This window comes from Condylura cristata, unplaced genomic scaffold, assembly GCF_000260355.1.
Source record: "Condylura cristata isolate star-nosed mole 26May11 unplaced genomic scaffold, ConCri1.0 scaffold00018, whole genome shotgun sequence".
NCBI lineage: Eukaryota > Metazoa > Chordata > Mammalia > Eulipotyphla > Talpidae > Condylura > Condylura cristata.
Genome location: NW_004567119.1, coordinates 4,140,281 through 4,207,831, shown reverse-complemented (window position 1 = coordinate 4,207,831; position 67,551 = coordinate 4,140,281). Strand labels below are relative to the sequence as shown.

The 67,551-nt window shown below is 43.2% G+C and overlaps 1 protein-coding gene across 1 annotated transcript; it reads right to left on the bottom strand.

The window, feature by feature from the left end:
- Positions 1–8,957: 8,957 nt before the first annotated feature.
- Positions 8,958–46,958, bottom strand: NAA15 (N(alpha)-acetyltransferase 15, NatA auxiliary subunit). Its single transcript, XM_004685289.2, has 19 exons — positions 46,879–46,958; positions 44,635–44,739; positions 41,492–41,649; positions 39,560–39,694; positions 38,253–38,406; positions 34,356–34,475; positions 33,115–33,210; positions 32,297–32,403; positions 30,686–30,758; positions 28,436–28,605; positions 26,203–26,355; positions 25,314–25,442; positions 23,783–23,996; positions 20,495–20,688; positions 14,936–15,044; positions 14,041–14,139; positions 12,512–12,658; positions 11,513–11,610; positions 8,958–10,388 (listed from the first exon to the last, which is right to left on the bottom strand). Exons 2-19 carry the CDS (start codon positions 44,726–44,728, stop codon positions 10,188–10,190), a joined length of 2,451 nt encoding a protein of 816 aa, XP_004685346.1. The 5' UTR covers positions 44,729–44,739; positions 46,879–46,958; the 3' UTR covers positions 8,958–10,187.
- Positions 46,959–67,551: the final 20,593 nt, after the last annotated feature.

Sequence of the window (67,551 nt, the reverse complement as noted above, 5' to 3'; positions counted from 1 at the left end):
CTCGGGGACGGGCTGTGGGTGGGCCGCTGGCCGCCGAGTTTCCCAACCAGGCACAGGATTGGGCGACTCCCTGAAAAGGGGTGGGTGCCGGGGTCCCGCGGCCGCTGAGCGGCTGTTCTTGGCTTCAGGAGGGGGAAGCGGCAGCAGGAGAGGCGACCGGACCACCCGCGCACATCCAGTGGCTGACCAGCGAGGAGAAAGCGGGGCGAGCGAGAGGGACAAGCGCCGTGCCGGCCCCCGTGCTCTCTTGCAGCCTCCGGACTCGCCCTGGCCCCAGGAGCCAGAGGAAAGGAGGACCCGAAGCCCACCGACCCCCAGCAGAGCTCCCTGGGGTTGGGCGGAGAAGGCTCGGGCTCCGGCAGAGACCGGGCCTCGAGCCCGCCCGGTCTCTGACGCCGGCTGTGAGGAGCAGAGCCTGGGGTCTCTCGCGCCACCTCGCTGGGGGGCGGGGGGAGGGCAGGTGTGGCCGCCCGAGCCCCCCACCCCCACCCCGGGACCGCGGACTGGCACTCCTCCCCTTGTCCGTCTGGCGGACTCTGGCGGAGGCAGCTAGCACTTGTGCTTCCAGTGAGCTGTGTTTCCCCTGTTTGTGAAGGAGCCCCCACGCACCCCAACGCTTGTTCCAGAGCCCAACCGCCAGGAGGACGGTTTGGTTTGGCTGTTCTGGTGCCTCAGAGCAGGCAGGCAGGCAGGTGGGGGGGGAGTCATGCGGGCCTCTCCCGGTATCCCGCCCACCTGGTCAGGCTGCCCCTGTTTCTCTTAACTGCCTCAGAATGGGGGTGTGGGGGGCCCCGTGAGTCCTGAGCACCGCAGAGCCGAGGGCGCTGGCGATCGTGGAGTGGTGTTCGCGAGCACCTTGTGCTCTAAGTAGAGTGACTCAGGTCAAGTAGATGGTCGTTGAGAGAGAGCGGCACCACGTGCCCTCCATAGAACAGCTGAAGGTATTTGAAATCACCGTTGCGTTCTACGTGAGCACAATAAAGAAAAAAAAAAAAGACAGCCGACTTTTGTCCATCATTCGTTCCTTGGCACGGGAGTGCCGGCGTCCTCGCTATACCTCAGGGGGCCGGGTGTTCCTTGAGCTCCTCATTGACTCCACGTGGGCTGAGTGCTCGCCTCACAGCTGATGGCCGCGCCCTTCAACCCAGGTGTCCAACCGTTTCTGCATAAGCAGCCCCCCATAACAAGGCTGCCGACCGCTGGCTACTACCGAGTTTTCCGTTCACAAGCACTTTCTATAGTCACTAGACAGACATGTGCACCAGGTAGCATTACTAGAACAGTTAGAGATTCAGCCCCGGCAGGAGGAGTCATGGAGCTCGAATCATCCATGAGCCAGGAGAACAAATTAGAACAAAACAGAGACGTGCAGCCTAGGACGGGACTCCACGTGAACACCATGAACATGGCATGCAGTCCAATAAAACTGTCAATCATCCACAGGCAATAAAAGTACCCTATCTCATATCCTCCAGGAGTACACGCACACGAGCAGCTGGTGGGGTCAGCGTCCCAGAGAGGAGGGGCGTTCAGGTCATTGGGTTAGACAAGAGCACCATGGGTCACATCAGGGACATGAGACAGAGGTGACCATACTGTTCTGAACACAGACACAGACAATAACAGAAATACCTTCATGGAAGGACAATGCAGAGAGGCAGGGGAGGCCTGAGCAATAACCATCACGGAAATGGCGCTCACTGAACACCAAAGGAATCCCCAAGCGCCCCGTGTCCAGGAAACCAGGAAAAGAGGGCAAACCCAGCTGACACTAGAGCTGTACACATTCGCGGGGGGCAATCAGATGAACAGACCTAATCTCCACGGGGATCAAGGATTCGCAAAGGGACCCGTCGCCGTCATCCTAAAAATTCCACACGCTCCAACGCACCACAGGGACAGGACACGGGGACCAGAGATGAAGCTGACAGATGAAGGCAGTTTCTAAAGGTGTAAAAGTTCATCTAAAATGAAAGCATCGAGTAAGAGGAGAGAAGTGAAGACCGATGTTTGAGAGGTAAAGAAAAGTGACATTCTACCGGGCCCTGTGAGCTACTTCACTCTAGAAGCAATGGGAAGTTTCTGAGGGATTTTAACACAAGGAATAAATTAACTAGGTGTGTACTTTAGAAATGATTTTCTGGCTGCGGGAGAACAAATTAAAAGACTGGAGAGAGGGAGACCAGAACAACTCGGGCTAAAGATAGTGATACTGAGCTAGGCTATAAACGTGGAAATAGAAGCGGGTGGACTTGAAAGATGTCTTGCCTATGTAATAAATGCAACCTGCTAAAAGCTGGGAGTCAGAAGGGAAACTCCACAAATGCATCCGTTTTGAACAGGAGACTGAACAGGTGGAGGTGCCTAACAGGTAGGGAGTAGGCTTTGAGGGAAAGATTAAAAGTGCGGTGTTAGCTTCTGTTGAGCTGCAAGCACGACGCCACATCCTAGAGCAGGGCCTGTTCGCGGACTGGCCACGGTGGCATGGAGCCCACCCAGCACCAGGTTATCACGGACACCGCAGAGCAGAGGCCTGCCGCGTGTGCCATAGCACTGCCAAGGGTCAAAGTGGACAAGCTGTGGAAGGCAGGTGCGCAGAGAACAGGAGACTCCCCATTCTCGCCCCACCTCTTACAGGCAGAATGTGCGTCCTTCCCTGAGCACCCTATCTGCAGGATCAAGCCGGCCCTTGGCTGTCAATGCAGAATGATCTGTTAACCATAAGGCTCACAGGGCGAGCACCTGTCCTATTCATCACTGCATCCCCAGGCCTTAGGTAGTGTCTGAAAGACGATCTTTACAAAGACTTTAATCGAATAGTTGATGGAAAAACGTATTGAGCACTTTTTGTGCTTCAGGAACTTTATACAAGAGGACTGTCCTAAACACCATGCCATGTTAGACTAGGAAAAGGGGCTCCCCCGAGCACACCTAGGGTTCAGACCCTGTAGGAATCTCTGCTCTCCCACTCGATCACACTCTCTAAAAGGTGGGTGAATGAATCATTACTTCTTACACAAAGAACAAATACTGATCCTCAGGCTGAAGAGTACGGCCTTCCAGAGAAAAGGCAGAGGGTATGCCTGTGGATGTCGCTGTGTAAAGTGAGTCACTTACATTAAAGGGGATAAACAAGCCTCCCTAGTGGTGCAAAGGATTAAGCCTCAACATTATGAAGCTATCCACAGCCACTGTGCCTGAGTACGACCTCTGGCCAGGGAACCAACCACAGGGCACAGATCTCTCTTGACCCGCCCGCTGCTCACCTCAGCAGTGTTTCAGTCATTCCACCTTTCTGCTCCCCACTCTCACTGGTAAATCATCTCACCCCCCGCACCTCTTGCTCACAACCCAGTTCCATGCATAAATAAAATAAAGCTTCACAAAAATAAAGGGGATAAACAACACCGGATAAAATGTACAGTTCAGAAAAATGCCCCTTTTTCTTCAACAGTTCATCTTCTAAAGAAGTTCTAAGTAGCACAAGGCATTTAATGTTCGTAACAGCTCTACAGGCAAACTGACAGGACCTAGGAACGCAGCACTTCGCTGATCTGTCTTGAATGGTAAAACTGGGTTCAGGTTCTCTGACAGCTACAGGTCTGTGACCTTGAACACCCAGGACAGCCAGGGGCTCTGGCCCCGTCACCAGCTGTGCAGTTAGCAGGCAACAGGCACCACCCGGCAGGCAGGTAGAAGCCACAGGGGCTGCGTCCCACCTGACGGGCTTCCCTGACTCACCCTGCCCCTCCTGCTTTCATTTTCTTGTCATTCTAAAAGTACTTACTTGACTTTTTGGGCAAGTACTTTTAGGAACAAAATGGCATTTGTTTCTATGGATGGTAATTTTCCTGCTTGGAGTGATATTATTCAGTAAGTTTATCAAATCACATTTTCAATGGGGAATAAAAAATTTTTAACTTTGAAAAAGAATCCCATGTATACCCCAAATTACCAAAAATTACCAATCTTATTGCTTTGCCACATTTCCCTCAAACATGATTTTTTAAAAGATGTTTATGCACAGAGCTGGGATACAGCCCAGAGGTGCAGGGGCAGTGAGAGGACTCACCAGAGACAGAGTGGGGAGCAGGCCAGGCCGACTGAGTAAGCTCACTGCTGAGGGGAGCAGTGGGCGGGTCAGGAGAGGTCTGCCTGCCATGCGGGTCACCTCTGGGATCCACCACATGCTGAAGTGGCTTTAGCTTCTTAGTGCTGTGCTTTAACCTGGTGCACCACCAGGAAGGGTCCTCAAACATGATTTTTAAAGAATTAAAAATTACAGGCCACCTTGTCTCTCCTCCAAGAACCACTGTCCTGAATTTTGTGTTTCCAATTCCCTGGTATAGAGTACAAACTTGAACATCCTAGGGATGGGGATGTTCCAACCGATGGGAATTGGCAGTGAAGCAGAAAAAGATCCTTTTGCAAATGCTCATATTTATATTGGCCCTCAGGCCGTGGTGGCCCCTGGGTGGAGGTACTGCACTTTACCTGACCCTCCCACTTAGAAGTCTTAGTCCGCCTGAGGGACAGAGCCAGGATTTAAAGCTAGTTCTGTCTGCCCTTAGCACTCACAGGCACCTTACATGACTCTACCAAATCACAATATGCTTCTACCCAAAGCTAGCACAGTCATGGGCTCTGAGAAGTCACATGAGCATGAGGCAAGCTTCCCTGCGCCAGGCCTCCCACTCTGGAAAGGTGGGGGTGTCCTTAGCTGGGAACCCCAGAGGGGTGAGAAATGGCCCCAACACAAGGAGCTTCGCTTATAGAAAACCAACCAGTCAAGAACAAGCCAGAAATCACTAATGGTTGGCATGTGAAACTCGTCAGGGCCAGTGGGTCAGTGTAGTTTACCTTGGAATCACTGGGGTGGTCTCCGAAGAACTAAAGCAGAAGGACCAGTGCCCCGCCTGGCTCATCATCAGCTGTACCGGATTCTCTGCAGGTGGGTCTGAGCACCGAGGCCTGTGTTAGCCCTTCCCGTAACCTGCAACCAGGGTCAAGTGTGGGACTCTTGGCAGGCCACGGATGCAACCACCGCTGGCTGTCTGGAGCTTAGAAGGGCTTTTGCAGACCCCTAGTGTCTCCATTCTTGGAAGTGGCTGAAGTAAGAAGTAGGAACCACTTTCCAGCAAATGGTGTTAGCAGCCCCACCAAGCAACTTGAAAGATGAAAAACCAACCTGTGGTCATTTTGTTCCCAGGCACAGGACATTAGCTGGTGGCTGGCTGCTAAGAGGGGTCACTGCCCACTACCCACCAGATGTCAGGCCAGGGAGGAAGGTGCTTCTCCAGCCTCAGTGCTTCTCCCGCTCACCAAGTGGGGGTGGGGCCAAAATTAGATCTGCAGGGCCCGCTACCATCAATAAAGTACAACGGACCTGTGGCAACTTGCAGAATTCCTCTGACCAACAGAGGGAGAAGGGGAAGCTGGGGTGCTACAGATGAACAGGTAAGGGACAAAAAATTTGTGAGTCTTTGTAAGTGACCTGAAAGTTAATAGTCCTTTATTGCTATTTTCTACAATCTGTAGGCGATATTCACAGCAATTTCACAAGGGTTTGTGTGTCTATGTCCTAGTCACTATGCCTTTCTGCTAAAATGTACCCAGTGTAAATCCTTAAGATTTCATACATCACAATAAAATGGATTTACATGAGCCCAAACCAAAGCATTGATCATTTAACTTTATAACCAGACAGCTCTTAACTTTTAAAAAATCCTATTAGGTGAATGAAAAATGCCATGTGAAATGTATATGTGAAATAGCAAGTAGGAAATAAAACTTTAAATAATAAAAAAAATGACAAGTGGAAAGCAGTTGGCTTATTCTTGCCAATCAGTGAAAATCTGAGCAAATACAGCACTACACACACTTCCAAGCACTTCTGCTGTTACTGACGCACAGCACAACTTCCTGCTGAGTCCATGAAGGGAAGAATTAGTATTAAGTATTCCACAGTTGCCAATTTAAAGGGAAGCATCTGGGAAACAGGCTTGTTCTTACCTATTTTTTCAAATGGCCTTTCATTGTTAAAGATTTCAGCCACCAGTACGGCTACTGGAAGGCAAGTAAGTAGTTCAAAAGAAAGACGAGGTGGTAGCTCACTTACTCACAATTAATGAAGTAACACCAGTTGTGAAAACTTCAGAAAACCCAGTTCCTAGGTCAGTTATGGTGAGACATCAAGCACAACAATGCACCTGATAAGCTCTCAGATGAAAGTCAACAGTGGCCAGCCAGCAAAGGGCAACTGACCGGGTATGGCTATAGGTGACTGGAAAGGCAGCCAGTGAGACCAGGGGGTGGTGGTGGGGTCTTCGTTTGGATAATGAGCAAGTAACTGGCAGAGAAGGCAAACGTCATCACTAGCTAAAATCAAGCCTTAGGATCCAGAACACAGTCCAGAAATCTTTTCACTTACGTTGCTTCAAAATGAGGTCATTTGTACTTATTGAGGTCCGGGTGGATTCAGAAACGGGGAAAAAATCTCCACATCAAGAAAAGCTTCCTTCAACTCATCACCATCAGCTTTATTTTCCCCTGTTAGGAAGCACTGTACCACTTGTATGGTGTAACACAGATCTTTAAAATAGACACAAAGGTCTGATATTAAATAGGTAATAATAGCCTGGTTAGACTGCTAACTGTCAACAGCTGTGCTCAGTCGCTCTGAAATGCCCGGACGCAGAGCTAAGCGTCTGGAGACTGTCTTCACGCTTGTCTACAGGTGATGACTTGGGAAGCGCTCTAGTGAAGACGGTGCCGTTTTCCTTCCTTCTGGTTCAACCCACGATGTTGCTTCAAAGGTAACTGGGTAGACGGAGAGTCTGCCAACCTTTCGAACTCTTCCCTTTTCTCCTGCTCGCGTTAGGCCACGCAATGGGGGTTTGGTCCTGACAAGGCTGCAGAACTGAACAGTCCGCACAACCTCGAGTACGGACCCGGCACTCCGCTCCTGCTGGAGATGGGAGCACCATCAGCATCCTTCTCTCAGGTCGCAGGCCGGAAGGTCAAAGTGCAACATTAAGTAACCTTTTCCAAAATGTCTTAGTGCCACTTGTCATCAGACTTCGGGCCATCAAATTAGAGCAACACTTGAGGTCTTGGCTCCCCGAGGTGCAACATGGCTGCTGCACAGCCCTCCATTTCGACTTAGGGTTGGCGCTGGGATCCAGTTTAGGCGCCAGCAGCTCGCAAGGAGACCGGGCCTGTGACCCGAAGAGGTGGCCTGAGCTAGCACAGGACGACTTCGGCCTGAAAGGCCACGGTCCCTGCAACTATCTTAGCGAGGAGCACCGCTGGAGGCGGGCAGCACCTACCCGGGTATACTGTGTCCTGGAAGAAGACCCAACTCTTCCACTTTGCCTTCTAAACAGATGCCACAGGTGGCAACTGAAGCTCCCTGGACTGCTGAGACTCCCTCCACTTGTCACGTCCTACCTGAACCTAGACCACACTTGTCCGGCCCGTGGGGTCACTGCTCTAGCGACAGCCGCCCAGGAAGCACAGCGGCTCTGCGCACGCTGCCCCAGGCTGTGCGGACACACGGGGTTACGCTGGACATGTGCAACTCACCAAGGGTGAGTGAACTAACCTAGTCGGATTTTAGTTTTTAAATGAGAAATGACAAGAGTAGTAAATATAAAGAAAAACAAGAAGAGCTTTACTTTCCTATGTTAACACAGGTCAAGGGACCCTTTCTTCTCAAAAGGGTTGGTAACACCAGTTCTTAGTAATAAACATAAGGCACTTGTTTAAGAGTACATCATCACTGCATTTTCTCCCCAATCTTTTTCTAGCCCTGTTCCCTCCCCTCCCCGACACCCACCCCCCCCAAAACACACAGAATCGTCTGGAATTAGTAGGGTGAATGAGGCAAATGTGAGATGATCCGGTTGATGCTACTCAGAGTACTAGTACAGTGCAGTGCTGTAGGGTGATGTCTGGACATAAAGTGAGCCCTGCCAAGGTCCTCTGACGCCAGACAATGTATCCACTACCAAGTGAACCTGAAAGAAAATAAAATATTTATTCAATAGTTCCAGAAAATTGGGTTGGAATACAATATACATGTCAGGAACTCAGCTCCTCATGGGTGGCCTCTGCATCGAGAATTCCGCGACCTCACGGACACCCGCTCTAAGACAGTCTACATCGTTTGAACATTGTCAAGACAAATATATGAACTGCATTTCAATATACAGTAGAGCTTAAGCACAATTCACACAGATACCCCTATTTCATGGCTGCGCCTCCTGCCAACCATCGTCAGCAGCAGAGGCGGCACTAGTGTTCTTTCCAACAAGAACTTCCGCTGAAGTTTTTAAAGGTTTTTTTGTTTCTTTTTGCCATCTGTTAAGATGTTCCTGAGACAGGGCCAGTTAACAGAACTCAGCAAAGCACTGGAATTCTACCTGAACGTCTCTTTACCTCCCTACACACTTAGACTGGAGGTGGAGCACAGCATGACTGTTCAGTTGGTAACAGAACCAGGTCTCCTGAGAATTCCCTGAACTACACTTTCCACAAACCGAAGTACCACAGAAAGGCCAATTACGTATACGATTGATGGGTTTTACTCAGTCAGGTCTTGGCAACTGCAACAAAACATGGAGCGTGGGACTATGGAGCTCGTTGTCAGTGTAAGGTTGAACGCCTTAAGGCCCATTTTCTCGATCAAAATAGTAGTTTCCATGCTCCTTTCTACCATGGATTAGCCACAGTGCCTGCTGCCCCGCGGCCCGCGGCGACACCTTCCCGGGGGAGCAGCTCCGTACCACAGAATGGTGCCGCCGGCTGGGCCGGGCCGGGCCAGGCCAGGCCGAGGCAGCTCGGAGAGGCCTGCCTGTACTGGCCTCACCGCCATCACTGCACTGGCTCACACCTCTGTATCCACCTGTGTGTTTTCACAGAAGCCCAACACAGAGTAGTTGAAATATTCACACCACTGTTTTTCAAAACAATTTATTGCGTCATATTTGGTACCTTATGTTTGACAACAAAAAGGAAATTACATCTGTAACTGCAGGAAAAAGAAGCTGGTCTGTTATTGAAAAAAAAAAATCTTGGGCCCTTTAAAAATTACAAAGTCTTGGGCTTGCCTGAAACAACTGAGCAAGAAATATATTCTTAGAAATGTAGGGCTTCAAGTATTACAAACCTGTGACACTGTGGAAAAATTCCAGAGGTATCTAAACTGCAGCACTTTTTTTCTGCATATCGTGAACAAGGCCTGCTGAGGTTTTAACTATTAGTCTCTTGATCAGTCATAGAATGGGAGCCAGGAGTTCTGCTCTTTGACTTCAAGCCATGGTAGATTTTCCTTTTTCACTTTTTGGTGAAAAATTCATGCTTGCTAATTAGTTGGTGCCACATCACAGTGCATTTGGTTCTTGCATTACAGTTTTAACAAGTTTGGCCGAAACAATGCTGAAAGGTTTGCATTGTTATTTTAGTTCTTCAAGTTTTAGTTAAAATTGAGATTGTTCCAACTGGTTCCTTCGGTTAAAAACTGTGGTACAAGAACACCGAACTGATCATGTACAGTGAATTTTGGAAACACAACAAGCGTATCGAATACCCTCTCGGTTTCTTATGATTCTGCTTGGTATCTACATGTCCCAGCTTCTACAACATCAAGCGGCTGTTGTAGTTTCTCTGTATATAGTGATTCACATTGCATACTTCCTGTGGTCAGAATCAACCCCGTAACAAAATCAGTCAGATGCTAAAGCCCCAACAACTCTTTGTGCTCAGTGAAAGAATCCAGTGCTAAAACAGCATTTATGCTGTCTGAGATATAGTAAAATCTCACAAGACAAATTTAAAGTAATATTTCTGCCACACACCTGCTTTGTTAGCTGTAACAGCCTCCAGATTTTATATAAATTAGTTTAAAAACATGGGTGGGTAGGTAGGAATAGGATAAGGTATCTTTTTTTAACCCCTCAATTTTAGCAGCTTTTAATTTTTTTTAAGAAACTGAACCTATATCCTGTAATATGTTAGATATTTTATATATACTTTTTCAGCAGGATAAAAAACGTAAAACACTATTTGAAGGCAGGAACATTTACTCTTCTCATTCTGTGTAAGTTAGAGCAATGCAGCAGGTGCGTGACAAAAATATTATACACCAGATATGGTCCAAAGTCATCCATTTGCTTGTTTAATGGTGCTCAAATTTCGTTGGCCAGTTCCTCAGTTTCTGCAGAGCTGTCTCCATTAACTGTGATCTTCATGTCCTCTTCATATCCGGGAGGCATGAAAGCCAAAGCATAAGGGAAAAGCTTATGACAATTTGCTCTATAAACTTCAGCAGCTTCTTTACAGTCTCCTAGGCTACCATCACACAAGGCTTCTAATACCTCCATACACGTCTAAACAAAGAGAAAAGGGCAGGTTACGTAACTTGTCAACAATAATTTAATGGTGAACTTATCAGACATTTCATTAACAGAATTCTGAAATAGGCAAACGCACATATTTAAGACCGCCAAAACATTTAATCCCATACACGTTCCACCAGAAACTTTTCAGAACAAATGTATGAACAGAGTCAGGTCGGGACTCAGGACCACCTCACCCCAGGCTAGCCCGGCCCTATGAGTAAATGTCTAACATTTACACACCAACGTCACTGAACTAGAGTCTTTGAATTGTTCTAAAGGCTTGGAGCAGCTGAGAATTAAGTACTGCTTCCAACCTTGTATGCAAAGTAAGGTTTACGGTATGGTCGATAATTGATCAGGAAAGAGTTTGAAATACAAACTGCATGTGCGTGACAAACAGGTTCGTGAAAATTAGCAACTGCTTCAACTCAAGTAGGTCTGCTGCTTCGATTTTAAAATAATTAAGACTGACTTGTATTTCTCATTTTTTAAATTTTCCCACCTTTTTACATGGAAACATACGTTCCAGATGTGTAGTGAACCTGACAGATTGCCTAATCTCCTGATCATTTATTAGCAAGCAGTAAATAAAAGCTTCTCGTTCTTGAAGACATCCCCTCACTTGCTTCAAAGGACTATACTTAACGCAGCCGCTGGGCAAGTCCTGGTCAACCACACATGAAGTGGCTTGTTGGCTGTTTTTAGTCTAAGACTAGAAAACGGTACCCAGCAATACACCCATGACTGCCTCCTCTTCTGCTAGACACTGAGCACAATGTAACCTCTGGTGATTACACTGTAAACATCCCCAAGGCTGGCTCAGAAATGCAGACAAATAAACTACAGAACGTACACATCATTCTACTGACGCATACTTCTAAGAAATCTCAGTCTCAGCAAGAGCAGTGAAACTTAGTCCCTGAAGGTGAGCTGCCTGCTGTGCACGAGTGTGCGTCCAGCCCTCGAGAGTGCAGTTGAGTGTCCGATACAGACTCACAATGGTCTGAAGAATGTGCGTGTGATGAAAATAATGTGAGAGTTAGTCTCTTGGTGAAAAGAGAAACAAAAGGTAGCCGAGTACCACTACAGAAAGTGGGTGAAGAGCTCTTTACCTGGAGGTTTCTGTTGGTGAGGGATTCATCGAGTGTTGTTGCCAACTCTATAGCTCGCTTCTGACTAGAAGAATCTAAATAATATACCATTTTGGCAGCTAAATGAGAAGGAAAAAAGAAATTTATTTTTATGCCATCATAAAACGAGCACCTTCTCTTCCATTGTAAGTATAAGATGAAAGTTATGTGCACATACTATGTGGCACTATCAGAAAAATGAGAATAACCATTTGAAACAAGTTACTTTAGAAATAATCCTTGAAAGCTTAACTGTCCAAACTAGGAAAATGAGTAAGGAAAGAGGCTATGAAGAAATACAAACACCACTGGGAGCGATGGTGGTGGACCCAGGAATAGTTTCCCCCTTTCTGTAACGAGCACGATCTGGAGTTCAGGAAGCTATTAACTATGTGCATGGCAGGGGTTGAAGATAACCCCTGCTGGGATAAGACAAAAATCAGAATTCAGAGTTCCACAAAAGCACCCCAAGCTGCTGGGCTTCTCTCTCAGCAGGACGTCTAAAAACGCGGCCCGCTCCCTCCACAGGGCGTGGGACAGAACTGCACTGCGCCCCCCTCACAGACCCTCCCTTGCCTGGGAGATGGGCCCGGGCATGGTATTTTCAAGTCTGCATGTATCCTATATAGCAGGAGAAATGAAAGGTGGTGGACACATCCAAATAAGCTTTAAAAACACCTTGACACAGAAAGGTAAATTGCTGCTCCTTCACGGTATGTAACAGAGAGGGAAATCCAGCTCTGCTTGCTTCCCTGTGATGCCCATGCCAAATCAGAAGAAACTCCTGACTGATTCATAGCAGTAACTTTGTCTAAGGAATATAGGGCGCATATTTAAGCTGTTGTTTTCATGAGGTTAAAATGTGACACATATAGATACTGCCTTTTCCATGCGAAAATGTGTAACCTTCTCATTGATCCATTAAAATAAAAACAAGTTGTTTTAGATGTCTAAGATAAGAACAAAAAATAAAATGATTACCTGATAATCTGTGTGGCAATGAATCAGAATTCCTTTTCAGAAAAGTTTCATTAAAATTCTTTGGATTTGTTGCTCCAAAAAGACGATTCATTTCTTGTTTTAATACTGTTCTAACTGTATCAGGTAAATCTTTACTTTCAGACACTGCTAACAAATTAAAAACAAATTCTATTAGCACTATATCCATTAATTCTATACCCTAGAGTGTAGAGTTAAGAAATCAGTTATGATGACAATTACACAGAAAGACTGAAAAACCTATTGCTAATTCATCAACCAGTTTCCCAACATAAACTTAAAGAACATGTATCAGGAAATAACTGAATGGTTTTTTAAAGGCACTCACACGTGCCTCATTCCAGAACATCAGAAAGCAAGATGACAAAAGACTTAGCTCCTCGCTGAGCCCCTAGGGGCTGCCCTCCTCAACCTGGAAGGGTGTCTAAAGCTGGGGTTGGAAGGCACCTACCTGGTAGATAACAGAGGAAATTGGGAATGCGGACAAAGATCCTCACCTCACCATCCTTTCCTAACCCAAGTACTCATTCCAGCTTCACCGTTCCAAAGGAAAACATGGCTGACTCACTGACCTTAATTTTCAGGGGCTATGTGAACTGAGTAACAGCTATACAATTAACTCCAAAGGCGCACCAATAGATCTTGCTGTAATGAATGCACTGTAGTCACCCTACTTCCAAGCTTGGACTTAAACGACCACAGTCGTAGGGATACCTGTAATGTTATTATTTTGTTACAGAGAAACAGTCTACAGCTTTGACCCACAGACACCTGGGGATGGATCCACACTTGGACAAATCTCAGTCTCTCTGAACTACTTCTTGATCTGTAAAGCGGAAGTGCTATCTAACTGAAAAGGATCACACATAAAAGTGCTAACTTAACATGCCAACTATGTTCCTAAACTCTTACTTAAAAACTAAGCCTACTCTCAGCCCTCCCTGGTAGCGCAGAGAGTTAAAGCACAGCGCTGCAAGCCAGCCGCGGCCACTTCAGTGCGAGTTTGATCCCCGCCCCAGAGGTGACCCACAGGGCAACACAGAGCTCTCCTGTCTCACCCACTACTCCCCTAAGCAGTGGATTTCAGTAGATCAGCCTGTTCTGGCTCCCACTCTGTCTCTAGTCAGCGTCCTCTCACCGCCTCTGCACCTCTGGCCTGTACCCCAGTTCTGTGCATAAATAAATACATCTAAAAACAAACAAACAAACAAAAAAAACAAAACTAATAAACCTTCTCTGAAAATACCAAATTGTGAGGCATAGCAAAGACACCAGATTCCTATGCCTCACACACCCATCTAGCAAAGATAAGCAGCCCCCCACCCCAAGCTTCTACAGGCTTTTTGAGGAGACAGTGCATTTTTATCACCGCAAATCACCAGTTTCCTCTAAGTTTAGTAAAGTAAGAATCACTCTGCAAATCTTGCCAACACTGTCTCGGCGGAGCACGTGGACAGTGGCCACAGCCACCAGTGTCCTCTGCAGCACAGGCGAGAAGACCAGAGGCGTACCGGTGCTGAAGAGCCGGATCATGCACTCGTGGAGCCAGGGGTGACTGGCGTCTATGGCAAACGCCCTCTTCACTGACTGAAGCATCAAAAGGAACTTTTCTACAAAAAGAAAAATACATTTCCGTCATTTCTTAACATAAGATGCCTTCTCTGGAGGACTAAGAGCTCCTAAGTGGAAAAGCTAGTTTAACGTCAACGGCTTTGCACTGCGCACGTCACTGAAGCACTGGTTTCCTCACATGGGCACTAGTTAGTTTTTCATGAATCTCCTCAAGAAGGCAGTTTGATGAAGTATAACAATGTAGCTAGCATTCACCAGCATTGGGAATAATGCCACATAAACGGGCCTCCGCTTAGCATTTACCCGACTGAGGCAAAGGCAGCCTTCCACTGCTCGCGTGTCCTCGCAGATGCTCTTGCTTTCCATGGACCTCTTGTTTCAGAAAAGTGATCCATCTTTCCAGAAACACCACAAATACCACAGCTGCCAGCTGATGCCAGCTTGTGTTTGCCTCATGTCTAGAGTGGAGGCGGCACTGGTTGAGGCGCTGTGCGCACTCGTTTTACTTGCATGTACGTGACAGTCACTTTACTTGAACATGTGCTGACGTTACGGTCCTCCAAGAAATAGCTGTCACCGTACCACCCTCCGTTTTCTATGACACAGACAAAAATACACAAACTGTTGAAGCTAACCAGATGGGTGTGTAGAAGAGCAAAGAGGCGGGGAGCAACAGATCACGAGGTAACCGAGCCCAGGTCCTGGTGGAGCAAGTGGACACAACTGCCCCAGGAAACACGGCTGGTGCCCAAGAACGCAGAGGCCATCAGCCGGACGGTACATGTAAAAGCGCAGTGATCACTTTATGAGCACGAGTACTCCTGAAATGCCTACCTTTCCTAAAGTAAATCTCAAAGGCAAAAAGATGAGTTTCTATCTTGTTCTTCACCAAGTTCTTCAATGGGGTTAAAAATTTAATTGCTTCTTCCAATGGAGTTTCAACCTAATAAAAGAAAAGATATTACACAAATGGGAGCAAGTCTGGGGGAGGTATGATTTTTCCCTATGAAATAACCTGAAAAAGTCGTTCACGAGCCAGCAGAAAGCCAGTTTCGGGTCAGCTTCCTGCCATAATCTGAAGGAAGCAGAGTCCGGGCTCGGCCTGGCTGCTGGAGCAGCCCCACCGCCACGCAGGGGGGCCCCACCGCAGAGACGCCAAGCCCTAGCGCTGACGTGCCCAGCACGGCAGGTGCTCAGTGAACTCTGGATTTACTCAGACTTCAAATTCTTTTAAACAAGTGAACCACATGAACAGAGAAACATTTAGAATTATAGACTGGTGAATTCATTACCAATATACTGGCGTTATTAAGCTAATAGACCACAAATATTTTAGACAAACATGGTCTGATCTAAGAAACACTGTTAAGTCACAGGCACCCCCCTGTGGGAGACAGGGCCCCGCCTGCCGCTACACCTGAGTGGGGAGGGAGCTGAAACTCGAGGGCCTTCCCTGCTTCCTAGTCATGTGCATTTCACTGTCTGTGGACAGGAAGAGTCTAAAAAATAAGAAGAAAAAACAGAACCTGTTAAAGACTAGAAGAGAAACACGTGAGATAGCAAAGGAAGGGCGAGAGAGGACAGAGGGAGACAGCAGGTGGAGGGTGAGGAGGAGACGAGCAAGCCCATTACATACTGAAGGCGTGTTTCAAACTCTTAAGAGTGAAACACATCAAGCAATTGAAAAGGGGTCACAGCAGCCGCTGTCTTCCTGCATGTTTATATATTGCTCAGGTAACACCTGCGTGAAAGGCCACACCCCTGGCGGGCGACACTGGGAAAGCTTTGAGCCGCAGGCCCATCGCCACAGCTGCGCTGACCGCAAAGGCCACACGCCTGCCAGGTGCCGCGCTGGGACGTGACTGGGCTGTGGTGTGCTCTGCCTGCCGTGCAGACAAGACTGCACGCGACGTCTGCACTCTGTGCTGCCGCCTGTCCTTGCAGGGACAATTATTTGCCCCCACGGAACATGGACTTGCATTATCTATCTACCCGACATGCCCTGCCACCATCGTAGCTATGGTTTCCCCAGCTCCAATTCCAAGCGAGGAAACCCCTTACAGCTCTAGAAACCAAGGTACGCAATGCAGCAGGTGACAGCGCTGACTCCGCTCTGTACGGGCAGCTGGCAGTAGTGAGGGCCGAAGCCCTGCAGAACGAGCCGGCAGCACTGCTGCTGTAGCAGCCGTATTAGAGACCAGAGACGGGGCAGGCGACTCTCGGGAAAGCCTGTTTTCCATGCTGTATATAGTCTGCTTCTCACTCCCTGACTCTGTGTTCCACCCAGTTGGAATTCGGGGCATGCAGGGGAAAGATGCCTACCAGAGACAGGCAGACAAGACACCAAAACTGCCACCCCGGAATGCCAGCTTTTTCTGCCTGGGAGGAGGGTCCCCTGCCGTGCCGCGTCCACCGCACGGAGGAGAGCAGCGCTTACAAGCGGGAACAAGGAACACGGGAAGCAGAAGCAGTGTATGCTCCTACTTACCACTGATACCAACTATTTGTGCCTGGAGGGAGAAAACAAAAACCAACTCTGTCTGCAAGTCCGCAGGAGAACAAGCCCAACGGAGCTCTGACGTGCCTGCACTTCCCCGGCCCCTCAGAGAGCGCTGTCGGGAGCACGTCAGTCCTGGCAGCCTCCAGGGGCCACAACAAAGCGAGCTCCAGGTCACGCTCCCATGCAGTGTGTTTCAAGAGTGCTGTACACACAGAGGCACACAAATGAGGGGTGAGGTTCTGAAATCATAGTTGAAAGGGGGAAGGCAGTCAAAACTACCCTCGAAAGTCCCTAAATTGTGAGGGAGGCACAGAGATCTGAAGCTGTATCCTCACTAGCTTGCACTGGGCCCCTGAAAACCGAATCCCGGTAACGACGCACCGACACCATCTGAGACACACAGAGCGGGTAGGAAGCGCGCGGGAGGGAGGCCTAGGACGGCTGGGGCCCCAGCAAGGCGGGCAGAGGGCCGGGCGAGAGCCTGCACTACCCACCCCGCCGTCCGCCCTAACAGAAGCACGCCATTCCAAAGGTCTGGATTTACCAAGTTCAAAGACGCAGGATGGGGCTGCAATTTAAGATGCTGCAAGAGCACTTCTGCCCAATGCCACTTTAAAATCTGTATGAACCGACCCAGAATTTAATCCGGACGGTAAGACGCGCTGCACAGGAGCACCAACGCCGCAGACTGCCAGCCCACCACAGCGCACCAAGGCCCCGTCCCCTGAACGGGACGTGCGGGCCTAACAGGAACACCAGCCCTTTGAGCTGAAGCTGACCGGAGCAGGAGGAAGGCAGGCGGAGGGCACATGAGGGAACCCCAAGCCCCACTATTCAGCCTCGTGCTAGGTGGAGAAACAAGCCATACCGCTTCGTTCACGACTTCAGAGCTGCGCTCCTTTAGGCGAACACTGCGCACACGAGCTACATGCCCTCCTTTCCTGTCTCCTGCTCACTGGAGTTACTGCTGCGCTAAGAATGCTTTTACTTGACACACGCTGTCCTCAACTGGAGACACAGAATTCACCATTCAGACTTGGCAGCCAGCCATCGAGAGTGTGGGCACAGCCTTGGCAGCCAGCTTGAAGAAGCCCCGCTGCCACGCCTGTGTGGCAGCTTGGCACAGCGTGGGGACACGGTGAGTGTGGCCACCTTCCAAGGGGTTACGGTGGATGCGGTCATATTGGGGGAAAGGAGGTGCCATGTGCCTAACGGGTCAGAACAGAAGACACTGAAGAGCAGCCAGAAACCGCGTCCCGCCCGGGCTCCTTCCAAATGAAGCAGTTGCTCTGGGGCTACAACCAACCAGCTCCCACGTCTACTCGATCACTTACCATAAGGCCGCAAAGCCGGACACACAGGAAGCCAATAGTCTGCGAGGAGGCACAGGCAGAGAGCTCCACTCGGGGGCACCCTGACGAGACATGATCTAATGCAAACACACCCGCTCCTGAACAGCTGTAATACCAGAAGGGGCCCTGAGGTACGATTACAAGTGAATGAGGGGTGTGCGGGTGCGCGCTCATGTGTGTGTGTGGTGGGGGGGGCGGTGCGGGGGGCGGTGCTAATGCAAGATAGTAAGTCACAAAAAGATCCTGGCATGGAGAGAGAAAGCACCCAGAATGGCACCCAATCTGGCACTGGGGTGACAGTGCCAGCGGTGCCAGGCAGCCCTCGAGGGTGACCTTACTCCTGAAGCCCGCACTTCTCCAAGAGCCTAACAGGTCACCTTTCTGCGTTTTCTCACCTCCAGATGTATTTTCCCCAATGAGCAACCTTTAACAGTGAAAAAGGAGCTTTTCCCTAGAAGGTGTGCAATTATCCGGGAAGACACCGGATGCCCTAGGGGAGTGAATCTCTGTGCTTCCTGAGCAACGATGCCTGTGAGGCGTCACTGCCCATCCGCTGGGTACAATTCTCAAGCATCTTCCCATCTATCCCTCACATGTGTATCTGTATTTTCCAGGCTGTAAAGCAGTCAATCTTAGGCACTGAAACTAAATTCCAGAGCAATGTTACTAATTACTGAACTGCCTGAACATAATAAACCAAGTAATTATTTTCACATGGAGTAGGAAGAGGCCAGGGGCCAGAAGTGCTCAGGTGTGTTATTAATCAAAATGGTTCCTGTGGAAATGAATACCTTGGTTTCAGCTTAATGGTTAAAGATAACGGGTAAGATTTGGATTGGGGAAAAATATTTAGGGATCAAATATCATAGTCCAATAAAAAAAATGAACTGACAGCCTGAGTAAGAGGCACCTCTGGGTCTCATTAACAAACACGAGCTACCCTGCCATGAAACACCTGCTGTTACCACTTTATACTACATTCTTACACACTTGCTCTGGTCCTAACATCTCTGCTCACAGGGACTTTTTCTTAGTTTCATTAGTAGGAGAGAACCCCTCAGAGAGTCAGACACACAGTGAAATGTAAGCGCTGACATGAGCACCCAGCTCAGGAAAACAAAAGCCCAAACCCCTGCCAGCCCAAGCGCCATCACTCTGGGTCAGAATCACTCTTTCAAGCTTTAAATGTGAAATACAAGCAGGGACAAAAATTAGGAAGAATAAAAATTAAAAGCATCTTTTGCTTTAAAATCTTTAATCAAATTGGTTTTAGAAACTAGTATTAAAGTGGCCTCCCTAGTGGCGCAGGGTTTAAGTCTCAGTACTGGGAAGCTCTCTGCAGACTATACACAAGTACAATCCCTGGCCAGGGCACAGCAGACCTCTCCTGTCTCCCTACTGCTCCTCTCAGCAACAGATTTCAGTCAATCCACCTGTTCTATTCCCTGCTCTATCTCTGGAGAATCCTCTCACCCTACCACCCACACACACCACAGTTCTTGTATGCATAAAGAAAAACTAAATCTTTAAAAAAAAAAGTATAAGATGACAATAGAAGGGGTAGTGCTAGTGGGGGAGGGACAGATGTGGTAAGATTTCCAGGATATGTTGTTAGGTGAAGAATAATAAAGCATGAAAGACTTAGAAAGGGGGGTAAGAATACATGATCGTGGGCCCTCCCTGGTGGCGCATTGGGTTATAGCACAGCACTGGGAAGCTGAAGCCACTTCCGCAGGAGTTCGATCCCCGCCTGACCCGGAGGTGACCACAGGGCGCGGCAGACCTCTCCTGGCCCGCCCGCTGTCCCCTCAGCAGTGGGCTTCATCAGTCCGCCTGTTCTGCTCCCCACTCCGTCTCTGGTGAATCCTCTCACTGCCCCTGCACCTCTGGCCTGTACCCCAGCTCTGTATGCACAAATAAATATTTTTCACACACACACACACACACACACACAAGATAAATAAATATACACATATACACACGTATACATATATATATGTATGATCGCATTTGTGTAAAGAGATGCAAGAAAGGTAAAGCAGGATTTAGTAAAAATTCATACTTATAAGGATCTGCTAAGAACTGGGTAGAGTAGGAATAGAGGTAAAGGGTATCTGAATAAAATTCTGTATGTGATGTGATTTCTGCATTATATATTTTAACATTCAGAAATAAATTTTATTATAAAGTTATTTTTTAAAAGCATGAAAAATATAAAGCAAAACAAAAGCAATGCCAATCAGCAGCTCAGTGGGCCAGAGGAGAAGCGTGAGTAGCAATCACCTGGCTGGCTGATCAAGCTGCAAGACATCTGCCAAACCATCCACCTCCGGGCATTTCCACAACTAAACCTTGAGTCATGACCACTCAAAAGCAGAGATCAGGAAGCGCGATCAAATGACTCATTGTAAGATACCAAGTTGCCTAGTACCAGCTCAATTTACTGGCCAACAAAATGTACCATTTATCTTAAGCAACAACAAATGACAATAACTAGTTCTGGAATTTTTCTCGATTGTACCCAAAGCTATAATTAAGTACCTTGGCCAATTTCTCGGGGATAAGTTCTTCTTTTGGACCTCCAATTTCCTCATCATCATCATCCTTCTTCTTTTTCTGATTTCTCTGCTGCTTTTCTTTTTCTGCATTTTTTTTCTCTTCTTCTAACTGGGCCTTCTTTTGAGCTCTTCTCTGTTTATTACGTAGCTTCTTTAGTTCTTTGTCAGACATGTTTGCTGTAGGCAGTGTTAATTAATGAAATTATAAGTATGCCCAGTACTTCATTAATAAAAAATAAAAAACCATAAGCAAGCTAGTCAGACTGGTAGTGACTGACTACCGTTTCACATCCCACAGGCTCCTGTGAAGAATGCTGTATCCTATGCATGTCCTGGCCCCACAGCTGAGAGTACTGTAACCTCTTCACACTGTGTCTCTGAAACCAGGTGGAGATTTGGTGCTGTTAGCACCGCCAGGCGGAAATGCCTCAGAATCCTCCAGCATATTAAACTACTTGCAATGCCAGGAGCATAACAACTATCACATATGCTTATGGCTCAGACTGCTTTCTGGCTAGATATGCCTTCTTGACCTTGTCTTACAGTTATTCCTTCTCCCCTCTGTGCTGTCACTGTTTCTTACTTATTTTGTTCTGTCACAATACTTTATCTGTGAGCTCCTTGACAGTGAAGACCTTGTCTTACTTGCAATCATCGTTTCCCCGGGGGCCTGATGGCATACCAAACACACAGAAAATGCAAATATCTGTTCATGGAATAATGAGTAACCACACAGTAAATTTTAAATTCGACAATGAAAACTGACACTATCCCTTAAAATGCAAATTCTGCAATGTCTTAAAGACTGGAAGCCTTTTATTTGTTACATGAAATAATAAAAGTGAAATGCTATGTTGTCTACATTAAAAACATAAAATCTGAAACTTTACATTAAATCTGAAACCTTTATGTAAAGTCAGCATTTATTTGAACAACAACTATTAATATCCAATAAATGAAGTCATTCAAAATATGTACCATTATTGTGTTGGTTTAAATTATGCCCAAAGGTCGATTTCCCCCTTCCCTTAAATGTGAACTCTAGTTACTGTCTCACGTCTAGAGAATAGGACGTGACTACAAGTAGAAGTATATGATATGTAAAATGGCCATCCTACCAAAAGCAATTACAGGCTCAATGCTATTCCAGTCCTCACGGGGTTGAGGGGCACATGCGTCAGTGTCTGGGCTTGACTCCAGGTCATTCGAAGGGTCTTGCTAATCTGTTCCGGGCCCTTCTCAAATTTTTGTTAGGCTCTCCTTGCTTCCAATAAAAAAATCCTTAACAGCTTCCATCACTGTTCTTCTTAAAGATCATAGCCACCGTGACATGGGACACGCCTGACCGTGAGCAACTGTCGACCCTGAATTTTCGCTTTTGTGCTCCTTTATCACTTTTAACTTCACTTCCGCATCAATAATTGGTTACAGCCTCTTACCAGCAACATAAACGTAGATTTCCTACTTTTAGACGCTATGAGAACAAAACAACATGTGACCAACTCCTCACAAGTGGAAATTACGCTCCGCTCCTGAGATGCAGTGCAAACGAGCTTTGGGGCTGCCACTGGCATACAATCCTGTAACGTTTCATTACAGAATTCCAGCCATTAGGAATCGGGGTCACCAAGGTATAGGTGGCTCTTTGTTGACCTGAACATTGCTGTGAGACACGATGTGAGACACTATGCAGCTACAGCTGGGTGACCAAGCCGAACCACCAGGACACATCTGAGGACATGTCAAGCTGGCAAGCATGGGGGTGACTTTACTACACAAAACAACCACCATCGAAAACAAACCCCATTTCTCTTTTTCCTGGTACTAAAGTAGGGCATTTTAGTAGGAGCAAAAATTACACCCTGGAAACACAAGAATGAGTGGTAACACAAATGCAGACCTTGTGGAATAACTGCAAAATTATTCACACATGATGTAATACAGGCATTATTACATACTATCAACAACTTCATAGGTCAAAGAATACCTGAGGTTTCAAAGGAAAAAATAACAACTTAAAAGTAATAGTAAAAAGCAACCTGACTCCAAAGGCTGTATCCAAATATGATGCAACTTTTGAAAGTGGAAGGAAAAAAATCTAAGTTGTAGAATGCTGGGTACTTAGCACCCAATTTATGAGCTTAAAAATTAGCACCCCAAGTAATGACAGCGGGGCGCACTGAACGTGTGTGCAGTGACGCACGCAGGCGCACGACAGCCCACTGTGCACACAGGAAGCAAAGTGCTCACAGGCGACAGGCTGATGACCTTCAGGTGTGAGAAAGGAAGGCGATGGCACAGTTGCTAGGTCTATTTCTGCACTGTCTCCGCTTCAGATAATCTGAGTTCAGCGTGCACTGTCGGTGTAACGTCAAGAGGAGAGAGATATGAGAAGTAAGCAGACAGGTACAGAGCCTGGGGCCACTGCAGCTCCTGGCGTTAGTGAGTGTCCCGCAGCTTCTTACTGGGCTTTTCTTTTGGTTGAAGAGGCAATGAATGATGGGGGAAGAGAAGTTGAAAAGTGAAAAGATTCTTAGAAAGTTCTAAAATATGCTTAGGCCATGGGAAATCAAATTATTAATTAACAAAATGATGGAAAAAGAGAAAAAGGACACCTAAGTAACCAACCATAACCTCGAAAGAGGAATAAATTCAAAACTAAAGACAAAAAAAACCAAACACTTTTATGCTCAGTTCCTGTAACAACTTTGCCATGAAAGTCACTACATGTTTGGATGCACAGCTGATTTATATCCTTTTACATGCCCAGATGACTTTCATTTATGTGAGACTGCTTCTAAATTATTACACGACTCTTCCTTACATGCCGTTTTAAAAATTGAACATAAAGAAAACCTGTAAAAACGTAAGGGACTGGGCAATTTTACCACTACAATGCTGACTTTTAATGTTCAATACCCATCGTTTAGCAGGTTAATGACAGATTACAATTAAAAAGAAGCAATAAGATACATTGATAGCCAACACACAGTTTGCAATTTACAGTTGTGGATAAACCGGTTATTAAATTTAAAACTCATGAAATTCAACAACCTAATGGCTAATGGTCACTGACAAATTAAATTCTTGCTTCACTTTTGAAATATAAATCATATATTTTTTAATTGTTGCTTAACTTAAAGTGACCATCACTTTCTAAGAATGGAGGACATCTCAGGAGGTGCTTAATAAGAAGCCCAGGAAAAATCTGTGTTGCACAAGGACACTGACTCAAAGACGTTAGCAAACAAGAAATCTCTGAACAGTATACCTGTATCAGCTTCATGTTCTTTATTCTCATCTGTAAGAGGGTTGTCGTGAAGCTTTAAATAGATCTCTATAGCAATTCTTGCTGCCTTGAAGTAAAATGGATGTTGTCGAAGTACATCTTCGAGTTTTAATAAGTCCACATATGATCTAAGGGTAATCTTCCTCATACAGTATGTATGAAAGTCAAACTGGTCATCAGTGATTTCTATGAAATGCTAATAAAATTACCTTTTATTATATTGAAGGATAGCAATGTCAAAAAAAATACTACAAAAATCAAAGCATCAGAATTACTTATTTTCGTGGCATAAAAAAATTAGTGAAATATAAAATTATAGTCATAAAATAAATAAAATTATATGATTTGACATAAATGCTTTGTATATAAATAAGCAAATTAACTGGCCATCACCTAGCATAGTATATGGAATATAGCAGGCACTAAATTACAAAAAGGAAAGACAATGCTTTAAGTATATACATTACAGGCCTCCCTGGTGGCACAAGGGGTTAAATATCTAAGTTCAGTCCCAGTCAGGGAACTAATAACCAACAAGGCACAGCAGACCTCTCCTGACTTGCCCACTGCTCCCTTAGCTGTGTCTATCAGTCTCTGTACCTGTTAAGTTCCCACTGTCTCTGGTGAATCCTCTGACCACCACCTTACACCCCTGGCCTATACCCTAGTTTGTGGATGCATAATTAAATCTTTTAAAAATAATGTATATATATTCCTTTCTTAATCTTACTTAAAGGTATGGTAATATAAAAAACATAGTTAATATACATAACGAGGACACACCTGAATCCCATGTAACGAAACTAATGAAATGCTGGTATGTGGGACAGTTATCAACTAGCAAGTAATTCAAGCCAACTAAAAATATAATTAAGCTCTGGGGTTCTTGATAACAGGTCAAATGTGAAATTCTATTAAGTTTTTTTTTCTGTGAAAAAACATAAAAAGTAAACAAACCACCAGTGCTGAAATGAATCAAAGTAAAGAGGCCTAAGGAAATACTGAACTTGTCAGAAAATGTGGGATTCCACAGGGTACAGAAATACTGCGGCCTTTCAAACTGGTATCTATAAATACATCAAGGGGATATGGCATCAGGATTCAACCCCACAATGAACAGTTCTCTGGGATAACTTAGTGAGCTTCTGCATGTGAAACAGCAGCACCACTTGGAAGGAAACAATTTAAAAAAGTCAAACATGGGGCCCTCCCTGGGGGCGCAGCAGATTACAGCACAGCACTGAGAAGCTAAAGCCATGCCCGCATGAGTTCGATCCCCGCCTGACCCGGAGATGACCACAGGGCGCGGCAGACCTCTCCTGACCCGCCCGACGCTCCCCTCAGCAGTGGGCTTCATCCATCTGCCTGTTCTGCTCCCCACTCTGTCTCTGGTGAAGCCTCTCACCGCCCCTGCACCTCTGGCCTGTACCCCAGCTCTGTATGAACAAATAAATAAATATAAAAAAAAAAGTCAAATATAACCAAGATAAAACTCATTGCACACAATACTTACTCTCTCAATCTCATGACACTTCTTAAGTGCTTCTCCGAATTTACTCATGGCCCTGTACGCCTGGGCGCACTCTGTCTGGAACCACATGCACTGCATTTCGTTCAGGTTCTCCACGGCTGATGTTCCTTCCTAGATGAAAATCGCACACATGTTCAAGACATTTCTCCCAAACTGCTCCAACATAGGAATTATGTAGGAAAGGACAAATCATCAAATGATTTAAATTCTTTTAAAATCATTTTCTACTTTTTTACCCTGTCTCAGAGTAAGAGGGAAGAGTTAATATAAAATTAAAATACTCCTTTGTGAACGTTCTTTTTATTATTTATACTTTGTAAATAATCAAAAAATCAACACAACTGGAGCTAAAAATTAACATAAAAAGCATAGAGGATACTCCAGATCAGTCTAAAAATTTCATCTGAACACACTAATATAAATCAATGTTGAAGTTCAGTGTACAATCATCCAAAAAAGAAAAAAGAAAATCATCTGAAAAAAGCTTTATGCTCATACTTGATTCAATTGTTTCCTCATCTAGTGAGTATTTTGCTGTTAAAAATATTAGAAACGGGCTCTCCCTGGTGGCGCAACGGGTTAAAGCACCACTTTATGAAGTTCACTGAGGCTGCCAGGAAGGTGACCCACCTGGCGCAGCAGACCTCTCCTGACCCACCCTCTGCTCCCCTCAATAGTGTACTTCAGTGGATCTGCCTCTTCTGCTCCCCACTGTCTCTGGTGAGTCCTCTCACCCACCACACCTCTGGCCTGTACCCAGTTCTGTAAGCATAAATAAAATCTTTTAAAAAAGAAAAGAAACACTGAAAAGCAAGAGGGTATATCCATATGAACAGGCTTAGTCCTCTATAACAACACTAGCTATACAAACCCTTGTAAACTTTGAACACATTTCTTCAGCCTCTTTGATCAGATTGGCTTTCAGCATGTACTTTGCACACTTGGAGTTGATAAATCTGTCTGCTGTGTCCAAGGCCTGGGCTTCATCCATCCACCTTGCAGCTTCTTTAATGTTCCCAGCATGCTTACAGGATACAAAAGCAAAATAAACTGTCAATGTGATCACTGTATTACACAGGTAATTAGTTACCTGTTGATTAATAACTGAAATCAAAAAGACAAGGTGTTCTTCTGAATCCTAAGACCCTAAGTAAGGTAGATACATCTACCCTGCCACCATCAACATTTGATACCTTTCTAGTCATGCAGAATGTAGGTTCTGTGATAGTAAAGATTTGTTTTAAGAAATTTTATCTTCTCCCTAAAATGTCCCTACCTACAATAGCACTTGACACATACCGAACACTCAAAAATAATGACTGAATCAAAGAAAATAACGACATCTTCCAGTCAACACCATGTAATTCAACACAGAAGTCACAAATGGGAAACAGATGTTCAAGTTGAAGCTCCAAAGGGAGCGCAACGGCCTCACCATCATCCTCCTGTCTGGCCTGCTCAGCAGCCACAAAGTAGGGAGCATAACTGGCCATGAACATGAAAGGTGCTTTTCAAATATGAAAATCACTGCATCTTGGTAAATAACATATTGGTTTCTACCTTCCCCACAAACCATTTATTACTAGACTATTTGTATTAACAGAGTAAAGCCAACTTTAATCTAAGACAATCTTGGAACATCTGACTGGAGAGTCTCAAGCTGGGCTCAAGCTGAAATTGAGGAGGAAAAAGAAACAGTGTGTAAAATTCCTAACATAATCTTCCCTTTCATTTCATTAGGGTTTCTGGAAACTGATACAAACATCATACTCAAATGTTAATAGAAACAAACATTACCCAGCACTCGGTCACTGTTGATTATGTCAATGCCTCACAGGCACAGGTGTGAACAGGGGCGAACACACCCTGTGAGTAACCACAGGTTTGTCTACAGGTGGTCAGACAGTTGATGAAATCAGCCGCCCCACCATAAGCCTACAAGTAATGGGACACTCCAATTTCAGGGAAACAAAAGCAAAAAAATCAACAAACAGGACAAAAAGCCTTTTGTACTGTGAAAAAGACCAGCACTAACACAAAAAAGCAACATGTAGACTGGGAAAAGATAGTCACACATCACACATCCAGCAAGGGACTCATTTCCAAAATATATAAAGAATTCACAGAGCCCCCTCCCCTGGGGGGTGGGGGGGGAGGAAATCAACCAAATCAAATAAACTGACCAAAGACCCCTAAACACTTCCCAGAGGGACACTGAGGTGGCCTACAGGCACATGCAAACAGCTCTTCACACTGTAGAAAAAATGCAAATCAAAACAATGAGGCGTCACCTCAGTCCTGTGAGAGTGGCCTGTATCAAAAACACCAGAAACAAAAGCTGGTAAGGATATGGAGAAAAAGGAACACGTGCCGAGTGGAGAGGATGTAAGCTGTGCAGGCTCTACGGAAAACAGTGTGTGGATACCTCAGAGAACTAAAAAGGAAAACTTTGCAGCACTCAGCAATACCACTGCCACACGTTACCCAAAGAACAGGAAAGCACTAACAGGAAGAGCTGCCCACACCTGTTCACAGCAGCATCAAAGACAATGGCCAAGCCGGGAACAAACCTAAATGCCCAAGACAGACTCGAACTGTGGCAGACACAGAACACTGCTAAAATGACGAACGGCCTTTTAGTACAAAACAGATGGGTCTGGAACAAATTACACTAAGTGGCACATGTCAGAAAGTTAAAGACAGTTATTGGATGGTTTCACTCATTGGTGGAATATAAACCGCCAAAGAAAAACTGGCAAAGCACAGCAAAAATAATTCTTAAAACACTGTGAAAACTATACTGGTTACCAGAGGAAGGATGGGGGTGGAGGGCAGGGAGACATGGGAGGAAAGCTGGTGACTGCTGGCACTAGTTTTCTTGGACGGTGAGTTAACTATGTGCAAATAAAGGTGTAAAGCTGTACTCCCCAAATTACAGTACATAAATCTCTCAATAAAGTTGGAGAGAAAACAAGCTACTGCTATACTTGCTATTCCATGGTTCATGAACTATCAGAAAATGCCATTTTGCACTTCACTAAGAATAGAAATATAGAAAAAATTGTGTCTTATTACTTTGTAAGAAAAAAGGAAAAGACTTTTACCTTATAGATTTTGGCTTTCACAAGAAAGAGCTCTATCAGCGTGGGGGTGCTCTCAATGGCAGCATTTATGTACTCCAAAGCAATAGATGGCTGGCCAATTCTGTCATAATGCTGTGCCAAGTAGTACTGGACCCAAAGTAATGTGGTTGGTGGCTCCTCTTTTCCATCATCTTTTGAAAGTAGGGGAGGGAAAGGAAAGAAACCAAGATTAGTTGTTATGTATATAAAGAGAACACCTAACTCAAAAGGGCTCTTTATTAATAAGGAAAGTAGTTCAAGAGAGGCTGAGACCTTTGTTATCTAGCTATAAAGCTACCGTACAATTTATAAGATGTACAATGATCAAATTTTCTTGTATCATTACAACCTCTATCACAGTGCCTTGCATTTTATAAGAATTTCATAGAATAAATCAGGCAAGTGAGATCACAGCTCCAACTAACTGCCGAACAAACTGAAGGAATGGGGAAAGAGAAGCTGTACTTAGACTATGAGAGCATTTGATCAGGATGACATTTATGAAGGAGAGGCCTGAGGTACAGAAGATCAACCTCCCAGTAAGATGAGGTTTAAAAGAAAAGGGGAGCTGCCCCCTCAATTTTCTTGACTGGGTTTCTAGATAATGTCCTAAATCATGCATACATATAATGTGATCAATTAGAAATTCTTAACATATTTAATTTTATGCTGAATATGCAAATTCAAGTGGGACAAAATTTAAGCTGAATAAATACCATACCAAAAAAGATAAATAAAAACGGCCACTCTATATTTCAGTTCATAATTTATTACACTCACAGCAAAATGTTTAAGGACACAACTCACACATTAAAAAACAATTTTTTTTAATACAAATTTCTGAACTCTGGTATCTGCTTTTAAAGGAAGCAGATGGTGTTCATCCTCTGTTCACTATCCTAGTGAAAGGAGGCTGGCTCAGCGGACAACGACAGGGGTGGAGCTCACCAACCCCTGACCTGACAGACTCAGCAGAAGTGCTGCATATTCTTGGGCGTGGCACTGAATCTCTTCCACACTTGTAAATTATGTAGGACAATGCTAATAACTAAAGGAACATCATGAAGATTCACCGGTAAAAGCATGGTAATGCCTTCTAACACTATTCACATAATCTGAGACCTGGAAATGACAACCAACCCAACAGCAAGCAGTGCCCTGGGCCCTACACTGGCCCCTGCAGGAATCAGGCTCCTTCCGGGCTGGCTGGAGCCGCAGACAAGATGCCCAGGAAAACCCTGTCGGCAGAACTGCGGGGGAGCTGTCAACCGAAACACAGTGACTAAATTACCAAGTATATTTATACCATGAACTTACAGTGCCCTAAAAACATGCTGGCTATCTTATCCTTGAAGAGTGCTACTAGATCAAGCCATTATTTTGAAAACAGATAAAGAACAACCACCAAAGAAAGAAGACATAGGGAAGGAAGAACAGCATTCGTCCTGCTTTCCGATATGCGAGCTGAAACACTGCATGGAACAGACCAAGGACAGCTTCAGGAGAGTAAGGGAATGGACCCCTTCTCGGAAAGCCACTAATAGAGAAACAACACTACGACTCCTGATGGAAGACGCCACCGCAGGTACACTGCTCACCCACCGGTACGTGAGCAGAGCAAAGCAGACAGAAAGCACCTTCTGGACCTGGTCGAGCCCTTCGCCAGGCCCACCCTAGGAAGCCCTGTGCCCAGCAGGGCATGAGCTGCACGTGGGCGCTGGGCGGCGCACGCAGCACCCACTGCAACCAAAGAACTGAACCTTAACTTTCAAAACGCTACGTTAGCCAGCTCATGCTTTTCTCGGTGGACAGCACAGCCTTACAGCCAACCACCAATCTATGAAAATCTCTGCGGCCAGAACTCCGTGGGGGGCAGGGAGGAAGGGGGAGTGGGGACTAGGGGTGCTGTCAGTATCCAGAGACGAAAGGAAACGAACTGGCTTTAACAGTGTGTCCCAGGAAGAGGAGACGGAGGGAGAAACTCTAGGTTAAAAGACACCAGCTGCTCTAGAAGTATGCACTTCACCTTGCTCTCCAAAGGTAACTTCCAAAACAAAGTGACATTTCTAAGAGCGGGAAATGAATGCAAATGTGCACCTTTTTCTGTATTTACGAGGTATCAACAGTCAGGTGTGCTGAGGAATGATGATTATGATCTTTAGAATACTGAAGTGCCCCCGGATAAAATGATGTGACATTTGGGATATGCATGAGAATAACTTCAGCACTTACCATTGGGGTTAAATAACCGGCAGCTTTTCAGAGAGGTTTCATAACCTACTACCAGCTCTTCTATGATGGACACCTAGGATACAAGCATACAGACACACTTACATTAACAAAGCACAAAAGTTACAACTAACATGTAAATGGTGCTACCTAATATAAAAGGGCTAAATAAACATTATGCACACCCTGTACCGATGGATAAAGATTTAAATGTAACTAAACCAGACACTTTTTCAGGTGTGTACTAGAGCAAAGCATCTTAAAAAAGAAAAGAAAAGAAAATCACCGGCAACTTTTTTCCCTGCTAGGAAATAAAGCATCAAGCTGAATTAGAAGGAAAAAAGATGGGGAGAGGGAGGTGACCTTGTGGGTGGTATTTTTATTTCAATTCTCATAAGCAGCCCCCACTGAAAACATCTGCTCTTCGGGAGTCAAGGATTAAACGCTCTGTGAAAAGAGAAATGACCCAAGTAGATGACAGCATCAACCACCCATTTCTGTCTGAGGCAAGCTCTCACATGCTGGAAACTCCCAATCACAGGTGGGTTTCTGAGATCTCTGCCCCGTTATCTGTCTCCTGAATCATGACCACACTGCTTGTTCCAGGTTTCCTAAGAGATCTGTGAGTGTTTTTAACTTATTGATTCCTTTTTTTGCTTAATCCATCTATAATGAATCTGTCACAACAAAAACCTCCTAAATGACCTCAACAACGCAGCAGACTAACGCTGCCAGCTCTCTCTCTCTCTCTCTCCATCACCTCAAAAAAGTGTGGGCACTGAACGGTCACAACCAGGTTATTTCAGGGACTCGTGTTGTTCTGCTCCCACAATTTGAGCTACATGCTCACTAAGAATTTTGTTTCTGCAAACGTCTGGGAGCAGCTGCATTCATTATCATCACTGTGGAATTTAATGCAATAGCATAGATGTGTAAGACATGAGAACAAACAACTGTTTCTGTAGGTTGAACACTGGGGAAACTTGAAGATAAATTAGTTTTTAATTAAAGGGGGAAATTATAAAAATATATAGAATTCTACTCCAGACTGCTTCACAAGCATCAAATTCGTTCTCTACCCAAACTGGATTAACACAATTTTATGAATATGACTTCTGCAATAAATAAAAAGAGAAAGTCATCAATAAAGCCCATACTTTACTTTGGGCCTCTCAAAAAAACTGATGAACAGGGCTCTCCTGGTGACACGTGGGTTAAAGCGCAGCACTATGAAACCTTCCGCAGCCACTGCAGCAGGAGTTCAATCTCCAGCCAGGAGCTGACCCACAGGCCGCGGCAAACCCCTCTTGTCTCCCGGCTGCTCCCCTCAGCACTGTGTTCCAGTCCATCTGCCTTTCTGCTCCCCACTCTGTGTCTGGTGAATCCATTCACACAACCCTGACCTCTGGCCTGTACCCCAGAAAGTAAATCATCAAGTTACTTAGCTAACGAGAGAAGAGGATGAAAAAGAGCGGAGACAAGCAGAAAAATTTATGCTGCAAGCCAGGAGCTGAGGCCTGACTCTCGGAAAGTGCACATTGTGACAGGCGGTGAGGCTATGGTTTCACAGGCTGAGGGGAGAAATAAGTTAAAACAAAATGCGGTTTACTTTACCTTTTCTTTATCTTTGTATAACGACCTCAAGGTATTGAAGACTGGTGGGCAACCTTTGCTGAAATTCATCCTTAGGAACTTATCCAAACATTCTTTAAACTTCTCACCTTGGAATAAAAAAATCCTGTCGGCTTACATTTACCCAAGTGACTCTTAATAAACACTTCAATTAATCTGCATACTAGGTACTGAAAAAGGAAGGGGGGCCTCCGTTGGTGGTTCAGGATTAAAGACACAAGCTATCAAAGCTGGCAGCAGCCACCGCAGCACGGGCTCCATCCCCCTCCAGGAAGTGACCCAAGGGCGAAGCAGACCTCTCCTGTCTTCCCACTGCTCCCCTCAGCAGTGCATTTCAGTGAATCCGCCTGTTCTGCTCCCCTGTTCTGCTCCCCACCACGTCTCTGGTGAGTCCTCTCACCGCCTGCCCCCACACCGCTGGCCTGTGCCCCAGTTCTGATAAGCATAAATAATTCTTTTTAAAACAAAAAGATAGGGCCCTCCCTGGTGGCGCAGTGGGTTAAAGCACAGCACTAAGACTTCTGCATGAGTTCGATCCCCCGCCTGCCCCAGAGGTGACCACATGGCCAGTAGACCTCTCCTGACCCGCCCGCTGCTCCCCTTAGCAGTGTACTTCCTCGATCTGCCTGTTCTGCTCCTCACTCTGTCTCGGGTGAATCCTCTCACTCTCCACATCTCTGGCCTGTACCCCAGTTCCATATGAATAAATAAAAATTTTTAAAAATAAAATAAATAAATAAAGCCAAGGATAGAGACCAAACCCTAGCGCCACCTCAGCTCCTTGGCAATCCCGCACTCACCAGACAGAAAGTTTAATGGCAGTCTTCTTGGCACCAATCCCCTGGGGTATTTAGTCCAGGCTTCTTCATAAATTTTTAGTCGCTCTAACATATTAGCTGCAGGCAACAGTAACTCCTTTTAATATGAAGTTATAAGTTGTACATTTTTTCTAGCAAATTACAAAGTTCTCAGTCTATAAAAATTATATTACATGTAGAATTTAAGATGGAAGAAATGTTTGTAATCACCCAAATATATCAATAAGTTTCAAAACATTTCCTTCTCTGTGCTCATGTTTAAGTATCTTTAATCACATACAATACGTAATTTTTCTTTATCCTGTTCTGCTTTAGGAAGACTGAAAATCTGTGATTTCCATTCCTTTCATTCTGAGAAAACACTGACGCTATTTCTATATACTGCGTCTTCACTCTTCCCTTTAGCCTCCCTGTGATTGGTTCTGGAGCTTCTAGATCTATCCCGTGTTCCATTTCTCTACATTTCCTTTATATTTTCTTTTATTCTCAGTTGAGAGCGCCCCTCAGTTGAACCACTTTGCAAATGTTCCTCACTGTGGCCTCTCTCTTACTTAGTCTCTTTTAATACAGTTTTTTATGTCAGCAAGTTGGCTTTTCCTGCCTCACATTATCTGCTCAGTTTTCTTATTTCATGGCCACAAATTCCTCCCTTCATCCTAAGACTCCTCCACCATCTCCACGCTCCCTCTAGCCAGCGCTGCTGCTGCTCTGCTACATCCCTGCAGCCCCCACTTACTGTCTGTGGATCCTGGTGGCCCACAGCAGCCTTGAGGCAAGTACCCCTCCTCCAGTCAGCCTGCTGCTGAGCTCCCTATCTGCAGGCAGTCTCTGGGCCTCTCTTCACAAGTGGGTCCCATTCCCGGGAGAGGGTGCTGAGTTGCTTGCTAGGACCCAGCTGGCCACAGGAGTCCTGCTTGCTTCTTTCCATCAGGAGTCATCTCCATTTCTTCAGGGGAATTTTCCCCTTTCATGTTTTTATGTTACTGTGCATGTGTGAATCTTTTAAATTGTTTCTAAAATACTTTTTGTAACCATTTCTAAGAATTAATAGTAGTAAGAGGTTTCAGAAAACGCTCTTTCATAGTAAATGGGAGTTTGCATAGTTTTGTATTCATATTCTGAAGCAATTCTTAACCACTATTTTTCCAGTTATGCTTTTCAGTGAGCTATTAAAATCAACAAAGAAAGCAATCAACATCTAGAAAGTGCTAAAATACTATTACCTGGCTTCAGTGCCTTTTCCAAGCCTTTGTAATAGGCCCAGTTTTCAGGATTCCTCTCCTGTAATCCTCTATAAACATCAGCTGCATCTTCCAAACGACATAATTGCAACAGAAGTTCCCCTGATAAAAACAAATGAACTTAACTAAATTCTTCCAAGTGTAACTTTAATTTTTCCTCAGTTTCTCTTAAGATCTGCTCGATGTTGGGAAGGAGGAGTTCTGGCGACCTCCCAAGTTTCCAACTCCCTTCAACAAAACTGTTATATCAGGTTACTTTACAGTTCCTCAATTTTTTTAAAGAAATTGTCTAGGATATTTTTGAAGTTGAAGTTATTTGGAAATGCCACCCTCTTCACAGCCTTAATCCACTCAGTTACTTGTCTAACTCCAGGTCATTTCCCCAAATTCACTGAGCATGCTCACACCAAGCCATCACCCAGCGACTACTGCTAGCACCACAGAGCATTTCAACGTGCAAATTATTGGCGCTAATCCAGCACCCTAACCTTGGGGCCCTGAATGAGCTAGGAAACAGAGCCCGACGTGGCAGCCCAGTCATGGCTCCACCCCAGACTGCCCCTTTCTACCTTCCAACCACCAAGCTGGCATCTTGCTTGATGCTCGGTGGTCTTGACTTTCTTATCTCATTAATTCTACTCTTCAAAGTGGGAAAAAAAACATTCTCTTTTCTACAGACCTTTCCACACATACAGGCCGTCTGCTACTGCATGGTCAATCCCAAGCCTGAACGACATTAGCAGCCTCCAATACCAAAAGCCACCTTGAAGCCTGGCTCCCTCGTTTACCGGTTTTAAGGCCTGGACCACTTCAATTGTGTCTGCTCCATTTACTGTCCAAGAAGCAGCAAACCTCTTGAGATGAATGGACAGAGGCACTGATTTCACCAGAAATACAGGAGCTCACATTTAGTCTCAAACACAGCTTGAGGTCTTTTTCCTTGTTCTTAAATGGTTTCCATTCTACCAAAGGTGTTTTCAAATCATGACTTCATCCCTGGACCTGTTGCTCTCATCAGATAATAAACGCTTACTGAGTACTTGCTGTGCGCCAGTAATCTAAGTGTTTCACCTGACTATCTAACGCAGTTGTCAAAATTCTATGGTAGGTCACTATTGCTCCATTTTAAAGCAGACAGAACTTAAGTGAATGTGTTGGGGGTTAACTGGAGGTTAACTGGAGGAGTCAGGATTTGAGCCCAAGTAATTTGGTTAAAACAGCCCATATGCTCAAAGTCTAATCAGTGGTTCTCAACTGAAGTTCCTTTAGCCACCAAGGGACATTTGGCAAAATCTGGACACATTTTAAGGTTCCACAGTGAAAAAGAGGTGCTAATGGGATCTGCTGCATAGAAGCTAAACACACTGCTGAACAGTCTGCAACACACTGGAGATTTCTGTACCCAATAATGTTAACAGTGCCAAAGCTGACAGCCTGCTCTTTGCCAACCCAAAGCCTACTCCAACATGCAACTTTTCTCCCCAACCCCACACCATTCCTCATTTAATTCCATTAATTTTCTCCAAATTTTTCTTTATGTAAAGAACTGGCATGAGTAAAAATTAGCGATGGAACTTTGTCAACGGCCACTCACCCTATCTAGAAGTTCTCTAAATTTATGTTTGATCAACTCATCCTCTCCACCAACTCACCATGCAACAAATTCCAAAGATGGAAATTCCGAAGATAGAGTCTACTCTTGGTTTCCTCCTATTCTCTTTATATATCCATCCTGTCCCCAATATTTGACTTAGGCAATCAATACATATTTTGTGGAATGAACCAAAGGTCCTGTTTCCTAGTTCACTTAGAAACAGAAGCAACTAGAAGAGAACAGCCCAAACCTCAGTACACATCACACCTGCTTGCCACACACTGCCATCTCCCTGTTAGTATGAATATGCTGTTTATGTCCTTAGCTCAAATTAATCCTTCAACGTAGGCCCTAGATCAATCCATCCCGTCTCAACTGCATCATTCTCTGGTGAGCAGAAGCATGTGCTGACAAGTACCTTCCTTTCATCCTGTGTACCATCCCCCACCGCTGCCACCACCCAGTCTGTATCTGCATACTGTTTTCATTCTTCTACTTCCAGTTGCATTTAAAGCTACTTGATTCCTTTGAGCTTTTACCCCCCTACTTGCACATGATCAAAGTGCTTTTTACAAGATCACCTAAGACCTCCAAATTGCTAACACCCACTGGCCAGTGCTCAGGCCCCATCTAAATGAACACACCTGCCATTCTTCCTCATCAATCAAGTAATCAAAGGATCAAGTGAAATAAGGTACTGGAGAGCACTGTCAAAAATTGTTGCGTATTTTCATAAACAAACTGAAGCCTCAGGCTTTCCCCATGTCACACAGCTTTAAGTAAGTAGCCAATGAGGAACCCTGGACTGGTATTTTTCCAATCTTGACCTTTCCACTGTATCAGAAATCTCTTCATAACTAACTGACTCCTAAGCAATGACTACTGAGCTCCAGGACCTTTGGTTGGAGTTTCCTGCCTTTCAGCATTTACCTCCACTGTTACTGCAACTGGCAAACAATGGGTCTCTCCACTGCACACACACGCAGCAACACTTCTCTAGTTCTGAATCTCAATACTAGAGGAACCAAAGGCATTTATGAAAACCAGCAAACTTCAATTTCTTGTACTAGCAAGGGCAAAAAATATATTTAAAATAGTAATTCTTGGGCTCTCCCTGGTGGCGCAGCGGGTTAAAGCACAGCACTGAGAAGCTAAAGCCACTTCCGCATGAGTTCGATCCCCGCCTGCCCCGAGGAGATCCACATGGCGGGGCAGACCTCTCCTGGCCCGCCCGCTGCTCCCCTCAGCAGTGTACTTCGTCGATCTGCCTGTTCTGCTCCCCACTCTGTCTCTGGTGAATCCTCTCACCCACCTCTTCTATGGCCTGTACCCCAGTTCTGTATGAATGAATGAATGAATGAATAGTAATTCTTGGGGCCTCCCCACTGGCGCAAGGGGTTGAGTCACAGCACTATAAAGCTGTCCGCAGCCACTGAGGTGCAGTGCAATCCCAGCCAGGGAGTGACCCATGTGGCACAGCGGAGCTCTATCTCCCCCTGCTCCCTTCAGCAGTGTGCTGCAGAGGGTCTGTTCTGCTCCCACTCCGTCTCTTGATGAATCCTCTCATCCCCTGCCTCCCCAGTCCTGCACCTCTGGCCTACACCCCAGCTCCTGTATGAATAAATAAATTTTAAAAAATAAAAACAGTAATTCTTAGAAAGTATTTGTATTTTCATATTTTTAATTTTTCTTTCACTTGCCATAATCATTCCTTAACCTTAAGAATTATAACTCTTTTTTCTCAGCTTTCTAATTAATGGCAACACTGAAGAACCTTATTTAGAGATATAAGCCTTCTATCACAATTCACACATATGAACCCAAAGCTCTGACTTCAAGCCGTTTTCTTTCTATGTCCAGAGAGACACTGATATAACTATAAAATGTCCTTTATGTACTTCAGTAAACTCAGGTTTACCATTACATGTTACTATGATAAAGAAGCTAACAAGCAGTTTCTAAGGTATTGAGTCTTCTTACTTAGAAAATTAACTGCTCCACTGCTGTGATTAAACCCTGTATTTTCTGAACAAATGTACTTTAAAGAAAGTAATTTACTGAGTCACTTCATTCAATGGTTTTTATTATTTACAATTATTTTTGTCAATAACATTCATTGTTTAAATAATTTTCCAAATCATTCAAAGTGCATGAATTAGAAATAGATTTTCTGTCTTCAAAAACTTGCAGAATATGCAACCATCAGCAGCAACTAGACTTCAGACTTGCTCTTTGGCACAGCTACATAATACAGTAAATGACATTCTTAAAAAACATAAAAATACCTTTGGTTTCTTCTACAGCAAGTTTATCACAAATCTGCTTTTCATAGGTACAAAGATGTTCCAGGGCTTCTCTATAGAGACCTGCTTCCCGAAGAACTTGATTTTGATACAAAAGTAGTTCACTATATTCATAATCCACTTTATCAGGCGATGTCTATATAGGGATATAAGGAATACTAATAATAATATTTGGTTTCATATTAGAAATTGTTTTATATACTCAAAATACCTACAAGAGGTTAGAGGACAATAGCTAATTGATGAAACTTTAAAAAAAAAAACCAAGTATCCGTTTAGGGAGCAACTATTAAACACTGACAATAACAATTAAATCCACTAAATAAAACTCCCATAAATCCTTACATACAGCAAATAGAAAGGAGAGGAAAAGTGCCTAATGGTAGAATATTAAATAATAAATCTAGAAGGAATTCATGAATCACTATTTTGCAACTATCACAGAAATAACTAATTCAGGCAAGAATCATAATCAGTGATACCAAAATGAGTGGTAAAAACTTGATAAGGAAACAGGCTACTCATAAAGTCTCAAGTTGCTTATTAAAAACAAAGACATAACAAGTTCACAGTGAAGACACCTGACAGGCCTCACTTTCCCAGATAATCAATAGGTCCTGCTTCAGCTGCAGACCTCAGAGCCTCATCTCTGCTCCTATCAATTGGGAAACTCAGAACTTTGTTTTGGTGATTTCCTGCCAAAAAATGTACAATACTAATACTGAGAAATAACAAATATGAACTGACATTCCACAAAAACACTGCCCCTAACCTCTTAAAAAATGTAGTCATGAAACACAAAGAAAGTTTTTGAAATTGCTTCAAATTAAAAGAGTCAAAGAAAATGAGAAGTAAATGCAAGGTATGATTCTAAATTGAATCCTGAAGTGAAAAAATGCCACTCAAAAAGATAAAACTAGCACAATTAGTAAGTTTTGAATATGGCCTATGAGTGGGAAAATAATCTGTCAATATTTAAACTCCTAATGCATGATAATCCATACATTACTGTCTGTAAAGATGGTAGATAGAGTCATTCTCATGCCATACACAGAAGCATTTTGAGTAAGAGTATGATGTCTTCCTTCCAAATAGTCTGGGAACAAAATCAGGAGTAGATGATGTCAAACAGATGTGTAAAATATTAGCAACTAGTGAGTGTGTGTGGATTCCCATAGTCCTTTTCACCATTCTTCATAAAGCCTATAGCTACTCTGTACATCTGAAACTATTTCAAAATAAAGTGATCTGGTAATCTTTTTCATTATTCTTAGAATCAGATTAATTACCTGCTGTGTTTTCCTAAATTCTTCTAAAATCTTTGCTGCCATCTCATAATCTTCTAATAAATGGTAGGCAATAGCATAGCCGATCCATGATGCTCTCTGTGCAGGCCGAAGCTGGAGTAACTGATACCTCGTTTCCTTTAAGGGGGGAGGAAGCAAAGCTTTTTTTCTTAGTCTTACAGTTAAAGCAAATTTTCCCTTAAAAGACATATTTAGGGCCCTCCCTGGTGGTGCAGTGGGTTAAAGCACAGCACAAAGAAGCTTAAGCCACTTCCGCATGAGTTCGATCCCCGCCTGCCCCGGAGGTGACCACATGGCGCGGCAGACCTCTCCTGGCCCACCACCCGCTGCTCCCCTCAGCAGTGTACTTCGTCGATCTGCCTGTTCTGTACACCACTCTGTCTATGGTGAATCCTCTCACCCACTTCATCTATGGCCTGTACCCCAGTTCTGTACAAATAAATAAATCTTTAAAAAAAAGATCATATTTATTCCCAACACTGAGGAATATGCAGCACAGTGTTTAGAACAGTAATAGTAAAAGTTACGAACAGACATGTCTGTAAAGAGACAGAAATGAAACCTCCAAGATAACTGTTCAAACTTAAAAAAAAAAAAAAAAGACTTATTTTATTTATTTATACATACAAGAACTGGGTTACAGGCCAGAGGTACAGGTGAGAGGATTCATCAGAGACAGAGGTGGGGAGCAAAACAGGCAGAGTGACCAAAATGCACTGCTGAGGGAAGCAGCAGGTGAGACAGGGGAAGTCTGCTGTGCCGTGTGGGTCACTCCCTGGCAGAGGACTGAACTCGTGCCACAGTGGCTGGCCACAGCTTACTGGACTGAGAATTAAACCCTGTGTGCCACCAGGAAGGCCCCTGTTTAAGATCATTTTAAAAACATTTTTGTGTGTGTGTAGCTACTAACTCTAACAAAAGAGACACAATGGAAAAGAGAGTACAAAGGGAAAAAAATTATTCAGAATGTATTTAAAAACTGCAGTGAGAACAAGTTCGATTCCCAGCCAAGCAGGGAGGTGACCCACATGGCACAGCAGACCTGTCCTGTCTCCCCGCTGCTCCCTTTAGCAGTGTACTTCTTCAGTCTGCCTGTTCTGCTTCCCACTCCTGTCTCTGGTGAATCCTATTACCACAACCCCACACCTCTGGCCTGTACCCCAGCTCCTGTCTGCATAAGTAAATAAACCTTTAAAAAAAATTCTAACTGCAGAAAGTGCCCAACCACTCAGTTAACATCTACAGAGAGCAATCCTGTGGGCAGCACGTGTATAAGATAAAACGGGTCTACAGAGATCCAAGAAATAAAACATAGGTGCAAGGAGACTATCACTCTCAATGCATTAAGAAGTCAAACAAAAAACTGTGTTTCCCTGTAAAATGTGAGAAGGTACTGTTCACATGCTAGCAATAGGAACTTTGAATATAAATGATAATTTTCACTGAATTAACTCTAGTCTACATATACTCCAAATCTCCTTTACAGTAAAATCATTTTTTTAACCTATTTTTAAAATTAAAATAGTTTATTTTTACATCATTTTGTGCCTTTTTCCATCTCCGCTGTCATCTCCGTGGGCTTCCCATCACCAAACCCACCCGTGTACCATCATCATAGTCCACTGCACTTCCCCCTCCATTTCCAATTTTTAATGCCATTCCCACTCTACCCCCATAAAATGTCTCTGGTATATATAGTTGTTCATTATTATTATAAAGTTAACTTATTTTTTAAAACTGATTACTCAGTTTTAAAATCACCATTGGAAGGAAGAGATAAGATTCAGTTGGGAAGAGGAGATAAGAATTTAATTTTTTATAATAAAAGGTTTTACTATAAAGAAGTATTCAAAAAAGTTTTAAATAGCTCAACACTGGTTTCCCCATAGAGTAAAAAAGCTTCATTTTACTTACCCTATAACCTTCAAGATCTCTCATTTGAATCTGTAGTAAGGAAAGGTCCCTTAAGATTTGAAGATTGTCTTTATCCCATTTTAGCGCATTTCTGTAACACTTAATAGCTTCATCATATTTCTTGTCAGACCTCTGAAGAAGGCCATAAACATGCCAACCTACACAATGCTGTTAAGGACACAACCAAGAAGCCAAGAAATAATATTCCAGTAATTCACAGGAAACTTGGAGAACTATAGCTTTACAGAACTAAAGGCTTTTGTTAAAAAGGGGAATCATATAAAGATAGAAGGCATTTTAACATACAGTGGAAAACAGCATATCTTTTTGAGCCAGAGAAAATTAGGTCTTGCCAGCCGGATTAGATCTGTGACCTTGAGCATGTTATTTACTCTAATTAAGTTCCCTCAGTTATAAAGCATAAATAGTCTGTCTATACAGCAAAACATAATGGGTTTGGTGCTTAGGTAGAATACCATGTATAAAAGGCTTACTGGCTGGCAGAAAATGAATGCTAGGAATGACCTTAATTATTAAAAAGAAAAAGAGTAATCTGTAACATATAATTAAATCACATAAATTTTCCTTTCTCTAGCTAGACAAAAGTGCAAAGCTTTAAAAAATAAATTGCATCTTAAATGGTAACATTCAATTCACTTGACAAATTATTAAAATTTCCTAAGTCAGAATTGTGTAAATGACCAAAATGGACAGTCTCCTGCATTCGAAATCTGTGTAAAGGACACAAAGCACATAAGCACAATTGTAGTAAGTCATACGGAAACAAGTAAGTAACTGATCCCCAACATACGTGAAGTCCTTCTGTGTGAGCTCCTGACTGCAAGAGCACCCAGCTTCCACCTTCAGCCTCTCTACTCTTCTTTCCTGCCACAGAAACTTTTCTAAAACACACATAATCAAAAGAGAAAAATTTTCCCATTCCAAAAACTTGTAATTCTCTTCTACATCAGGTTCAAACTTTTCAATTTACTGACTTTTATGCCAGGGATCCACATGACAGTCAGTAAAACCTAGATGGTCTAGGACCATGTGTACTTGAGAATACATCTAATACAAATTTTACTGGGAAGTTATCTCTATTTAATATAATTGTTTAAAATGAATGACAAAGTGCAACCTCACAAAACCTTTTCAATTGCCTGGAGTGTGACTGTAAAAGTCTAACATAAGACACACCGTCCTTCACAAGTGACCCCACTACCTATCTTCCCAAACCTCCTTATCTTCACCACCAGAGCCCTGCAACTTAAAGACCTGCTCACCTCTCTCGAGCCCGGGAGCCAACCCACCTGTCCCCACTTCCTACAGTGGCAGTAAAAGCTTACTACTCTCTGTTGGACATCGATGAAGCTGGGCAACCTTTCTTCTTCAACAAGTGACCACACTGTCTGGACTGTGTGACCTCCACCGGCACCGGAGCCAGAGAAGAAGGCTGAAGGCCCTCACAGAAGACTTGTTTTTGTTTTATTACGCTGAAATATAATTGCCCTTTAACATTATATTAGTTTCAGGTGTACAATTGGATGGAGATCTGTGTACACTGCAGAAAGGTCACCACAATAAATCTAGTTAACATTCATCCTACACACAAGTTGCCAAAAAGTTTTTTTTTTTTTTTGGTGAGAACTTTTAAGGTCTACTGTTGGCAACTTTCAAATACACAGTCCTGTGTTAGCCAGAGCTGCTATGCAATGCACAACTTCCCCAGGATTCATTTGTAACTGGGATGTGTGCTTTATGCTCCGTTTCCCAGGCTCCCTCTGGCATTTGAGTAAAGTCAGACCACCTCTGCCTGTGTGGCTATTTCACTCAGCATGATGCACTCATGGTCCACACGCTGTCACAAGCAGCAGGCTTGGTGTACGACTGAGTTACCTGTGAGTCTGCGGGCGCACGCACATTTTCTCTACCCAGTCATCGGCCCAGACGCTGAGCTGGCTCTGTGCCTTAGCGCCTATAGATAACGGCTGCAATGAACCTGGAGGTGCACAGACCTTTCCAGTAAGTGCTTCTACCTCCTTGACATGAATACCCAGAGGTGGGAGTACAGGACCACATGTGGTTTTCTTTTTGAATTTTTTGAAGCTAATCCACACGGAATTCTGCAGTGGCCACGCCCGTTTACATCCCCATGAGCAGTACACAGGGCTGCAACAGCCTTTGAACTGCCTCTAAACTCCACCCCCCCCCCCCAAAAAAATTCCCAGGACTGTATTGTTACTAAAAATTTACTGAGTTTGAGAACAAAATCCAGCCTTGTCTCACTATGCCAGGAGCTTGGTAACACTTCAAAGTGTGCTTTTTCAGCGCTTAAAATTGCTTTAGTCCACAAAACAGATAAAGAAATATTTGTTTACAAACTAGCTAAATAAATAAACCACTTTTTTTTTTCCTGTTTTCTAAAGGCATTTGTACTTGCTCCTCTCCCTCACAATTCCTGAATAAAGTAACATTTATCTGGTATAGCTGTACCTAGCATTTTCAGGCACTATGTTAAGAATCTTAGTATCTCATCATTAGCTCTTCACGCCCCCACAATGAAGTAGATATGATTACTGTCTTTGTACAAATGAGATAACTAAGCCCTAAAAGCACCGTGAGGCAGAACAGTACTGGGAATTCAAACCGAGGGATGCATAAGCCAAAACCTGGGCTCTCAATCAGCACTATGTTGCTTCTCTAACGGTCTTTATTGTATATAAAAATGTTCCCCAGGCCCTCCCTGGTGGCGCAGCGGGTTAAAGCACTGCACTACAAAGCTTAAGCCACTTCAGCATGAGTTCGATTCCCGCCTGCCCTGGAGGAGTCCACATGGCGAGGCAGACCTTTCCTGACCCGCCCGCTGCTCCCCTCAGCAGTGTACTTCGTCAATCTGCCTGTTGCTCCCCACTCTGTCTCTGGTGAATCCTCTCACCCTCCGCATCTCTGGCCTGTACCCCAGTTCTGTATGAATAAATAAATAAAATCTTTAAAAAAATGTTTCCTGAATGAAGTTGCTGTTACCAATTTAAGAATCATCTTTGGCATTACAAGGTTAGAAGAACTTAACACATCTGACACTCATTACAGCCTTAGCTTGAGAACCCCAAACATAAAACTAACACATCTCTCAAAAAGGATACACACATGACTCTTCAAGTCATTCCTCAATCCTCTACGAACCAATTCATAGGCTTCTTCCTTTTTTCCCAAACAGTTCAATGTTAATCCTTTCATAGCCAAGGTTTCTATTAAAAAAGAAAAGGTAAAAGAAATTAAACATCTGAAAAAATAAACAAAAACTATAATCATAATCTCAAAAGCAAAGGTCTTATAATTTTAAGTATTTAAAAATTTAAAGGAGATATGCCTCCCGGCTGGTGCAAGGGGTGAAGTCTCAGCACTATGAAGCTATAGGCAACTGGGGCCAGGGCGTGACCCCCAGGGTGCAGCAGCCCTCTCCTGTCTCCCCGCTGCTCCCCTCAGCAGTGGGTTTCAGCAGATCTGCCTGCTCTCCGGCTGGGGCTCTGGTGAACCCTCTCACCCCCACCCCCACCTCTGGCCTACACCCCAGCTCTTGTTCTCATAAATAAATAAATCTTAAAAAACAAAACTGAAAAGAAGATTACTGGGACATTTTCCAAACTTGTGCAGAATTAAAATATTAAAAAAACTGACAAACCGTAAAAAGACACATTTCTATACTCTAGGCCTAGAATTTCTTTTTTGTAAAGATGAAAAGCACAAAAATGCACACCAATTTGACTGGAAAGTGCATCTAGTAACTTATACGCCAACAAGACGCAACGCCTCTTACTGCTCTTGAGCGGATTCCACGGCGGAGCTTATACAGTAACACCTTTGAAGTATGGAGACATTATACTGAAAAGACTGTTTCTGTGAACCCAAGTTACATCAAGATTACATTTACCAGTCAATGACTAACAGACAGACATAAATCTCTACATTTCTGGTTTTCAAACTTTTTAAATAAAAATTCAGCTACTACTGAATATAAATTAGAAGTTATCGGAAATGTATCATTTGATCAATGCAATCAACAGACTGACATCGTTGCACAAACTAGTACGTTTTCAGAAAAGGAAAAATAATTCTACTCTATACTTAGAAAAATAAAGAACTCATAATTTTATCTGCCTTCTAAAAGTAAACCTTAGAACTTACAGAAGAATTAAAGCTAAAACACTTTGAGGTATTATCCTCAAAGTCAGCATTAACTGGAAAATCCACATAAAGAAGTAGAAGGGGAAAAGGGTCAAACCCATGTCTAAGTTTGTTCATGTGCAATTTTAAAGGGAAAGAGGACAAACAACTTGTGTGCCAAGCAGGCCGACCAGCGAGCTACTACAGAAAACATCTTTCTTGTCAAAGAGGTAAAAATCTATTTCTTACATGTTTACCCGTCACTTTTAAGTGTCTTAATGAATTTCATCCAGGGTTCCCATTAAGTGTAAAGCAAACCATCACCTTAAGTACTGTTAAAAAAATAAAATTATTTATGACACTCATACGCAGCTCTGCTAAAATGGAGACACCACCACACTTTAGAAAGAATGGAATCTGGTGCTGTGCTGCACGAACTTGATCATGACTACCTTGCCAAGAGAAAGGGACTGGTGGGTATACCTCAGAAACTGATAGGGAACTACCTAATATCCAGCTGGCCAGCAAAAGAAGTTCATTTGAGTAAGGAAAGAGGGAGCGGTAGCTCTAGATACTTCACTCCCGCGGCTTTCCACACCCAAGGGCCCAGCGCTGGAGCGTGGCTGCCAGGTCCCATACTGCAGCCCCAAGGGGATGTGCACCAGCTCCGGTCAGCCAGCTCCGGTCAGCCATGCATCCTGCCTGGCTGGTCAGACCTCTGAGGGCTGCTTTACCTTTCCTCTTCTCAGGAGTAGCTACACACTCTGCCCTTGCTTTACAGACATTTCACCATCTGAGCTTCTGTCCTCACCTAGGCAAAAGCTACATTACAAAACATCACAATATAAAAATATCGCAAATATGAACTGACACATGAAACAAGATACAATGTTAAATAGAAAGCTGGTTCATGAGCAAAGGACCAAGCTTTTAATGAATAAGCTCATTGTAAAGAATAAAATGACTTCAGCTAAACCAAAGTTCTACAGCAAATGTTCTTGTAACATCTTAAGTAAACGTATTTATTAAAATCAGCACATTGGTCCTATTAGGTTGCCCTGCTAATACAGTCAACACAGGAGTAAGTCATGACTCAAGTACAATGTGTTGCTGCTTTAATAATTCAAAATACTATAGTAAGCATCTTTTCAAGAATCAAGAATAAGAGTAAGAACTCAAATCAGTAAGGACAGACAAGTAAGTGTATGGTAAGTTTCACTTACCTCCATGCTCTGCAAATTTGGGATTAGAGAGGATTTGCTTACAGAATTTCAATCCATTTCTATATTGTTTATGTTCATAACATCTCTGTGAAAACAAAAATGAAAATTTTATGTTTAGGAAGAAATGCAATCAATTTGAAATTCAATGCGAAATTCTGGACTCTGTTAAAGGCAACAACAACAAAAACCATACTGGCCTAACTCCCACTGAATGTCAGTAAGTGTATGTGTACATAATAGGCACACAAAGCATGTGCTATGTAACATGATGTATTTCAACTGACTCATCTATCTAGTTCAAATTTAAAAAGTAAAATAAACAGAACATAAATATACGAAAAATAAAATCATGAGCACCACCAAAGGTTTAATATATGTTAGAGAAATAAACCTGACAAAAAGTAAAGATACAGAAACTATTTTAAAAGAACCAATTTTTTTACTAAAGGAAAGCCTCTGGGGGCCTCCCTGTGGCACATTAAACAGTGCTATCAAGCCATGGGCAGCCACTGCAGCATGAGTTCGATCCCTAACCAGGGAGCTGACTTACATGGTGCAGCAGACTTCTCCTGTCTCTCCAGCTGCTCCTCTCAGCAGTATATTTCAGCAGTTCTGCCTGTTCTGCTCTCCTCTTTCTCTCTGGTGAATCCTCTTACCCACCACCACCTCAACAACTCTGGCCTATACCACTATTCTTGCATGCATAAGTAAATAAATCTTAAAAAAAAAAAACTAGAAAGTCCAAGTAGGAAAACATCAGCCATAACCAGGAATAAGAGATGATGGAATTATAAAATGATAATATAAAAAAGCAGCTATTACAAATATGCTCAAGAATTTAAAGAAAAACATGAAGAGAAATGGAGAAAAAGAAACAAACAGTACCTCTAAAGACAAAATACAACACCCAAAATGAGAAAAATCATGAGATTAAAACAGATTATGGCAGCCCTCCCTGGTGGCGCAGGAGTTAAAATGCAGCACTATGAAGCTGTCCACTGCCACTGCAGTACCAGTTCAATCCCCTGCTAGGAACGTGCAGGGGAAGAGAAAATTCACCAGAGACAGAATGGGAGCAGAACAGGCAGATTAACAGAAAACACACCGATGAGGGGAGCAGCGGGTGGGTCAATAGAGGTCTGCAGCATCCTGTGGGTCACTCCCTGCCTTTCACATTCTAACATTTTAATGACAATATTTATATCCAAAATTATATAGATCTGTATACTACCCACTATCCTATAACTGTGAACCTCTACAAATATAATTCAGGTTAATATATAAAAACCCAAAAACTTTATCTTATAATATTTCAACTTAAATTATCCAGGATTCTAATGTTGGTGTTTTTTGGTCTTACTAGATACGTCTTTCATCATTTACAGCACTACGGTTTTCAACTGAATGTCACACTAACGTTTCACTTGATCTTCATGACATTCCTAGAGTCCAAGCAGACAGTTCCATCTTTGCTGCACAGCAAGATTCAGAATGCAGCTGCCACCAGTCACAGGAAGTAGCCTATTGAGCGGTGAGGTTGCGACTATAAGCCAGACCCTCTGAGCCCCGGCTTGGAATTCTTTCCAATTTTATTAGCCTAAGTGTTATTAGAAGTCAGAGTTTTGATCCCTTAGCAGATCTTCTAACCAACATATTGAAATGTTCAACTTTTTCTTATTAATTTAGACAATAAAAATGCTAAAAATGGGCCCTCCCTGGTGGTGCAGTGGGTTAAAGCACAGCACTAAGAAGCTAAAGCCACTACCGCATGAGTTCGGATCCCACCTGCCCTGGAGGAGATCCACAGGCACGGCAGACCTCTCCTGGCCCGCCCACTGCTCCCCTCAGCAGTGTGCTTCGTCGATCTGCCTGTTCTGCTCCCTTCTCTGTCTCTGGTGAATCCTCTCACCCTCCACATCTCTGGCCTGTACCCTCAGTTCCTTATGAATAAATAAATAAATCTTTTTTAAAAAATGCTAAAAATAGGGTGAGAAAAATGAGCACACCCACAAAATTATGGACTGAAAAATCCCCTCCAAAAAAATAGCTCACCAAGTCAAAGTCCAAATTAAAAGAACAAATTCCACATTCTCTGAGTGAGGTATACTTTATAGCACTTAGCCTTATTATCATCACACTTCAGAGCAATAATTACATTTCAGTTGCTAATTATTATGTTTCCAACTAATGAAATTTGGTCATCTTTCTTATTGAAATTATATTCAATATCACTAACCCAAAGATCCCTCAACCTAAGATGTAAAAATAATTCAAACTCACAAACTACTAAAAATTCAGTTTCCTGCCAAATCAGGAAGGGTCATGCATTTAAGGAAATTGATCTCAACTTCTTTTCTTCCTAAAGGCACCAACTTCTACAACTGGTTACTCATTACAAAAGGAGAGTAATAAAGGTCACAACAAAGATATAACTTATCTCATAAATTTTCTTTAAAACTTCTGCTTTTACATCGATGGAGCTGGAAAAGATCATGCTTAATGAAATAACCCAGAAAGAAAAGGAAAAATACTGGATGGTTTCACTCCTAGCAGGAGTATGAAGGACCAGGCAAGAAAATAACAATAATAATAATAATGAACAACTATATACCAGACACATTATGGGGGTGGAATGGGGTATGGGATCAAAAATGGTGGGGAGAGAGAAATGCACTGGACTATGGTGATGGCACACAGGTGATTTGGTGATGGGAAGCCCACAGGATTACAACTCAGATGGAAAAAGGCACAAAGTGATGTAAAAATAAACTATTGTTAAAAAAAAAAAAAGACTTCTGCTTCTGGCAAAGGATAATCTATATCAGCAAAAAGGGTTAACAGGAAAAATAGGAACTAGTATATCATCATTCCACAACTTTCTATCCCCCGCCCAATATAAGACCAGATCTATGTGTAAATTCCACTTAATAAAGGTTTTTGTCTAGTTAAAATATAATTTTTAAAAAGCAGACTTAAACTAGAAGATAGTCTTGAGGATTTCTTACTTGAACCACTCAAAAAAGTGTAAATATATAAAATATTAGTTATACAAGTGTGTGTTTAAAATCACATGGAGGCCCTCCCTGGTGGAGCAACAGGTTAAAGTGCAGCACTAGGAAGCTGGTGGCAGCTGCTTCAGCATGATTTCAATCCCCATCTAGGGAGGTGACTCAGGGAGCAGCAGACCTCTCCTGACCTGCCCCCAGCTCCCCTCAGCAGTGTACTTTGTTGATCTGCCTGTTCTGCTCCCCACTCTATCTCTGGTGGTTCCTCTCACCACCCCTGCATCTCTGGCCTGTACCCCAGTTCTGTATGCATGCATGAATAAATAAACAAACAAACAAATAAATCTTGTTTAAAAATAAATAAAATCACATGGACTGCCTGTTCTGCTCCCCACTCTGTCTCTAATGAATCCTCTCACAACTCCTGTACCTGTTCTGTATGCACAAATAAATATTTTTAAAAATAGTAACATCACATGTAACACCATCACTAAAGTTGGTACTACAGGGTTGTATGGAGACAATATATGACAAGATTCTCACCCCAAATGAGGCTTACATAAGTCTTTTTGTAATTTAAATTTACTTAAGTAAATGCAAAATACTATAAATAACATTGAGCACAGATTTCATATTTACTTGAAATAGGTTTTGTAAAACCACGTGACAAACAAACCTATTAAAATCTCCACAGTAAAATTAAGTAAAAATACTTTCCCAAAGAAATGCAAATGGCCAACAGGCATAGGAAAAAATGTTCAAAACACTGACATAGAAATTCAAATCGAAACCACAATGAGATACCACCTCACACCTGTGAAAATGGCACATATTAAAGTAATTGGAAATAACATATGCTGGTGAGGAAGTGGGGAAAAAAAGAGCCCTCAACACTGCTGGTAGGACGCATACTGGCCCAGCCACCCGCTGAGAGCTGAGTGGTGGGTCCTCAAAACATTTAAAATGGGACATCATATGGCCCAGCAATTCCACTCCTCGGAATCTACCCAAATGACACAAAATACTAATTCAAAAGGAAGCCTGCATGCCTGTATTTACTGAAGTACTATCTACGATAACTACGATCTAAGAAATGGAAGCAACCTAAATGTCCCCAAAATAGGTGAATGGATCAAGATGTGGTATAATACACAGTAGAATACTGCTCCGTAGTCCAAAAAAAAAACCACAGCTCAAGCCTGTGTGGCAACATGGATGGAGCTGGAGGGGGTTAATGTTAAATGAAATAAATCAGAAAAAAAAAAGATAAACACTGGATGGTTTACTTATTTATATAATATAGAGGGTCAGGAAAAAGACAAACTTGCAAGTTGACCATGGGTCTAAGGGTAGCCAGCAGGGAAAGGAGAGGGGAGAGAGGCGAAGGAAGAGCCAGGGGGGCGCTGGTAATGAGCACAGGGGTTATGGTGGCCAGAAAGGCTTAGGTCCCGCCTGCTGCTCCCCTCAGCAGAGTACTTTGTGGATCTGCCTGTTCTGCTCCCCACTCTGCCTCTGGTGAATCCTCTCTCTCACCGCCCCTGCACCTCTGGTCTGTACCCCAGTTCTATATGTATAAATAAATAAATCTTTTTTTTTTTAAAAAAAGGTAAAAACTAAAGATTTTAAAAGTCAGCTATATGAAAATAATATCTGAGGATTTCTTCAAAATAACCCAGGATACACGAACTGATGAAAAAGAATGAATCAAAGATTAACTGCCAAACCTGGGATACAGCTTCATCATAGAGTGCTTTGTTTGTTTTGTTTCACATAGAAGAATTGGGGGTCAGGCCAGAGGTGCAGGGGTGGTGAGAGGATTCACCAGAGACAGAGTCGGGAGCAGGACAGGCAGATGGATGGAGCACGCTGCTGAGGGGAGCAGCAGGGGAGACAGGAGAGGCCTGCTGCGCCAGATGTGGGTGAGCACCCTGGGCAGGGATCGAACTCAGGCCATAGCGTGATGGTGCTGAATTTAACCCGTAGGCTACCAGGGAGGTCCCTATACAGTTCTCTTTAATATTTTTATATGTTTAAAATGTTTTCATGATTAAAAGGCTGAACAGTCATAGGTGTGCCAAAGTGAACTCATGAAGCACTACCTACTTGGCTAGGAAAAGGGACAACCCTCAGTAGCACCAGTGGGGTCAATCACCCTAGACATACTGTCTCTGCAAAGTAGAGAATTGTGGAGAATTGTGGGCATGCACAGCCTGAAGAGCCAGTCTAGAGCTACAGCTCTTTAATGTTTTAATTAACCAATAGTAAATAAAATTTGAATTTCTTCAGTAAAGATTCTCAACCTCATTACCTACTTACTTCTCAGATGTTCAACAGCCACCTCTCACTGGTGCCTACTGTACAAGACAGTGAAAAAACAGAACAATTCCATCATCACCAAAAAGTACTAATTTAGAGTTCAAACAGCTCTGTGTCACTGCCTAGCTAGCCTCCTTAGAGCCTCAACTATGTCATCTGTAGAAAGTGACCATGAGCCACCTTGTAGGGTATTGGTTAAGAATTAAATGTAAACACATACAAAGCACCAGGTAAGCACTTGATAAAAAGGTTTAAATAGAGCACTACAATATTAGTTACAGTTGCAATATTTAGACCCAACCAGTTTCATTGACTAGAGAAAAACCTGAAAGCAGAAACTGAAACACAATATGCAATCAAAAAGAAAAAACATTCTTTGAGATGATGGAAAAGTTCTCTATCTTGAAAGTAGAAGTGGCTGCACACAACTGTCAAAACTAATAGGACAGTACGCTCCAGATGTGTGCATGTTTTACTGTAGGTAAATTATACTTTAACTTACAAAGTATGTGAAATGAAAGCACGGAGTACGAGTCTCGGGGCCTCCCTGGTGCAGAGGAGTTAAGTCTCAGTGCTATCGTTGTGACTGCTCACCACCACAGCCAGGGAGGTGACCCACAGGGTGCAGCAGACCTCTTCTTGTATCCCAACTGCTCCCCTTAGCAGTATATTTCAGTGGACCTGCCTGTTCTGCTCCCTACTCTGTCTCTGGTGAATCCTCTCACCCGCTGTACCTTTGACCTAAACCCCAATTCTTCTAGTCATAAATAAAATCTTAAATTAAAAAAGAAAGCAAGGCCCTCCCTGGTGGCACAAAGGGTTGGGACGCGTCGCTGTAAGCTAGCAGCCGCTTTCGGTGCAGGTCTGATGCCTGGCCCTGGTGGTGATCCACAAGGCCAGCCGATTTCTCCTGTCTCTTGCCCACTGCTCCTCGCATCAGTATACTTTGTTTATCTGCCTGTTTTGTTCCCCACTGTTTCTGGCAATTCCTCTCACCACCCCTGCACCTCTGGCCTGTGCCCCAGTTCTGTACGCATAAATAAAAGTAAATTTTTTAAAAAAGAAAACAAAGACTCTGGAAAACTTTTATCCTCCCTTTCCTAAAATTGTCTTAGTTCTGTTTGCACACAATTAGGTTACCCTTCTCATATCACGAAATTGCTGGTAAATGATTATGAAAATATGCTAATAATACTTCTGTTCCTTGTAGGATTTTAAAACTTAAGTATGTCATACTGCTCTAACAAAAAGACAAAATAAGACCCACTGGAATTAATCAGACTATTTTATTGAATCTCTTAGAAGAGAACTTAAGCAGCATTTGTTGTGAGTGGTCAAACAGCACATATTTGGGGCAAGTTCATTCTTAACTAAAACATCTTTAGATACACTGAAACAGCCTATATCCTGATAACATCTCTTTACTGCTTCTAGCAATAGTTCCGTTTCCTCTTAATCAAGTTAAATGCATTTGTTCTTTTAGCTGCTCCTTCTAGAAAATTTTAAATCCTTAGACACTCTGGGTGGCCCTCTTGAAATTGGTACCATATTGTTTCCATATTTCTATAATTTTTAGTAGTTGAATTTCAAAAAATAAACTGGATACTTTAAACAAGGTGTCTACATATTTGCTTTGCCGTTTTTATACTTTTATCACAACTCACATATAAGCATTTCAGTATTTTAAGTGTCAAGAATACAGTCCAAATTAAAAAAAAAGTCTAAAAATTAAAAACAAAAAAATTTTATGCCAATACTTTTGTGGTATTATCAACACCAGAGAAACACTGGTATACATCTCTGGAAGTGTTGGGCCCAGAAGTTAAGATTACAGACAAGGCCTTAGTGTCATAGAAGTTAATGTGACTAATCAATACAGCCTTCTGGATACTAGAACCTGCTAGTCCATTGTGAAATATGCCAGATTTCATCTTCCCTTCCCTCCCCTCCCTCACCCCAGTACTGAATTATATTACTTGAGGGGAAAAAAAAAAAAGGAAGATTTTAAGATTTAAGATGCCCACTCAACATAAGCATTCTGTTAAAAGAATGTTATGAGCTAGCAGGAGTATAATGGAGCAGGCGAGAAAATAACAAAAATAATGAACACCCATATACCAGAGACATCATTCTGTGGGGGCGGAGTGGGGAATGGGATCAAAAACGGGGGGTGGGGGGGATACACGGGACTATGGTGGTGGCACAGGGGTGATTTGGTGATGGGAAACCCGCGGGGATTACAATCGAGATGGAAAAAAAAATGTGCAAAATGATGTAAAAATAAACTTTGTAATAAAAAAAAAGATAGACAAAAAAATGTTTATTAGATAATTTGATCAGGTCACTTTCTTTTCTGAGAGCATTTTCCTTATAGTTTGAAAATTACTCTCAACCCTGCTGGTTTTCTTCTTACCATGTGAATTCAGTCTGGACTCTTCTAATTTTCTAGTAATCTACTTTTTAATTCCTCTACCCAAATTACATCAAATTAGTAAGTAGACAAGAAAATAAAGCACAGCAGTTATGAGGACAAGTTAAAAAAAAAAAAGAATGTTATGAGCTATGAACTCTGCTACTAGGGGTAAGAAAAGATTCAATAAAACCAAAGTATACACATATGATGAAGTGACAGCTATATAACAGAACCTTACAAATATTTTAATGATAAATACTCCCCAGAAGAGTTTGAAGAGAACAATGGAATGGGAATGAAGGCAAAGAAACAGACATATAACCAATCTAATCAATTACATAAAATTTTAATTGCAGGTTGTTTTAAAGAAAATTATTTCAAGTATATCATATAAAACTAAAGATGAACTCTATAGGATAATGGCTGTCTATTTGTAAACAGTCCACAAATCCTCATAGAAACCACATAGAGCACAAAAAAAGGATAAATGGAATCACACACGGTAGAATTTTAAGGGGCAACGACTAAAAACTCCCATTTACATGCAAGTACACAAATGCCCAATGAGTTTCTATGAGGATTGTCCAAAAGAACAATTCAACAGGGTTCTAGAGGTAATTGAACACGTACAACATTAACTAGCACTTACCTTCAGAATAAAAGGGTCCCACCAAGAGAAGGTACTGAAACATGATGGGAAAAGCAACAAGCAGCAAAATCAAAAAGAACAGGCTTGGTCCTCCCTGGTGCCACAAGGAGTTAAGTCTCAGTACTATGAATCTATAAGCACTCCCTGCCCGGGGCCAAACCCTTAGGCGTGGCAGCCCTCTCCTGTGGCCCCTGCTCCCCTCAGCTTGTGCTTCAGTCCATCCTCCTGCTCTGCTCCCCACTCTGCCTCTGGGGAATGCTCTCACTCCCTAAACCTCTGGCCTACACCCCAGTTCTGTATGCATAAGTAAGTGGTGAAAAAATAAATAAATAAAAGAAAAAGAGGATTAAAGTCTGAAGAGACCAAAGAAGGCAATTCCAGCACAGTTTTGGAGGAGTCTTAGGAGGAGGAAGTGTCCCAGGGAGGTTTGGTGGAAAAGAAGTCAGTGAAGATAAAGGTAAAACAAGACTGAGCTAGAAGGGGGAAAGAACATTTACTTACTATATTGCATTTCATTGTAGCAACAAAAGGATTAAGAGTCTGAAGAAGTCACCCAAACCTCATTCCCAAAAAAATTGTCCTCATTGATGATCCAGTAAAATTCATCACAATTTGAACCAAAGAAAAAGCCCAAAGTTATTTATAGAATAAGTACTTTATAGAACAAAATAAAAATTGGCAGATGAAAGCACGCCAAAAACCCTAGCAATAGAGGAAAGATGTCATACAACACTCCATCACAAAATAAAAATAACAGGTGCAGACATAAAACACCACCTCATATTGGATATTCAAAATTTTAAACAGGACAAAAAACAGAAAGACATAAAGCAGGAACACACCAATTTTAACAAAGGAAAACAAAATCATCTCAGAAATTAAGACTAAATTATAAGCAATATGATAGTAACGGATAGGAATACTTCTCAACTAAATGAAAACTAGAGGTGAAAAGAATGGAAGGAAAAACAGTAGCTATAAAAGAAGACTCAGGGCCCTCCCTGGTGGCACAATGGGTTAAGGCAGAGTGCTGCAAAGCTGGATGCAGCTGCTTCAGTTAGTTCACTCCCTTGCCACAGAGACTGCTCTCCTCACCAGTGTACTTTCATCAGTCTACCTGTTCTGCTCCCTACTCTGACTCTGATGACTCCTCTCACTGCTCCTGCACCTTTGGCCTGTATGCATAAATAAATAAATCTTTAAAAGAAAGAAAGAAAAAAGATGAGTCGATAGTCAAAGATCACTGAACAATGCAAAGAGAGGTACAGCGTAATCACAAGTCGTCTCAAATTAAAAGGAAACAATCTACATTCAGAAACTACCCACTAGGGAAATTTTATCCAGAACAGCTAATATGGAAATATATCCTGGTAAAACAATTCAATATCACAAACGAAAGAAAGACCAACTAATTTACATGGAAAAAAAAAATCGGGTTGACATCAGCAATAAGCAAGCCCAACAACTGCAGGGCAGTATTTTTCAAGAAACTTTTGAAGATGTCAGTCAAGGATTTTATATCCAGCTAAACTGACTCTCAAATACCAAGACCAGGAAAACAATTTTTGTATGTAAGTGCTTGAGGTATGCACAAGCTATGCTGAGAAATCTCTACCAATGCACTCTGCACTCCACCAAGTGAAGAGATGATTAGAAAAGCTTCAGCAAGGGGTCTTCTGGTAAATATTAACTATATTTAGTTGTAGAACCAAATTAAAACAAAGATTTTGTTCATGTTGGGGAGGGGGAAATCACACACAAATCGGTACACTCACACAAAACAGCAATGTTTTAAAAAGTCAGAAGTGGCCCTCCCTGGTGGCGCAAGGGTTAAAGCACAGCTCTAGGAAGCCATCCAGAGTCATGGCAGCACAACCTGGATCACTGGCCAGGGAGCTGACCCACATGGCACAGCAGACCTCCCTTGTCTCTCCCACTGCCCCCCTCAGCAGTGTACTTCACTAAGTCTGAGTACTCTGCTCCCCACTCTGTCTCTGGTGAAGCCTCTCCTCCCACCCCATGCACCTCTTGTCCTATACTCTTGTCCTGTATTATACGCACACATTAAATCTTTAAAAAAGAAAGATGTTTAGAAAGTAAAGAATAAGCTCATTCATATCCACACACACACAAGGAAGTTGAGAGTCAATGGATTTAATTTAAAGCTGACAAATCAGGACCTTCCTGGTGACAGTCTCAGCACTATGAAACTATCCACCCCCACTGACTGCAGCACTAATCTGGTTCCTGACCAGAAAGCTAACCCACATGGTACAACAGACTTCTCCTGTCTCTCCTCTGCTCCCTTCAGCTGTTTATCTCAGTGAATCTCCTTCTCCTGCTCCCCACTCTGTCTCTGGTGAGCCCTCTCACACTGAGGAAGGATAATATAAAATGAGGATGAGGTCAAGTCAACAAAAAAGCTAAAATTCTCAATCAACTGTACATGATACAAAAGACTATAAATACTGAAACACATGGCTTTACCACTTGCCAGACACTTTCTGCACATCTCACTACCTGACCAGTAAGGTTGCTTAGAAAAACACTGTTTCTCTGTCACTCAGATTTGCAAGCCGATTCTTAAAAACAATGGATAAAGAGTCAGGACTTACACTCAGAACTCTTCTAATATTCTTTCCACTCAGACCTCCTCTATATTTAGTGCTAAAATTGCCTGAAAACACAAAGTAATATTTTATTTCCTTAAGTAACACATTAATGCTTAAAATGTTTTTATTTAATTAATCTCCCCACCAAAAAAAAAACAAAAAAAAACTTTAGAATACATTAGCCTAAAACTTTTGACACGTGGGGTACGTAAGTCCTTTAAGTGTTAAAAGTTTAAGTTACTTTAGTGGTACTATCAACCAAGCAGCAAAAAAATGCCACTCCTTACCTCAGGGACTAAATCTGAGGCAATTCTGACTTGGTCAACTGTCACATTTCAGAGGGAAGAAAGAGCTACCCAACCTTAGGCTGTGATCCTTATATCACTGTCAGATGATGCAGAACTGGTTTTGCTATAAAGCTTGTTTTGAAAACACATTTGTTCCAACATGATAGTAAGGAACATCCTGCACATTCTAAATTTCAAATTTCCCACTTGCTTCTGGGGGATTTTGCCCACTAAAAATACTAGGGCAAACACATAAAACTTGCATCCAACAAAAATGAGCTACACAGAGGGGCATGGCACAAACACAGGCCTGCAACGCCAGTTACTTTGGCCCATGAGTCACACCCTCATTTCTGATGCCAACTTTCCTTAGGAAAATTCAGAAAAGCTTCCTTCCATCACACCACGATGCACTGACACCCACTTCCACAAACTCACTCCAGGGCTCATCAGAAGTAAAATGCAGTATTTACACGGGTGTGTGTGTTTGCCGACCATTTAACTTAAGTAAAACTGGGCTGTCTTACCTTTATCTCTTATCTCTCACTCATGAAATGTGAATACCCAACCCCACTGACCCCACAGTCCTGTGGCTTTTTACTGCCTGCTGCGCACATGCTGCGCACAGGGCAGCAGCTCTGCATGTAGACCCATGTCTGATGCCACGCAGCTGACAGCATGTGAAGTCATCAGACACGTGCTTCCACCACGTGATAAAACTACTGCTGTACTTATCAGCATTTCCTCAAAGGAATGATGCAAGGTTTGTGTCTACTAATGCATAGAAAACACCTGACATAAAATCTGGCTCAAAATAAATGCTTAATCAAAGTTAGTATACTGCATTTCCACATCTTAGATAGTCTCACTCAGTTACTGGTATCACAGGTGACTGTAATCTCCAATGAGATCTCTCTGAAAAACAAAGGGTACCATATTAAGTATAAACCACTAGCATGGGAGGAAAAAATAATTAACTACAACAATCATTTGTGGAAGTAGAGAGCCAACCCAAAGGGTTTTCTTTTGTCCAGCTCAGTAAACTTCCGTTTCTTTTTTTTATATGCAATCATAAAAACGCTTACAGATGCCATACAACAATGCTTCAATGACCTCCTCTATAATAAAATCAAAGGATGCCTTCAAGATCAAATATATCACTGGCAGGCCTCCCTGGTGACGCAAGGGGTTCAAGTCTCAACACTGTCAAGCTATCGACAGCCACTAAGGCCTGAGTTCAATCCCCTGGCAAGGAGCTGACCCACAGGGCACAGCAGACCTCTCCTGTCTCCTCACTGCTCCCCTCAGCAGAGTACTTCAGTAGATCTGTCTGTCCTGCTTGGCACTCTATCTCTGCTGAATCCACTCACACAACCTCACCCCCCTGCACCTCTGGCCTACACTTCAATTCTTGTATGCATAAATAAATAAAAATAAATCTTCTTTAAAAATTACAACTTTAACACAAGTTTATACAGTATACATCATAAAACAGCTTAAATTTAAGCATAACTGACATTCCAGGAAAATCTCCAAAAGTCAAGAAAACTACCACAACATACAACCCCATACCTTAATATCTACACTAGGAACCATCACCTTTTTTTTTTTTTAAAGATTTATTTATCTATTTGTACAGAACTGGGGTACAGGCCAGAGATGCAGAGGGTGAGAGGATTCACCAGGGACAGAGCGGGGAGCAGAACAGGCAGTCAACGAAGTACACTGCTAAGGGGAGCAGCGGGCGGGTCAGGAGAGGTCTGCCACGCCATGTGGATCTCCTTGGGGCAGGCGGGATCGAACTCATGCAGAAGTGGCTTAAGCTTCTTTGTGCTGTGCTTTAACCAGCTACGCCACAGGGAGGGCCCACCATCACTTTTTTTTTAAAGCTTTATGCTTACAAGAGCTGGGGTATAGGCCAGAGGTGCAAGGAGGTGAGAGGGTTTACCAGAGACAGAGTAGGGAGCAGAACAAGGGGACTGACTACGATCCACTGTTGAGGGGAGCACTGGGGAGTCAGAAGAGGTCTGCTGTGTGCTGGCCAATATATGCTGTGGGGCAGCTCCTTGGCCAGGGATCAAACTGGCAGCTCCTTGGCCAGGGATCAATGGCTGCAGAGAGCTTCATAGCACTGAAACTCAACCCCTGCACCACCAGGGAGGCCCAGAATCACTCTTTTAAATCTCTGCACTTGCTCATCTTATCATCAGCAATGGCAATTTATCTTTTCAAAACAACTTTTCACTAAGAATCTTAAGTTTTGGGGGCCTCCCTACTGGGCTAGGGGTTAAAATCTCAGTACTATCACACCTATGATCTTAGTTCAATTCCCCACCAGGGAGCTGACCCACCTAGGTGCAGCAGGCCGCTCCTGTCTCACCCACTGCTACCCTGAACAGTGTATTTCAGTGTATCTGCCTGTTCTGCTCCCCACTCTATCTCTGGTGAACCCTCTCACTCCTCCACCTCTGTCCTATACCCGCGTTCTTATATGCATAAATTTAAAAATATTAAACAAGATAGATGTGAATGCTGACTTTTGGCAACATTCACTCATTAGTCTGAGAGACCTGCTCTTCAACACCAATTTCACTTTTCTAAATTTTAAGAATTCTAATAGATTTTAACCTTTTCTCAAAAACACAAAGCAACTCTAAACTACAAAAATGTTCCCTTCTAGTTTGTTTTCGGGTTTGAGAATATCATATACATGGTCCTCACCCCTGAATTTGAATCAGAGTCAGTTGCAGAGCTTTATGAACCCACAGATGACTGAGTGTTACTATCTGATTCAGCAGCCCTCTCCCGACAAACATCCTCATTTAATCCAGATGCCATTTTTCCTCCAAGGCTAAAACCACCAAAAAAGAAACAATGAAATTTTCTTCTTATCATGTTTTGCAATGGAAGAAACTCCATGGTAAACAAACTAATACTATGATTCACTCAGAAATGAAACTTCCAAGGTCTCACTGGGTAATACAGGTTCTGCCTGCTATCCTACAATTACCTCATGTAATAATGTACTCTACCATGCCAAGGCCCAGCTAAACTCCCTCCTCCAAAAATCCCTACACAAGCACACAGTCCAAACATGATCTTCTCTTGCCCTACAGTCGCCATTGTAAAACTCACTTCATGCAACAAATATCAAGTACCTACTATTGTGTATTACTAAAACCAGTGGAAATAGAGCAATTAACAGAGTAAGGTCCTACCCTCATAAACCTACATTTTAATTGTGAAGACATTATAAATTACATACACACTCGTAGGGAAAAAAAATTAAAGAAGAAAATAAGGAGACTGAGGGGTCTCCCTGGTGACAAAAGAAATTAAAAGTCTCAGCATTATCAAACCATAAGCAGCCGCTGCAGCATGAGTGGGACCCCCGGCCAGGGAGTGACCCACATGGCACAGCAGACCCCTCCTTCCTGTCTCTCTGTTGCTCTCCTCGGCAGTGTCTTTCAGTAGATTCACCTGTTCTGCTTCCCACTCTGTTTCTGGTAAATCCTCTCATGCACATACCCCCACACACCTCTGGCCTACACTCCAGCTCTTATTTGCATAAATAAATAAGTTAAATTTTTAAGAAAAGAAAATAAGACTGAGTTGAGAAGGGACTTCTAGTCAGGGAGGCCTCTAGCATTTTGAAGATATTTAAGCAGAATTCTAGAGGAAGAGAAGACATGAGCCATGCAGATATCAGCGACAGGCAATTCTCAACAGTCCCTGTGCATATGACCACTTACATGACCTAGCTTTTTATACATTCAAAACCCTTTTATGAACAAAGAGACATGAGAACCAGTGCTGTGAGCACTGCGCTGACCAAAGCAGAAACATAAAGGGCGTGAGACGGCACACCAAGCGAAGAGACCCAGTCAGGGCCACTGCTGGGAGCGCTCCAGTCCTCCAACCACACAGGGTGCTCAGCCAGTTCTGCACACACCTCTCTCCACCCAGCCTTCCATCAAACATGGTAGTGTGTGCAATCCCCAATAACAACCCACAACTGTTAAGTAAGATTTTGAACTGGCCACAGAACTGAGTATTAAACGCAGTTCCACAATTAAGCTTTTGTCTACTTTTTCTAAAAACAAGTGTTGTCTACACTATTAAAAATTAAAACTGTGTGGGCCCTCAATGGTTAAAGCACAGCACTATGAAGCGATCTGCAGCAACTTCCACATGAGTTCAATCCCCGGCCGGGGAGCTGACCCACATGGCGCAACAGGCCGCTGCTCCCCTCGGCAATGCATTTTTGTCAGTCTGCCTGTTCTGCTCCCCACTCTGTCTCTGGTGAAGCCTCTGACACACACACACCCCACCTCTGGCTGGTTCTCCAGTTCTGAATGCATAAGTAAATAAGTCTTTTTTGAAAACTGAGCTGTGGTTATTAATTTTTTTAACCAGGATACTTAGTCTCCAAATAATCCGCAAACAAGTACTTTAACCTACTCTCTTAACCTGAAGAATCACTTTTGAAATGCTGCCGGTTTCTAACACAGTAAGGCATAGGGGGGTAAAATACATGTCAATTTAAATGAAAACATAATATATATTATATAGACTACATGAACTGGCCACAGAACTGAGTATTAAACGCAGTTCTACAATTAAGCTTTTGTCTACTTTTTCTAAAAACAAGTGTTTTTAACACAGTAAGGCACAGGGGGGTAAAATATCTTACTTAACAGTTGTGGGTTGTTATTGGGGATTGCACACACTACCATGTAGTCTATATATATAGACTACAACTCATTCCAAAAAGAATTTAGGGCAGAGGGGAAAAAAAAGACATTTAGGGCAGAAATTTAAAAAAATAATAAGCTTACTATATTATCACCTTTTTCTCCCCATTTTATGAAAAAGTTTTCTTCAGAAATTTTTAGACATAAACATATAATCTGTAAGTCTCATAAGAATGTACTATGTATACATTATAGCAAAATTGCTTTTCATTTTCCATATACTTTAAAGCAGAAATTCACTCTAAGCATTTCATTACCTACTCTACAGAAACAGGGGACCTCACAGCAGGTAATACTTTGTTTCCATTTTGTTTCTTTGTTAAATTCTAACAAGCAATATATATCAGAACCAATGTCAAGGTTACTGTCCATACTCACTGCAAAACTGCAATTGTTACTTAGTCAGATGACCTTCCACTTACATATGGAAATCTACTCATTAACAATTCCTAATCTTAATTTCACCAGCAACTAAATCAAAGTGAAGCATCTTTTAACTGCAAAACCAATACTTTTACTGTAAAAAGCCATTAAATCCTATGAAATGATTTACCTATAATAGCTATAGGTATCTACAAGGTTTATCCACCTAACAACTAATACTCATAACAAAGAACCACCTCTCCCTAAAACACAACGCTAGCAAACGGGGTGTAAATGGCCCGCGGAGGCAAAAAACAACAACAAAAAAAAAAACACTAAATCTCAGTCTGTTACCTTAATAAAAATGTCTGTGCCTTAACACACTTCAAGATAAAAATATCTAAAATCTACATGCACATGTTAACCGTTCACAAGTGGCTATCTAAATCTAAGCTTCAAAGTCTAGCCCCTCAATGGCTAGTCAGAATCCCAATGTGCAGTAACTGCTCCTGGCGAATGGCTCCACCACACCAGGGGAAGCTATTCTAAAACTTTTCCCATCATTATCAAAAGGTCTATTGTGCAGTAAAATGGTTGAGTTTTCAAGAAATCAATTATTATCACCATGGCATGCCAACTTCACTCACGCCTTTTCTAAAAAAGGCAAAACCTGTCCTTTAGACTTTTAACTAACTTGAATCGTCCTGGCAAAAAACCAAAAATAGATTACTGCACATTATTTTACGTAGTCCCAACTCAGACATTGTCCCCATGGCTCACATTCACATCTGAAGAGAGAGGCAGCATCACTCACACCCTCGCACCTCACCGAGAGGCATCATCAGCGTATGTCCAGTTCTCCAGCAGCGGCTGAAGACCGCCAAGGCGTGGGCTTCTCTCCACCCTGGCTGCCTCCTCTCCCCACCTTCACTCTGGAAGAGGAGTGAGATCTGACAGTGCCCCTCAAACTATCTCGGTGAACAAACCCTCTACGAGCTGTGGCGGCGCCACAGTTTTCCTTTTTTGAACATTTACGTATATTTATGTATCTACGCACACTGGGGCTGGGGTGGGGAGAGGACTCCCCAGAGACAGCGTGGGGAGCAGGACGGGCAGATGGACTGCTGAGGGAAACATGGGGAGACAGGTGGGTCACTCCCAGGCCAGAACAGAACCTCAAAGTGCTGAGACTTAGCCCCTTGGGCCGCCAGGGAGACCACCCCCAACTTTCCTTTTATAGGATGTTTTTAAGTGATAAACCTATCATTCCTTTTTCATTATTAAATGTTGTGTTATTGAAGTGCTCCTGCTCTGTCCTTGACAGTGCTTTGATGGCTCAGGAGCCCCCTGGGCTGCAGCCACCACCACACTCCCACCACCAGACTGGGGCTTCGTTTCCAAAGTTGTTCCAACAGAGTTCATCATAACAGCAACACAAGGTAAGAGATGGCTTCTGGAAAACCCAAATTCTTTATAAACTACATAACATCCCATTAAATTCATCCCCACCCTTTCTCTAGACAATTATAGACACACATTTTGTAGTCCTTGGGCCCAATAATCAGATGATACAATAATACTGGAAAAGAAGATGGGTCAAATATGCAACTAAACTGATTCTCAGACTGCAGACTAAAAGTCAAGAATTTCTACTACAGAAAATGTGAATTTCCTTGCCAACTAGCCTGTAAACTAGGCTTTAAGTGACAACTCAAGGCATCTCATTATTTAAAAAAAAATTTGAGTACAAACGAACTTCATGTACAACAAAGAGGCAGCTCAAAAACTGAATGTTTCTGAAACAAGCTAAGAGCCAGCAACCCCCGGGCACTAGAAGGCTGAGTAGGTCCAGTCCCTTCCTCTACCGGTTGGAGGAAGCTCAAAATCCAGATAGCAAACTTACTATTACAATGGAGCAAGAAGCAATTTTAAAGAACTAAACACTACATATACTGTCAGTAAGTAGTATTTTTTTCTTCACTCCTACTGGCAGAGGACCACATCACCCCCTCCCCTTCATTTAGCCATTTTCACATTTCTGTGGCAAACAACTCACCACAATAAATAATTCAGCACTTTGACTTCAGCCCCCTAGGACCACCAAAATAACTGTTTAAGATATTTAATCAAAAATTGTCATTCTATCAGTCACTACACAAACTGTGGCATATCCACATCAGAGAATTCTACTCCCTAACAAAAAGGAACTATTGATACACCTCCCCCCAAAAATAACTTGGATGAATGACAAGGAAACTATTGATCACAAAAGGACAATCTAAAAAATGAAATACTATGTGACTCTTTTTAGTAAATACTCTTGAAGCAAAGAGACAGCAGACCACAGAACTGCACTGAACTAGTAGTGTAATTAAAACAGAAATTTCTACTTAAGACTGGTAGATCTTAAGTACCAATGTTAGAATACTGAACTATGGATGCCTTTGAAGGCATTGTTAAGCATTTGAGAAACTACATACAGGATATGTGAGATCTTTCTATTATTTCCTCAAGCTACATATGAATCTACATTTATCTCAAAATTGTAAGTCTGATTTAAGAAGCACTACCCTCACAACGAGGAGAATTTTAGCATGATCTGGCCATGAGGCAATACTGAGAGTAACTGCTAACCAAACAGTGGTCATCGAGGACAGTGTCCTTCTGCAAGCTTTGCAACTTACTTTTTAAAAAACTCTTACATGTTTATGGGGAGAGACAGAGAAAGTAAATTTGGCAAAATTCTTAATACTAAATGTAGGCTTTTTTGTATACTTCTCAGCTTTAATTTTTTCAAAATAAAGAGTGGGGATTACAATTGAGATGGAAAAAGAATGTACAAAACGATGTAAAAATAAACTTTTGTAATTAAAAAAAAAAAGAGTGGGGGAGAAAGACAAGCTGCTATCCTGAAACTATGCCCTATACAAAAATTGCTATTAGAGATTTCAAGATAACTGGGCCCTCCCTCCCTGGTGGCACAATGGGTTAACTTGCAGCACTATGAAGCTATCAACACCACTGCAGCTCGAAGTTAGATCCCTGGCCAGGGAGGTGACCCACATGGCACAGCGGCAGACCTCTCCTGACCTGCCCGCTGCTCCCCTCATCAGCAGTGTGTTTCAGTGCATCCGCCTAAGCACCTCTGGCCTGTATCCAGCTCTGCAAGCTTAAGCAGATAAATCTAAGGAAGAAAAAAAAATCTAAGATAACTAAGAGTTACATGATATTGGATGTGGCTTTGGTGTGTGCTCCAACATAAATTAACTAAATCTGTGGGGCAAATGTAGTTCTGTAAAATCGAAATTTGCTGAACATTAATTTTTTTTTATGTCTAGCAAAACTGGATCCCCAGAGTTCCAAATGGGAAAAATAAAACTGCAAGAGCAAAACTAACACTTCCAGACACACCGAATTTTTTTTAAGTCTGAAGTTTGGTAGATAATTGATCTTCTCACAAAGACGTGTCCGCACAGCCCGCACGCTCGATGCCAAACAAAAACGGTGCTACAGTTTGAATGACAGCGCCAAGGCCACAGACGGAGTCTACAAGGGAAACAGTCCCCAACCATCACCGCCCTCGTGACCTTAAAAGCAACGTGCAAAGTGCACACGTTAGAAATGCGGCAACGGGGGAGTCCGAGCTAGCTAGCCCCGAAACCCAGCTGAAAGCCCTGGACTCTCTTTTTCCGCTGCCAGATGTCTGTCTCGGTGCTAACACACTTCAGCCTAGGAGAAAACCCGCGACCAGGGCGTCTCGGCGAAAAGCGCTCAACTTTTCACTTCCTACTGGACCGCCCCTCGCCACGGGCCCCACCTCCGAAGAGGGAGACGGGGTGGGGCTGTTTCCCGCTCGGAAACTAAGAAATAAATGCCTCTTCCCTGCCCCGGAGAGGCGGGGGAGAGGCCGAGAGGCTGCAGGCTCAAGGATGTACCCAAGTCTGAGCGGCCGGCGCAGGAAAGGCGTCCGCGCCTCCCTGCCCCTCCTCCCAGGTCACTCGGTGACCCCGGGCCGGGCGGGGACAGGTGAATCCCCGGAGGGGAGGAAGAGGGAGGGACGGCGATGGAGGGAGACGCGCGCCGGGGCAATGAATGAGCTGAGCCACGGCCGCACCACCTGTTCCTTCCGAGGGGCCCCCGGGCCTGGCGCGGGCTGCGCGCCCCTGCTCGCGGCCGGCCATCAGTCACTACACAAACGGTGGCATATCCACATCAGAGAATTCTACTCCCTAACAAAAAGGAACTATTGATACACCTCCCCCCAAAAATAACTT

Excerpts from the sequence above, each read along its gene's own strand:
- NAA15 (XM_004685289.2), bottom strand. The coding sequence starts at position 44,728 with ATGAAAGGATTAACATTGAACTGTTTGGGAAAAAAGGAAGAAGCCTAT. Across the intron at positions 30,759-32,296 it reads TATACAAAGATAAAGAAAAG|GTGTCCATCATAGAAGAGCT; the intron begins GTAAAGTAAACC and ends CTTGTATCCTAG. Across the intron at positions 28,606-30,685 it reads CCGGTTATTTAACCCCAATG|ATGATGGAAAAGAGGAGCCA; the intron begins GTAAGTGCTGAA and ends TACTTTCAAAAG.